Genomic DNA, 56,021 nt, shown 5'->3' with positions numbered 1-56,021 from the left:
ACCTAGGATTATTTTTGAGTTGTACACAGAGTTACAAGGTAACGTAAGGATAAGTAATTAGATCAACTTTGACGGCTAAAGCGTTTGGTTAGTAGTGCCGTGCATTTTGCAATGCTTAGAAATGAGAGTAATTGAACGCTCAGGAGAGCCCAGTGAGATTTACTCAGAGGCATTAGCAAAGACAATTTGCTTCAATCAAACGAACATTCTAGAAAGAAGTGTTTGTCTCTGTTTTGTTGGTTTTCTTTGAAGACAATTGATCAAGGATCATATGAGCGAAACGGTAAGCATTTTCTAATTCTGAGCAAACTAAGAGTATTTTGACCACAGTGTAGGCCAAAGATTCAGAAAAGCTAGAGAGCTTTATGTCTCAGTGGTAGACAATTATGGGCGGCCGTAAACAAAGACGGACGTTCGGACAAAATTAGCGCTCACTGAATCCGAGTTCCTGACTGATGCTCTCAGCGGGACAGAACCGATGAAAGTAGTCGGCGATTAAAAGGAGGAGGCAGCCTTCTTAAGTGAAGAGGCAATACCGATCGTCATCCGGTTTTGAAAGCTTCTGTTGACTACCGAGAATTAACGGTTCGGTATTATGCGAGAGATCGAGGCCTAGGTGCCGTTCTATGTCAGGACGACAGTGGTAACAAGCAAAGCTGTGCTTTACTTGAGCCAGAATTTGGGCTCTCGTGAGATAACGTACTGCGCTTCAGGAAATAAATGCGCTTGCCTTGTGTAGGCCATTGATCAGTTGCAGCGTTGTCTCGGAGGTGCTAAATTTAAAGTAGATACAGACCATTGTCCCCTTGGCTGCAAACCATGACCTCGAAGAACAGTCGCCTTGTGAGGCGGAGCTTGATTCTTAAGAAAAAAAATATCATTTTGACATTAGGTAAAAAAAAGGGCAAATTGAATGGAAACGCTGACGCGCTCAGCCGCTCTTTCTAAGCCATTCTGGGGTGCTTTTTATGTATCAAAATTGATATTTTAGTTTTTTTTTGTCGTGCATTTCATTATGAGAAGGTTTCAGATAGCACGTTTGATTTCTCAGCACAAGTGAATCTTGAGAGTTTTGAGTGTGAGCTTTTGTTAAAGCTAGTAAAGAAAATTGGTTTGCCATCCCTCTTTTGGCTTGGTTGTTCGAAGGGGGCCGAGTACTTGCTTGTGCATGTGGTCGAGTTTCAGAAACAGTGTTGATGATTCGGCAATTACCCGGACCATGCCACAAGCGAAGGCCAGTTTCTGGCATTCAACTACGGACCCTTTCGTCGTCCCTGCGAGCAGCAGTGTTGACCGCTGCCCTCCGTGACTCATCTGGCAAGGGGGAAGCTGTTATGACCGCCATCGGTAGGCGCCATGCTGTCGCTGAAAAGCGTAGCCGGGCCGCGTTCCCACGCCTGGAACCCAGGTTTTCTTGGAACCAGCGTCGAGAGCTGACGGGGGAGCGGCGCTCTTTTAATCCTCAAACAAGTAGCCGTCTCGCCGAATGCCTATGCCCGCCAGGTATTGTCCCTGCTAGCCGGCGGATGAGACGTCACGTCGCCACGAAGCGGTAAGCCGTTCCAGAGGGGACAACAAAGACAGCGTATTCCTTTGAAGAAACGGCGACCGCCGCCACAAAGTGCCCTGCTAATTGAGCGGACAGATTGGCGGACCGTTTGATGTCTGCTGTCCGAAGCTTGGGACCCCTCGACCAGCGACATACACGACGAGCAAGAGCCTCTCTGGCGCCACCTTTAAGTGCAGTGATCTTGACTCGAAATTGGATGTTCACGTGCGCCGTGCATGCTCGTACCCCTCACCTGTTGTGTGTGTGTGTGATTGGTGTTCCACTGAAGAAGGAGGAGCCCGACAGGGCTTATAACGGTGCCGCAGAGTGCAGGACGTCGCTCTGAACCAAGTAAAAGTTCAACCACCACGTTCGTAGTTTGTGAAGGCTCTGAACTGTGTAGCGGTTCAACCACCACGTTCGTGGTTTGCGAACTCTTAACCTCATGCTGTAAATATTTGTAAATAGTGCCATAAACCTGTTTGTTTTTCGTATCCCCATCTTGTAAGCGTTCGTTTCCTCAACCCGAAGCTACACCACGCTACCACAGCACCCCGGGATCACAACAACTGGTGATCAGCGGTGGGATCACGACAGGGCTAAACGAGAGCTGGCACACGCACACTTTCTTACGGCTTGCGCTTCGGGTCTACTTCCCACCTTTAACCACCTTGAGTTCATGGTATATACTAGTTCACTGTATTCATGGCACTGCAGCCCAATGCTCGCTAAACGTTTCTTAAACCAAGGGGGTTACGCCCAGCGAGTATAACGTAGCAAGTTTTTCCTGTCAGATTTTTTATTGTTCAACAACGCACAGAAAAAATCTCTCACCGGCACCACCTTGGGGGTCAAAATGTTATACTAGTTACATACTACAACGTCTACGAAAGACGAACGGGTGCCGCTATAAGGAGCTTCGCCCCTAAAAAAATTGGCTGATCCCACGTACAGTGGGAATCGATGATATACGAAGCACGAATGAGAAATGCTGATATGCCACTTTAAAATCTGCGCAACGTTATGATTTCAAGGTAAATGATGCCGTACATGACTTCCGTGTCATGATTATCATGTTTGAATGTGTCGTTTACCCTCGTCATCTATTCACGTGACGTGATACCAAATTTGGTATATGTGGGGCTAGCGAAACGGCTACGAGCACGCTATGAGCGCGGTATGTTGTCATGTTCTTATATTACACACGTGCCAGGATTATCATGTTTGCACCAGTCATATATTTCGTCATCTATTGACGTCACGTAGCACCAAATTTGGTATATGTGGAGCTAGCAAAACGGCCGCCAGCGCATCATGAAGGGCCCAATATACTCCAACGTAGCGATGACGCGCGCGCACGCTGGGCACAGCGACGCTACGTTAGCAAAACGTGAGCACTTTAAAGCCTGGCGCCAGGCGCGACCAGCGTTCGTCGGCGCGGCCCGACGGCAACCGGTGCGAAATGCGACATGCTGCATTTCGCGCCGATGCGTTACCCAGACAAATCTGCGTCTCACTCTATTCGTTATGGGGGGGGGGGGGGATGCCGGACGCGCTGAAACGCGCATGCGTCAAAGCAACGCAGCGCGGCACGCGCCTGCGAGTATATGGAATGATCGGCACCTGGCGTGGCAACGCCGGCGTGACGCAACGAAATGAACGCCGATCGCCGATGAGCACGCGCACCGCGTCACGTCGAAATGTATGGGCGCATTCACTGTGGGATGTAGTCATGTTCTCACATGACACGCATCTCATGATTATCATGTTCGCACCAGTCACATACCTTCGTCATTCTTTGGCGTCACGTAATACCAAATTTGGCATATGAGAAGCTAGCGAAAAGGCCGCGAGCGCATCATCAGTGTGGCATGTAGTCATGTGGTTACATGACACGCATGTCGTGATTATCATGTTTTGATGTGTCATTTACCTACGCCGTTCGTCCGTGTCATGTAATATTGAGTTTGGTACATGTGAAGCTAACGAAACGACCGCGAGCGCATCATGAGCGTAGCATGGAGCCATGTGTTTACATGACACGCATCTCATGTTTATCATGTACCAGTATCATACCTTCGCGATTCAATCACGTCACGTAATACCGAATTTGGTATAAATGAATCAGCGAAACGGCCGCTAGCGCATCATGGGCGTGGCATCTTGTCATGTTTTTACATGACACGCATCACATGATTATCATGTTTGCACCAGTTGCACATCTTCGTCATTCATTCACATACTGTCATACCAAATATGGTATATGTGACGCTATTTAAACGGCCGCGAGCGCATCATGAACGTGGGATGCAGTCATGTTGTTACATGACACGCATGTCATGATTTTCATGTTAAGGGTCTGTCTTTTGTGTTCGCCATGCAATCATGCCACACCGTACCAGTTTTGCAACATGCCATGTGAACGAAACCACCGCAAGAGCTACAGGACCATGAAATGTAAATCATGACATTCATGACATACATGTTATGACTAGTCAGATATATTCTTCGTACAGTCATGTTATGCCATACCAAGTTTGGTATCGATACCATTATCGAAACGGCCAGGAGAGCTAAAAGTCGTAGGCGGCTAAATAGATAGATACGCTCAAAGTCGCCGAAGTTCGCTAACTTTGCTTCGCATTAAAAAAAAAAACGCGTTGAGAACGCGCTGTTTTTAGGCTGTGCCAAGGCAGCACAAATGCTACAAACGAGTTTCAAACGCACTGCATTAAGGCGGTGGCCAATCACGTACAAGTCAAGGAGGTGAGGCACCGGTTGCTAGGGGCATGGTGTAAGACATCTTACACCATGGCTAGGTGCGAGGAGAAGCACGCGCGCGCCCGCAGCCATTGCTATGGTAGAGGGTGGTGGACGGATCCCGACGGACGCCTGACATAGCCCGACTAAGAAATACATTCGCATTGAAAAGAAATGGACGTTTTCTACTATACAGTATGAAAACCCCTTTTAGAAACACCTTTACGTGGCATTGCAATGAATACATCTGTGCCTGTAAATTTGTCTTTTGTAGCCTCTGTTTCCGGGTTCTCAAGCGTGAAGGGCTGCGTGGCTATCGGGGACTGTATTAATGAATGTAATCGGTTGACCAACTAATCAGCATAATTATCGTAACGTGCTTACACCATTATATACGTAAAAATTAAAAAAAATGCGCCATTTCATTAGTTCTTATTCAAGAAAGTTGTTAAAACGGACATATAGATTAGCTAAAGCACCATAACTTCCAATGTAATCTAATACTTCTAATATATAGGCTCCATATTCTAAAATTCATACTATTTTATAATTCTCAATTCTAGGCCAATTCCCCCAAAGTAGGTATACGCCACAACTAATAGGTGAACAAGAACAATAATATGGTATCATAATCGCGAGTTGGGCTAATTGGTGGATGTTCATCGTAGAATAAATGACAGCGTAATGGTGCAAATACAGACAGACGTATTTACGCAGGTGGCGTCATAATAGAGCCATTTCCATTAATAGCGAAAACGTTGTAAATGACGTCAATTTATTACTTTATACGTCGGGAAATCCTGTCCGATGTCTCACGTCAACTTCAAATATATTTCTACGCTGTAGTGCAGTGATTGCTACTGTTTCGGGGCACACCTGTCCGTGTTGTTATAGCTCGTTGTATATAGACAAGAATTTATTTTAAATCATACGAAAACACAAATCCACATGATGTGCTCAGAGGTTTAGTTTTCGCCGGCTCTCTTCCCTTATCTTGAACTTCTGTATCTTTCCAGAAACGGTTTTCGGGAATGAGTCGACGAAGAAAATGTACTTTGGCGTCTTGAAGCGGCTGATCTGTAACACAACATAAAGCGCATGATTTACGTAATTCGGCCAACGAAATAAAAAAAAAACATAATGAATGCGACATTCCGAGGAATTAACAATGGCCACTGCCACCAGTCTTTTTTAGCAGGCAGTGCCCTAGCTCAAGCAGAGACTGACAAGGAGCACCACAATGAATTGACACTGTACACAAACAGACGCGCATACGTATGTGCAGTTGTCAGCAAGCTCAACGAGAACACTTCGATGCGTGACATGGATATACATTGATTGATGCCAACTGCGAAGTGCTGGGTGCTATTTCCGAGCCACTACCTCATGTATGATTGCCTAGTACTCAGAACAGAACCCAACGCTGCGTGGCGCTTGCGTCAATCAAACTGCTTCATGCAATACACGATGTGGAGCATTCGTGTTAAGCTGGTTGACGACTTCCCTGGAAGGGCGGTGGTGCGAAAGATTTACAGGGGAAGAGGGGGGTGGGGGGTTACACCCATGACAATTGCGTTCCTTCTGGGGAGGAGGGGGGATGTGGATGTGGGGAACTTTGCCCTTGTCAAAGTGAATGGATGCGTGCTCGTGGGTACGAATCACTCTGAAGAGAGCTTGATTGATAAATGTGTTGGGTTTAACGTCGCAAAACCACCATATCATGATAAGAGACGCCGTAGTGGAGGGCTCTGCGAATTTCGACCACTGGGGGTTCTTTAACGTGTGCCCAAATATCTGAAGAAAGCAGTGATAATTAAAGCACGGACTGACTACAAAACACCACACGAGGACAGCTCATGTCTATAGTGTCTTGCTTCTTAGCCCGTGTCTGAATTGTAGTTGCTTTTCTTTTCCCCAGTCAGGACTTTTATTTTGATTATGCAAGCCCTTTGGGTGTGGGGAAACAGGAGCGAGGCGGTGCAGAGGCAGGCGCACACGCACACATGCACACACAGAGTGCTGTCAGCGACATACCCGACCATCGCAAAACATCTTGAGGTCTCTCTCACTAAGGTCACTCCCTTCTTTCAAGACAACCCAGGCGCATATTTCTTCTCCAAACTTCTTGTCGGGAACGCCCACGACCTTTCAGAAACGCAAAAACAAACCAAGTTTTAGTTGGTACACTCAATACTGTTCCTTTGTGGTTAATGTTCCATGCCATAAGGGTTCAGAAATAGCGTCACCTGGACTTCTTCAATGTCCGGATGCGTGTAAAGAAACTCCTCAATCTCGAGCGGGTAGACGTTTTCGCCACCACGGCAGATCATGTCACTGATGCGGCCACTGATGACCACATGGCCGTCTTCAGTCATGATCGCCTCATCTCTGCACGAAATGATGCATAATATTTCTTGTCTAACACAATTTTATGATATGTATAGGATAGTAAACAAAGGTTAATGAATCGGTAAAATGTCGAATGCATTGAATCAAGGTATCTACGCCAGACCTTACTAATGGTACAATGTTTTGTACTATACGTATGCCCCAAGAGACCCAAGGCGCAGCGGCGTAACCAAGAGGAGGATTGGGGGGGGGGGGTGTAAATTCCTTTGAAATATTTCCACTTAGCTTTCGTATACATACACGCACAAATACAAACGTACGCACGAACATACATAAAGCGTGGTTGAACCTCTCCTCTCCCCCTTCTCGCTACGGGCCTGCCGCGGTGGTGTAGCAAGCAACACTTTTCTTTCAAATGAACAAGGGTATTACATCCGAGTATCTGGGTTCATTATGACTTATTTGCGGCTAGTTTGTTCCGACACATAGTTTTGGACATTCTGGGAGGATGATGAGAGAGCAGCCCACCCTCCACCATACATGCCCAGTCTCGGACAGTGGTTCTGCGTCATGTTAAACGTTTAACGACCATGGGTACTAATGACAAGTCGGTTTGCATAGAGAACACTCATTCTTGTCGCGTACCTGTTTCTGTCTATATATAGCCCTTTCACACTTAAATGTTCAGCGATTTTATATTTGACGAGAAGGTCATTTTTTTGTACAGGCAGAAGATAGACCTACTGCCAAATAGTATACTTCCCATGGCTGCCACCCTGAAATGCTCATATCTCCACAAACAAGCTCTTTTCATCTCAACAGAGAAATGCACATTGGTTGCGTTTATTCACATGAACGTAGTACCACACTATGTTTTCATCAATAGAAAAAATGTTCCATACCAGAAGAACCATCGCTTCCTTGTTGTGATTATTGGCAGGGACCTTTCGTGGAGCGCCTACTGCACTTATATGAAGAGCAGGCTAACTTCCATCGTTCATATAATACCGTTCCTTTGCAGTAAATGTGTGGCCCATCGATAAATTCAATATGCAGCTATACAGAGCACTGTTCCTGGGATTTTTACGCTACAGCTTGCCGTTGCTGGCAAGTACATGTAAGATTAACAACAGCACCCTCGAAAGTCTGTAAGGACAGGCACAACCCAGTTGTTTAGGATTGTAACACTGCATCTCAACCTACGAGACAATTATGATCCCAAGAGTATATCTGATTCAAACATACGTCACCACTGACAACTTCAGAGCCCTTTGAGGCACCTATGCTGAGTTGCCGGTCACCATATTGCTATATTACCACTTCATAGACCATAAACGATGTTTCAATAATTACTTCCGTTTATGGAGAATACCTTCCATCTGGCTTCACTTCACCAGCTAGACTACTGTCACCTCCGTGGTGCCTACAACAACCACAGGTGTGCCAAACTATTCTGGGAGTCACGAACAAGAGCCGTCATTTAACAGTGGTCCTGCGACAAGCGACATTGTCACTCCTCAACGAAGAATACGGCCACGGGCCACACGTTTACACCGATGAATCAGTCTATGCAGACAGCTCCACAGGTGCTGTTTTGATCCCAGCGTACCAAGTCACTATAAAGTTCTAAGTGTTCCACAGGATATTATCAACAGCAGCGGAACTTGCTGCCTTATGTGCGCTTCTATAACTTATATCACAGAAACCCGGTTGTTTTCTGCGACTCTAAGGCACCCCTTCAGAGCTTGCAGTCAGCTTTACTGCAAAGGGTGCATGAACAATTATATTGTGATGAGAGACCTTGAGTAAATAAGAGAAGTCCTTCACCAAACTTTGTCGAAAGGACACGAAGTGGTGTTTTAGTGATTACCTGGAGATGGTGGCATCGACGATAACAACCTTGGTGACAATTCTGCCCGATCCGCCCACGAGGATGCCCAGACAACCCCAATACTTTCGTCTAGAACCGACACTGCAAGTGGCCTTCGTTTGTTCACTGGTACAATGTCGCGAACTTGGCTGAGTGACTCCATTGTCGGGAACCACCGCTAACATAAATTGGACTCATCGAGAAAGCTTCAAGTTCCATCAGACCTCTCGCACCGATATGCAACTTTACTGTGCCACCTGTGGTTAGGAATAGTTTTAACAAAGGCCTACTCTTTTCACGTAGAAATGACAGATACCTCCAGATGTGACTCGTGTGATAGTGACGAGACAATAAAACATCTGCGGTGTTCATGTGATCTTTTTGCGAGTGAACGCAATGTGCTACGCGGAACTTTAAACAAACTAGACAATATACATTTTTTTTGAAGAGAAAATTCTCAGTTTATGGCTCTACGCGTCGCAAGCCAGCAAAGGGACGCGAGCATTACTACAGGTTTCTTAAAGTCGACCGGACTAAGTGACCGCTTATAAGCGAGCAATGGACAAGGGCACATGTACCCACGCAGCGCTCTTCACCTCTCCTCGCTTCCTTCTCTTTAGTCCCCTCACCCTTTCCCACAGTGTAGGGTAGCAAACCGGACGTGCGTCTGGCTGACCTCCCTGCCTTTCATTTCTTCCCTTCCTCCTCCTCATCCTCGGCATTTTCATTCGCTGTTGCTGCGCACTACATAACAGCGCACTTGAAATAAAATCTGTCTATGAGAGTTGAGTATTTACACCCACCCGGTGTGATACCACTTGTCGCGCACAACCTCCTCGGTCATAACGGGATCGTTTTGGTACCCGAGGAAGACGAGGTAGCCGCGAGCACACAGCTCTCCCGGTGTACCAACTGGGACGATGTTGTTCTCGCTGTCCACAACTTTCACCTGTGTACGACAACAGCAGCAGCAACAACAGCGACGGCAACTTCAACACCAACAATGACAGTGATGACGACATCAGCAACAATGATGAGAACAACAACAACAACAACGACAACAACAACAACAACAACAACAACAAACACTGCACACGTGCGAACAGGAAAACTTTCGCTGTTACAATTGTAAGCGTATACTTAGGCTTGTTTAATTGTGAGCCGCAGATGTCCTTCTGATTGCTAGTGGCAATTAATTTTCTTGTCCGGTTTCGTACAATGTGCTTATATCATACATTTGGTTTTAAAGTACACTTTCTTTTCCTATTATTTTATATTTTTCTTGTTCTTGCCTTTGTGTTTCTTCAATATCAATACTATGATGGGATGGCAGGCTCTACCCTAGCCAAACTTCTCATGTCTTTCATACATAAAGAAAAAATAAAAATTAATAATAAAAAAGTGAAGGCATCCGTTTGACTGCATCTGATGTGTTAGCCCCCGTCACTAAGGCTTCTTTATTATGATGGTCATAGCCTTGCGTGGGGTTCCCTTTGAAGGGGAGGGGGGTGAAGGTTCTTCACAGCGCCCACCTTCCTATTATAGCCAGCTTTGCACCCCCCCCCCCCCCTTCTTTCTCCCTGTTATGTCGATGTGTGGGGCTGACTTCATGGCCCCTCTCTGCCCCCCTCGCACGCACGCCTATGATGACAACTACATGCTGATATCAAGTGCTTTGGATTATTTAGCGCTGTCTCTTTCAGTATTATTCGCAAACGTATAGTGTCTTAGTTTAACTTTACCTAACTGAACATTGTAGTTTTGGATGATTCGCCGGAAGGCCAAACGAAAGTAAAAGAAGTGGCCACCTTAATTCTACTGATGGATTTCCAAACACTAATAATCAGAGAGAGCTTGGCGACGGAAAAAGAAATCAATCGAGAAAAATGGTCAAGAAGCAACTAACAACGTCGAGTCTATACATTCTATCCCTTTGCAATAAGGCGTTGTTACAATAAGAAGAAGTGCAGGAGGTGAGAAGGAAGAGGTGGGGAATGAGGAGAATACGGTAATATTTGTTCCTATGATAATTAAAGTTTTGTTTTCGGTTCCGGCGCGTACTACATGCTATTGAATCCCATGGCAGGTTGTGCAATATTTCACTCGAAAGAAACGAATGAATTGAGCAAACTAATTTCGTATCAGCGTCGAAACTTACCTCAACGTGGTCTAGCGCCTTTCCGACAGAGTTGACCCATTTTTCATATGACGCATCGAAAGTGGCAGTGGTGATGACTGGACTGCATTCTGTCGCACCGTAAGCTATCTGTAAAATAAAGCTAAACATTACCTCGAGTATCGGTCGACCTTATCTTGTAATTACAGTTTGTCTATCTGGATTTCGTGAACTTGAAGCTTCGCTTCCTTGTCGGCTTTGGTTGGGCGCTGCCTAAAAGCATATACAACCCTCATTGGAGTGACCGAGAGTGCCGAATGCGAGCTCTGCGACACCGAACAAGACATCGACCATCTGCTATGCCATTGCCCTCGATTTGCCTCTGAGAGACAAAAACTTTACGACGCGTTGCAACAATTGCACGTTCTGAGACTCTGTTCAGATGCTGCAGGAGCACTGTCCTCGTCTTTCGTTGGCTCAGAAGGCAGTAAAATCCCTCTTGCATTTTCCGGGGACTACGAGCCTATGTGAACGCTTTTACCTTTTGTGTAGTGCCACCGCTGCATACGCATCATCCCATTGACTGACAATATTTGTCTTTTTCTCTTCTATTTCCCCCCCTCTCTCTCTCTCTCTCTCTTATCTTTATACTGCCATTTCTTAATCCCCAGCATAGGATAGCAGACCAGGTATGAGCCTGATTAAGCTTCGTGCCTTGTCTCTCGTTTTTCTTTTTTTCTTTCTTCCTTGCGAGAGCGCTAAAAATGTTACCTAATATATATTGAGGGTTGGTTATCTAACGCAATAAATAATTGTATATACGGCGACGTTTACGTGCAGTTCAATAGAAGTAACTGGTTTCTGTCCATGAACCTATTTTATTTACTTTATATACTTGTACACATATATAATTATTTTTTATTGTGGAAATCATAAGAAAGGTAACTCAGTGGTCCGCACGTTTTCACAAACTCATTTGAAAGAAAACACACACGTGCACGCGCACTCGTGTTCTGCCAGAAACACAATGAACGCGCATTGTATTTTTTGTACGCAGGTGCCCGGCACACATCATCAGAGGGAAAAAAATATATAGAAAACACTACTACTTATTGCTTAAAACCTAAATTAAGATTTGCGTGACATAACATTCCTATAGCAGTGAACGCTAACATCGTGATGTCTTAGCAATGCCACCACCAAGCCACATACATGGACAGTCTTTGTGTTGAGTCGTTCAATGGATTTCTTGATCACTTCTGGAAGGCACGGGGCACCACCCATGGCACCTGCGAATGGCGTCAATGTTTCAAGTTCGAATTCTGCATTGTTGTGCTACGTTGAGACACAGTAGCGAAGACATTGCGCTAATTTAGGTCACTCGTGGTTTTTCATACGAGCACTGCGTGAAAGTCATTTTATATATCGCCTCATTCAGGATATGTCCGTCTCGACATGGTACTGCACACTTAAGCTAGGCAGCTGAACACAGTGGCTTTTAAGTAACATGGAGGCGTAGCAGCACAAAGGCGTAATCGTTCTATAAACACCACTTTTAATTATCCGACGGTACTCGACGTGACGAAAATGAGGCAAATATTCATGTCGATTTATTTGTTTTTTTTTGAGCACATCATAGATTTTCAAGCTATTTCACCAAAGAACTGTAAAACTATATGATTGCACTTAAAACTATAATGTAGTAACGTGGCATTTTGACACACGTGTATATATCTCCTTTTTACCTTTGCGAAGAGACGAAATGTCGTAATCTGCACTTAGATGTTTCAATATTTCTATGTACATAGTCGGCGTTCCGTATAGCACCGTGCACCTGCAGCAAGATAATAGAAACAAATACATGATCGACAACTCAGTCATTGCGATTTCAGACTTAATGATAACAACATTGCATTTACGTCACACACCCCTCTGACACTGGCTGTCCCTTCTTAAGTTTTATCACGCCTCTGCCAGGTATACACGTCCCGTCCCACGTTCACTTTCTCCTTTCGCTGCCGGTCTATTCCCTCTACTTAAAGAAAAATTACATGCGACAACGCAGACATATCACGTTGCGCTGTAATTAAACAAAAAATTACCGTGTATGATGTCATACTCGTTTAAAGAATGTGGGAGGGGAGGGGGTGAAGGCCGCGCAGACCAACGCCTGGCCAGACACTTAAAAAGAAAGGAAAGCTTGTTTCTTTGTTTCTTAATCTGATGTGCTAACTTGTTAATCTTAAGGACAGAAGTTAGATATCATGGCCCATATGATCTAAACGCACGTTTATACTGGATGCCTATTAGTTTACGTCGTGCACTGTATAAATGTCACGTTAATATAACCGCAAGCTCAGTTGAGTGCACTGTGGAGCGCTTGGATGCTCAGTAAGAGGGTACGTTTCTCCCTACACATATGTTGAACATCAGGGATACAATGAGAATTAGACGTGTTTTAGTTAGCTCAATATAAACATACGGTGGCTTTCATCTCTTTTATTGACTACATCGCTTCGCGATGCGGGAATGTAAAAAAAAAGCAACCTGTGATCCGTGACGGCTTGAAGGCCGGCGAACGCATTGAACACGGGCGATGGTATCACGACGGTGGAACCGAACACAACTGCTCCCATAGTGCCGATGACACAGCCGAAGCAATGGATCATGGGTACGTTCAGGCAGATGATCTCGTGCTTGACAGAGAAAAGGAAGTGCCAAATAAAAGATAGTAATATTGCGACGAGTGACAAGACCATGAAAAGTTGCACTGAAAACATATTTTGATGGGCGAAGAAACGTATTACTATGTGTAATTTCAATGGAGAAAGAGTTAAGTATTTGTATTTTAATCATACACCTAGATGAGCTAGGAGGTGGATGAGAAAGAACAGGCAGGAAGATCAGCCAGATGCGTGTCTAGTTTGTTACCCTACAGTCATGGGGAGAGATCAAACTAAAAAAAAAAGGAGGATAGAAAAAGGTACTGTTAGAGTGCATCTGCATCTGTCCATTAGAACACTACAAGCTTATACACGCCGCTCAGCTCACCAACGGGGGTTAATACATAGTAATGATTGTTGTGGTTTAACGTCCCAAAACCGTGGTATAATCTAGAACGATGCTGTAGATGAGGGCTCCAAAACTTTCGGTTACCTGAGGTTATTTAACGTGCACTAAAGCTAAAGTACACGAACCTCAAGTAGTCTCACCTTCCCCCGCGTATTTGCTTCCCGGCCATGATGGCTGAGTTTAAGTACAGGTGAAATGCAAAAAAAAAAATCACTCGTGTATTCTTTGGGTTCACGCTTAGCAACCCAACTCCGAATTAAGCTGAAGTCCTACAATATGGCAGTGCTCCAATACTCGCCGTAGATGGCTAAATAGACCGCTAAGCCCACAGCGGTGAGCTTAAGTCTCATCCGTGATCTCACGTAGCATGGAAAATAGACAGCCGAAAAACGACAGCGGACGCTATATCGTGCGCGCAGTGAAAGCTACGTTCCATTAGCCGTCGGTCATAACACGAAACATGTATATGAAATGTCAATAATGCTTGTTTTTCCTAGCTTCTGTCTTATCGAAGTCAGGTGGCGTCATGTCACGCAGACGTCATCCAGACGCGTCGAATTTCTCGGAGTAGTGGGGCTCGAAACTTTCGTCTAAACAGCCATGCCATCAGCGCCGACCGTCTACCACGCGGCTCAGAATTGGAACACGTCCTATGGGGAGCCTCAAAAGAATACCGGGGTTTCGACATGCAATATCCTGGAATTAAATTTTGTTAAATTCACTTCAGACGGGATCTATGGAGTGCTATAGACCCGCCGCGGTGGTCTAGTGGCTAAGGTACTCGGCTGCTGACCCGCAGGTCACGGGATCGAATTCCGGCTGCGGCGGCTGCATTTCCGATGGAGGTGGAAATGTTGTAGGCCCGTGTGCTTAGACTTGGGTGCACGTTAGAGAACCCCAGGTGGTCAAAATATCCGGAGCCCTCCACTACGGCGTCTCTCATAATCATATCATGGTTTTGGGACGTTAAACCCCACATATCAATGAATCAATTATGGAGTGCTATATGTGTTTTCTTTAGAACTTGCCTGTTCATGGAGTCCTAATCCACGTCCCATCGAATTAGCGTTGTTGACTATGTTGAAGTGTGAAAGCAAAGCACCTTTGGGCTTTCCCGTGGTGCCCTGTGAAACAGTTGGAAAAAACTTGTGAAAAGGCATCTCGTATTTCGTAAATTAAGTAATATCTTCGGTGTTTTATTTAAATAATGATGAAAGTGAATTGTATTGCATGTGGATGGACAAGGTAAAATGGTATTAAAGTCTTTCAGACCACGTTTAGCACCTAGTGGTTTTTCCCACGTCGGAATAGAAATACCCAGTCTATCTGCTGTCTGCTGCGTCACTGGCCTATTGGACTACCTATGGGCATATCTGCTGCGTCGCAGGCCCGTTGGACTAGTAAAGGACTATAGAAAAAGCAGCCTCCCATTTGAACGACGTGAACATTTCGTTGCCGCGTAACCTAGAAAATTGTTTTTGAAGCGCTAGTGATTTGAGGTGGTGTAGAAAGCAAAGGCTTAGGACTTTACTCTAAACATACTGTTTAGCAAATAAACAAATAAACAAGGCATTCAAAATGTCACTCTTACGTCTGCTACAAATCCACAATAGACATTGCGAAGTAAAAGCTTTCACTCACGGAGGTAAATTGCACGTTAACAGGAGCATCAAAGCCGATTTTGGATGCTATCTTCTCAGCGGCGGCGTAATCTTTTTTGGTTGTTTGGGCCAGAAGATCGTCGTACCTTAGTGTACCTCTGCATAAAATAAGATGCGTTATATATTACACAACATGTCGGTTGCTTTCTCAGCCTGCCAAAAAAAAAAATAAATTATGCCCCCTCATCACATTTGACCTGAAAATACAACGTAGATGTTGTTACGATTACTTCACGTTTGTAAACGAGGGTAACATAGCAGTTCCTGATATTTCATTACACAATCAATGAGCGGAAAACCAGCGCCGAAAAGATAACATATATGTTCGCATAAACTGCAAAGTACATGCTATCACCGTGAGAACGGCGTTAAGTGGCCTGAGCACATGTACCACGAGATCGGATCACATAAGTTGAGTGTACTTAATATAAGGAACATAAGGCAAACAAACAAAAAAGCTATTTATTCAAACTCGGTTCTAAGGAAATGAAATACGGAGTAGCAGCTAATGTAGAAGTCGTAGGAAATGTGGAGTATTTATTTGCATGCCCTTAAAGCTACGCTGGCGTTGCGAACGGCCAGCCTACCAGGCGCCCATGACAGCAAAGGAAACCTTCCCACGTGATGCAGCAGCACATTCTCTCCTCCTCTTTTTCCTTTTTCGATCCCTCCTCTTCACCTTCATTTCCCTTTCCCCTTCCTTGCTGTACTGTAGTATAGGCGACTTGCTATTACTTACCCCACCTTCCTCCTTTCGCTCATCCTCACATCTCTCCTCCTCAGCATCACTTCTTTGTCCCTTCTGCTATACTATACACGGCTACGTTATGTCTATCCTCCGGTCCGCCACCTCTGATCTCTCCTTCTCACCCTGAAATACCTTTCGCACAGCTGCCTATACGATACTAAACATAGCTATGTTATGCCTAACCCTCTCCACTTCACACCCTCAATTCTCCATTGATAGCATAGCCACGTATTGTACACATGACTATGCTATGCGTGGTTTTACCAGCGTGATATCGAGAGACGACAAGAAATGACCGCATTGATTGATTGATTTCTATGAATGGTTTAACGTCCAGAAACAACCATACGATCACGAGAGACGCCGTCGTAGATGGCTCCTGAGATTTCGACCACCTGGGGTTCTTTACCATGCACCCAAATCTGAGCACACGGGCCTACAGCATCTTCGCCTCCATCGAAAATGCAGCCGACGCAGCCGGGATTCCTTCCAACGACCTACGGGTCAGCAGCCGAGTATCTCTGCCACTAGACCACTGCGGCGGGGGAGATGACAGCAGATGGCATCAGACGACGGCCCGACTCCCTCAAGTGCTCCCGCGCTTAAGACTTTATGGTTTATCATTATGAAAGTGAAGGTGATCAGTAGAACGTTGTACTTACGGCTTTGCTTCATCTCCTAGTAAAATAAGGTGTTTTAAGCGTGGAAGCCTGAAAAAAAAAACCATTGCTTCGATTTAAAAATGTTAACTTCCAAGAAATACAGTAAGATGTCGTCTCACATGAAAATTTGTCGGAGACTTTTGGACAAAGACGTACTTCTCACTAAAGCATGTTCAACGAATGTCAGAGTGACAAAAACTGGGGCGGTAATATAAAATTCTAACCACCGCGCTGACTCGCAACTAAAATTTATTCCAAAATGAAGTGGAATATAGAAAACATATAGAAGAACATATATAGAACATATAGAAAAGCTAAGAAACAAAAAGAACAATCGCACATGCCCAATGTGACGAAACACAAAAAAAGGGTAAGTGGCTGGTGAGAGGTGCAAGCTATCTGTGAGGATGCCACTTAGCCTTTTGTTGGGTCACATTGAGCATGTGCGATGGTTCTTTTTGTTTCTTAGCTTTTCTAGATGCTATTTATTCCGCTTCTTTTTGAAATAATTTTTAATTGTGAGTAAGCATTTTCTTGCTATTCTCGTCCCCGTCTTTTTCGCGCTAATATTCGTTCAAGATGGAAGCACACCAACTCACCAAATTGTATACGTTCTGATTCTCACTAGCAGTTGAGTCTTCATAATTCAAAGAGACAAAACTGCTAAGAGTGGGATCGCGAGCCCAATTGCTTGCTGCGGTATTTCGAAGGGGCAAAATGCAAAAAACGAATGCATGCTGTGCATTGAGCGTGCGTTAAGTATCCCAAGTGGATCATAATGAATAGCGAGCACACCCCGTGCAGCGTGCCTGATTATCGTATCATTGTTCTAGTACACAATAACTCCGAAGTCATCATCCAGAAAGGTGTCGAAATATCGCTTCGCTTTTTTGTAATGTAAGCTGGAAGTCCTAGCTCGTTATTATTATTCAATTACATCATTATACCTACACTCTGTGCCCGAGCTTCACATGTACATAATAAAGGGGGTCTACGTTATGTACAACTGTTCAAAACACGGTTTTATACATTACTACTTTCTGGAAGAGTTGATTCATAATTGAATGTAATGTAATAATACAAAGTGTCGCAAAAGCGCACACCGAATACAAACGCAGACTAACAGCTGCGTTCAATAACGAAAAGACAGCTTTTATGAATGACGAAGTGAAGCATTGGAACTATATATAGTTCCAATGTTTCCCTTCGTCATTTATGAAGGAGTATGTCCAAAATGTGTGTCACACATTAGCACTTGTGGGCGTGGCATCTGTTCCGTGAACATTTGTTCGTGCCGTTACTTTGCATTTAAAAAAGAAACCATGAATGAACGTATCCCGCATTCTTGTTTACCTCGCACACTTGAGTTCACCTGGCTTGCATCGCTCGAGTTCAGGTGCAATCTGCAGCATCATGTCGTAGTACTCCTGGCGGGCGAACTTCTCCGAAACGATTAGCGCTTCGCAGTCCACCTGTCGCATCGTTTTAGTTAGAACATACTTGCCTGCCTATAGTTACAGGTGTTCGTAGAAAAATTCAGTGTTGTAGACTGGCTAAAATCAATCAATGTTCAATTAAATGCTCACCGATACACTACGTGTAAACGTGCAGCAAACAAGGACGCAAGGTTAAAAGGTGTGTAACAAAAGGAAAACTCATGAGAAACTCACAAGCTTTAGGCAGTACTCCAATTCTTGGACCTGGTACAAGGTGTTGACGTTTACCTGCGTGAAGAACCTGCGTGCTTACCGATTAACGTAAGCGTTTGGGCGAGTCGGTAATTCATCGTTCAGAACGTTTCAAAAGCTTGGGAAAAACACGAATATACGAAAGGAGAGTTGACTCATTGCCTGCTCTCTTTCATGCGCTCGTGTTCTTGTTTTTTTTTTTTTTTGCACTGTTGAAAACTTTTCTGTACGAAGAAAATGGTTGGTAAAAGCGCTATCACGGCGAATGCTGTTTTTTTTTGCATCATATTACTTGTCAGTAAGTGGACTGTATTGGCACTATACTGCGTCAGGCTATCAGATCTATATATGTCAGTGCTGAGGTAGGGTTTGAAGTGCGGCATTCCCTGGTATCATTGTTTGTTGAATATTTACCTCTATCGCCCGTTTTATCTTACACACACACACACATATATAGCATACGGCAGGCGTGTAAAAAATACAGCCGAGATGGTGCTGTAGCATCACTTGACAGAACAAGCGTGATGCTGCTGCAGAGACAATGTGGCGTTCTATTCCTACCTATGAGGTTGCCACAAAAATAACTAATTACCTACCTAGCTAAGTAATTATCTAACTAACGAACTAACTAACTTAGTAACTAACTCACTAAATAATCAACCGACTAACTAAATAAATAACAAGATTGACGACGACGCTCACCCCATGCAGGACACAAGTTGGGGGTCAACGGTCCACGACATTGAACTTCACTAACGAAGCCTAACTTGGAGATCAGCAACGCAGCGCGCAAGGATTTAACAAGCGAATAGAACCGTGAGCAAAGAATAGTCGCGAAACACGGTCCCCTCCATAAAAAAACGCAGACATTTTCTTCGCAGTGACGGTGCATTGCAGGACTCACAAGAACGAGGCCAGCCTTGGCCGTCGCAAATTGCACGACGGGCCACTCGTACATGTTAGACGCCAGAATTCCAATCATGGCTCCTGGTGGGAGTCCGAGGGAGACCAGTGCGGCCGCTAGGTGATCGACCTGCACAAAAAGAAATGAAAAAAAAAACTTGTGACGAACGCTTCCCCCCTCGCCTCGCGTTGAAAGACAAGAGAGTGACTTCCTCCTCACATTTGCCCCATTGCACTTTCAATGTATTCTCCCCGCCACATTTTTTTTTTCTTAAAAGCACATGAGCAATGTCAGCACAAAGTTCTCGAGCCTATCAGGATTTTGTGCTTCTCGGCCACACGCTGTCATCGCAGCTTGCGCAATCGTTAAAACACAAAATGAAGTGAACTCACTGCCGCGAAAATTTTTCAGAATCCATCAAGTATGAACGGAGTTACAAATATTTGTCGCACGCTGCAATTGCATTCTCTCTTCTCTCGTCCGGACGAAAGTGCTGTAAGCCTAAGCTAAGCAGGAATGGATGTCATGGGGAAAGAAAATACGTCACACGCACCTTGTGACGTTGAGTATTTCTCTCTCTTTTGTTGTTTTCTTTTCTTCGTATTCGTGGCATTTCAGTGTGATCGCGCTTGTGGGCGAGGGCAAGTCGCGGCCTCCCGTGGTGGTCTCAGCGACAACCGAGTGTGCGAGCCAATAGCTGATACAATGGCTGGGATGAGTGATTTTGTAGCTTGTAGCGTCATTTGTCGAGAGAGGGAAAAGCAAGTTCTAGCTAACTTTCGGAATTTCTCGGGAATTCCAGGCCACGTGCTGCGCTATAACATTTGGCTTGCGTGTTCTAGGGGGCTTCTGCTACTGCCGATCGGCAGCGTTTTCTGACCACGCTCAAAAAGGTTTGCCGGGCCCCTTTAAAGGGAACGCAACGCTGCCATCTTGGAGGTTCAGTCGTCTTCAATTGAGTGGTGCGTCCGCGTTTCTGAATGTGCCGTCACTTTCAGGGAAGGGCATCTGGTATCTCATAATAGTTTCGTGAATTACCAAATAAAAACTTCACGTAAACTTTACGTCTATCTCATAAAAGTTTTTAAAATTAACGAATAAAGCTTTACGAATTGACTTTACAAACACAAGGACGTGTTGTACACTAGCGGACGTGAGATTGTCCATACCAGCGGCGCCCAGTCCACCGAAAAAAACAAGCACACAGATGTATTATTCCGCGTACAGTATTCTCAAATCTACTCGCTATACGTAAAATTGATATCACATATAAGAGATGGGGTTGTTTTATGATAGCGAGCCCTCGCGCTCTCGCAGCTGCGCCATTCGACCGCACAAACGCATGACGGTATGCAGCTGCTGCTGGGGAACAGCTAGACCGGATATTCGAGTTCTAGTTGGCTCTCGCATCGAATGAATCTCACAGGCACTTATCTGACAAAGGCGCACAATACGCGACTGCATAGTGGTTCGTTACAAATGAAACCTCTTTTCGTACCGGTAAAATCATTCGTGTTACAGCGAATGCGAGGGCGGGAGACCGTATACTCTCACAAAAAAAAAAGCAATTGATCAGTTACAAGCAGACTGTTACAGCAAAAAACTGTGAAGTGGGCTTTGTAAATATAGCAAGGTCAGGGTGGAGTGAATTGTACTGCCACCTTTATGCAGCGCCTTTAATGAACATTTAAAACTGCCAGCACTATAGACGTAGGCATATATATGCCTACTAGTTTAGGATTTAGGCTTGATTAGGGTAACCAAGGTTACGTTAAGTTGCTAGAACCACGCTTCAGAGCATGGTTCAAAACTTCAGTCTCTCTGAAGGCGCATGCTGCACCCATGCTGCACCCTGCCGATATTTATTCTTCAAGTACGCACATCAGAATCGCACCTCCCCCGGCGATAAATATGGGGTTCCTATATATACGGGGTGGCCGGTAAACGGTTGTGCTGCATGAGCAGTACAACCGTTTACCACAGTACAGACTGTAGATGGGCTTACGAGATGTCTAGTTTGTCAAAATAGCGCGCGTACCAAGCGCCTAAAGTGTGATAAAAGTCAGCATATTTTGTTCGAGAGACGCAAGCAGTGTCGCTCGGCGTTCGCGTTACAAAATAAGTTCAGACTCAGCTTCAAGCACGTTTTGGAATTTTTCGCGGTAAGGTTTTTCTGAAAGCCTGCCTATGGTACACTGGGCACAGCTCTTCCGTTATGATGAGTTGTTCATGTTGAAAAGCTCACATGAGCCCCAAACCTCAAACAATATTTCTCTCCCTCTCTCTCTGTCTGTTGCACACGAGCGCGCGATGGACGAAGTGTAGCTAATACATGTCTGTTCTCATTTAAGAGCACATGGTTTTGCGCCGATAGGTGAGCCGCGAAATAAGGGCGAATGTAGTGGATACCCGTGTTTGTCTCACATGCTTAGTGCGAAATGTTGTTATGAAGTAAAAAACAAACAAACAAGAAAAACAAACAAACAAAAAAGAATGAGGGCAGGTCGAGTTGCCTCGTACTCGAACATTCCGGAATAGATTGGCGCAAGCAACTACGCGTTAGTTTTGACATTCTTGATTACTGTGAATGCTCACTTTTGAGCCGTAACTTCATTTTTTTTGCTTTAGTTCCAGCATTTTGTGCTAAAACTCGTGCTGAGGTTATAATACGCCTTGCGATACCATCCTCTCTTTTTATGCGATAATTCTTTTTTTTGTGTAAGGTTACCTGTCTTCTCTGTATTGGAATGACCGTATTTAGCTACGAAGGTTAGCAATGGTAATGGTCAACGCACTGAAATCTGGCTACAGGTGGGCTTTTTCACGAGTAAGTTTATTCCTTTCTTAATGAAGTGACTACGCCCGGGTGCAGCGTCTTTAAAATATATTTGGGGTGTAGAATATTTACTTATAATGACTTCACATACAAGAATATCCTCATGTAATAAATATTGCTCAACATTTCAGGAGCGCAAACTTCAGGCCAGGGGGGGTGAACGGTACATCCATATCTTTATGTTCAAGGACCTCTTTGACTTTATGAAACCAACGTCAAAGTTGTTCACTCTGACGACTGTAATTGTAAACGTTTATTACTTCTCACTTCAACATGCCATACCAGTGTACTTGTTCAGAAATTTATCTATTTTGATCGTTGCTCAACCTTTCGATGATCTCACTATTAATAATATTGAGACAGCTGTGGTTAACTTGTTCTTGTCATGTTTGCTGCCTTTTTTTTCTAGTTCGCAGGAGGGTTGACGGCAAACACATGTTTTGCTAAATGGGTTTTGGTCAAGCTGCGCTTGGTATTTGATGATGGTCAAAGAATTTTACGTGAGCTACAAGTTCATTTATTTGACGCCAGACCACGTGGCTGTATTACAGTCAGATCATATCTTGGCTATTTTATCTTATCTCAAAGCTGCGCAACAGTGAGTGCAATAAACAATTTTTGAAGGTATATATGATTCCTGGTTGACATTTTTAATATTTAATGCGGGCCGAATCAACTCAATGAAATCATGAGCTCTTTCGAGCGGAAAGCACAGTACCATTATGAGATGGGACCTAATGGAAAATTCCGGGGCACTTTGGTGATCTGTTTTTTTTTTACACAACTGGATGAATTGTTTTAATGATGCGAAGCCAAATATGAAAACAAATACTGCCTTTTCTCATCGCCTATTTGAAAGCATCTCTCAATAAAAGGTAAGCGCCTATCAAGACACAGCTGAGAATGGTTTATTATAACCTGAATTGAATGACAAGAAATGCTATATAATATAACATAGTATAATATAATGTAATATACTTTAATATACATTATTATTTTCTTCATGGTCCGAGCATGCCTGGTGACAATATTTGCAGAAGACGTTTGCATGCAAATTTTGAAATTATATGTTGTGACGTCGGTGACAGTATTCTGAAGTATTAAGTCAAATATCGCACTGCCTTTAAATGCCGACATAACGTCAATGGTGGTTGAGCTGCCAAACAATGGCCGCCTGCAGAATCTAGTCCAAAGAAAATAAGGATGATTACCATATTTAAACATTGTTGAATCGATTTATAACAGCGGGTTGTGTTTTATAATCTGAAAGTCATTACAATATTAATATTTCTGAAGACCAAAAATGTGCCTATCTTACACTAATCCAAAACTACGACGTCATACCTCCAGGCCAAAAATGTTGTTTGGTCATGCGTAAACAAAATTCCAGCTACAATGCGACTTCATTTCTTGTGCAGTCACATATACCCTGGTGCGCACTTTTTGGCGCCAGAGAACCACAAAATCAAGCTTTTTTTTTCTGTGACGCAAGCAAGGGATACTTAATTGCAGACTAGCTGGTTCATACTTAAAACCTCGACTTGTTGCAAAAGCAAGAAGAGCAAAGACGGGAGAAGGATGCAGTTACTGCGCGATTTCCTGTCCCTCTTCTTTTTTTCCTTCTTCTTGCCCAGCAAGTCGAGTTTTTAAGCAACAGACCTGAGCGCTAGGCCTGTTGGCATTAGTACATAGCCATGATGTGAATTATTTCAAGGCTAATCTTCAAGGCACTCAGCTAACCACCCGATCAGTATTTCTGGGGTTAAATAAAAGAATTGTACGTTGGCGTACTGAACACTGATGTAAGGGTTGTCCAACAGCCTAACCAAAAGCTCAAGTGATAGACTCTGGGCACGAGCGGCATCCACGAATAAGGCGTTGTAGAAACCCACTAGAGAGCACTTGAGAAGAAGTCCCACAACAGCGCTATTCACTACAACATAAATAAATAAATAAATAAATAAATAAATAAATAAATAAATAAATAAATAAATAAATGCACTTGAAAGCTTACGTAAACACGTCCACTTACGTCACGCTTGAACTGCGCGTATGTCTTGGAGATCCCTTGGTGACAGGACACTACGGCCAAATTGTCCCCCATGGTGTCCGCTGCCCTGTCGAGCACCTGGCCCATGGTCAGCGGCAGCAATGGAACTTCACTCGCCGCATGGTAGTAGCTGAGTCGAGACGCCTCGCGCCTGATGGTGGGCAGTGTTATTTAACCTTACACGTGGCTACGTCGCCAACACTAAGATAGCCGCGAACCTTGACATCCTATTGCACGCAAACATTACCACTGAGATCTGCAGCGACAATCGAGGGCCGTGCAGCAAGGCGAGAGTATTCATACACTTTTTTTTAATCCTTCCACGGGGCTCAGGCCCTCTTCTGCTTTTGCAGACGAATATGTATCGTATAACTGTTGCCTTTTAGACACGATCTATCCAGGTACTTGTACCGGCAATTGTCCATCTTCTGGAGAAATATTCACTTAAGATCAAAGACTCTGATGGTGTGCCCAGTTGCAGTTTGCAATCTATTAGAGCTCGGCCAGGTGGAACGAGGCTCGCCACAGCACTCTTCTGGCCGATCATCTTTGGGCTGTTTAGCAGGCCCATGACGTGGCCAGGAGCCTTCGTAAGGGGCTGCCCACTGCGTGCTGAGATACATTCTGCAAGGCTCCATTAATACCATACAATACCATACCATACCAATCATACCATAACATACCATGCCAATATTTATCTATTTGATTTGCATACACATATACACAAGGACACAGAGAAAAGCGGGAGATAGCAAGCTGGCAACTGCCACCTGAAGGGACACAGCGCTTCCATAGTCTAACAAATTTACAAGGATTGAGACAAACATAAGCAAACACGGAAAAAAAATTATCCTTAAGTGGGTGGCCAGGTCTGTTTGCTCAATTAATGTGAGTAGAGCTCAATAGCCCTGGTCGCTTCGAGAAACACGACCTCTCGGAAAAAGGTAATCGTCTATGGTCGCGCAATTAGATCTCAGGAATTTATATTCCTGAATCAGCAAAGCTCGCTGCGTAGCAATTGCGGGGCACTGCACTACAAGATGTTCAAGTGTTTCACAGGAGCCATTCCATACCATATCATACAATGCCCGCGGCTGATTCCAGAAGAAACATACGCTAGTTACATAGACACCATCGTGATGGTGCAACTAAACACAACACACAGGAATAGACAGACGAGGACAGAATTTGAACTAAACACCACACACAGAAAGAGACAGACAAGGACTGGATCGCGCCTGTCCTTGTCTGTCTCTTCCTGTGTTGCGTTTAGTCGCGCCCTCACGATGGTTTCTATGTCAAAGCACGGACTCGTCCAAAAGTCACCTCTTTTGAAGTTCATACGCTAATGGTAGTAGGAAACGACATTCGAAAATATATTTCATTTGTATAAGGTAGTTAACCTTGTTTCGAACTAAAGCAAGGGAACAGGAGAACCAAGAAACGTCATGCCTGCACCGAACACGCAGTACAGCGTCAGCTGAGGAAGTAGCCTTAAAGCCCGTTGTTAACTCTATTTGGGCGTCTAGGAAAGTACAGTTGGAAACTACTCACTGGGCCTCAATTGCTACGAGCGAAGTGCGTACCGACTACGTGATCGGACGCCTTCTTTCGATTCTTGTCCTCGTCTGCTTTCCGCTAATTCAAGTTATACTCACGGTATTCGCCACTTAAATCCTCATCAAGCAGTGCAGCGCTAGTGAAAGAGGTGAAGACCACACAAGACGACGTGTTCTCCACATGTGTAATTGTGCGTGCTCTTTTTCTTTTCGTTCGTGCCATAACAGACATCCGATAATAAAGAACCATCTAGTTCCTGACAACCTGCTTAAGCGTGTGAGGCGTAAAGCGCGTTTTCGAGAAAACGTCTCTTTCACTTATTGAGGCACAACTTTTTTGCGTCACGCACAGTACGATTTTAATTGCCTGCGCTGCACCGACAGCAAAACCAAGGCATAAAAAAAGCTTGACTGAAATGTGATGCCGTAATATATCAAAGGTTTCTCTCAATCAACCACCGACTTATACTTGTGACACCAAGGTTTTTATCAACATTGCTGACGACTTTGCATCTAACAAGAAACATATTCCCGGCCATAGTTTTCGGAAAGCATGCGGAGATAAAGTAAACCTCACCACTGAACATGACGAATAGTTAAATGATACCGCGGGCTGCGTTGCGACACGGTGAGGGATATGGCCCCTGCAGCCCGTCGGAAACACCGCTGAAGCATCACGTTGTGTAGGTGGTGCACGTTGGCGTCCAAATCTATACAAAACGCGGCGGCAAAGGCGCTAACGGGCGATTGCAACGCAAGGCGCGGTGCCTGGAAAACGAGAATAAGTGCAGGTTCACGGGAGGGCAATTTTGTTGCGAAGGCCGTTGGAGCAGCCAAGTGTGCGACGTTTGTAGTAACAGCTGTCCCCGTCACTGATGCGATTCTCAATTTTCGTCTGTTCTCTTTGCCGCACATGACACCTCGCTGGTAAACGTTGCTGTGTTTTTTTCCCATTTCTTCCGTTTCGCTTGCTTTTTTCAGGCAATTTTGTACGTGCTGTAAAAGTGCGTCATTGGCCGGGGCGTTGCTAAGCTTCGATAGAGCATGGGTCGTTTGAAAAAAAAAAGCGAAAAAAGGGGCCCCGTATCTGCATGTTACACTGCAAATGTCGTCGAAAGACGACAGTCTAGCGTCTGGAGAGAGTGAACAAAACGTGTATTATGTTCTGCGCAAGTGAGTCAGTGAATTGTATTCTGGAGGCACTGCGTTAGAGTGCCTCAAGCGTGCAGCGGAGGCGAACGAGCACATCAAGTTACGTCACACGTGAGACACGAGCGCTATCTGTCAGTTGTCCTGTAAAAGGGGGACACGCCGTGCGCACCCGTCTCTGAGGGGATAAGGTGTAGATCGCAAGGCGACGGGTAGGTGCCACCACCGTGTAGTCTTAGCAAAGCGTTGGAAACACTTGCCGTTTCGTGCAAGCGTTGCATGGCCAGCGCAGCGTTATAAAGGCTATGGTCTTTAAAATTACTTATGTATGCTTTTTCTAGTAAAAAATACACATACATAATATTGACGTGTTATGGTGCGTCAGATATGCGCAATACTTGTTTTTTAATTGAATTTGGCACAAGTATGAACGCTGAACCTTGAGCATTATTGGTGGGCGCTGAGGATGGGTTCGGGCGCTTGAAGTATTGTTTGGTCACTTTGATGCCGTTTAGGGTACCGTTAAGGGTGGACAAACGGACAAATGCACAGATAGACAGACCAAAACTTTCGCGTTGAAGGTCGCTAAGAAAGACTATCGTGTTTTAAAAATATTCATTTACAAACCGTGAAGACAATCTGAAAGTGAAGTCGTAAGCGCGCGAATGAACGTGATTGACTGGCGAGATAACGTGCGTTGTCATCATAATTTATTAACATCTACACCATCTATAGCTTAATCATCATATTTTATCTTCATTTTGTTCACTCCCTCGCTGGTCACGAGAGTTGCGTGATCTCCCCCATTTCTATTCTGTATTGCAACTACTATACTACTACTACTACTGCTGCTGCTGCTGTTATACTGCAAGCGCTACAACGACGACGAGGACTCGGGGAACACTAAGACACCTTCGCTGTAAAAGAAAAAAGTTTTCATAAAAACGGTCTGTGCAACCAATACGGATATCATATACGAAACATGAAATTGGATCCACTCCGTCTTTATGGCGAAAAACCCATGTACTTCAGCAGATGTTGGCCTTGAAAAGCTTGCGTGCGGTACAGGAACTACCGGATAGATATTCTTGGGATGATAGAGGGTGAAGAATGTGGTTAAGGGACGCAGTAAAATTATCTCAGATGGGGGTATCACAACCACGACGCTTGTGGTGGAAGGGAAAAAAAAAGTAGAGATAGCATTAAAGGAGAGTAGGTGGCTTGGGAGCGTAAACATGACACTGAATCACTTGAAAAAAAAAAAGAAATTTCTCACCGTCAGTGCCAGGTTTAATAGCGTGGTTTGGAGGTGGTCGGTCTCGACGTAGGCGGATGATCTAGATGCATAACCTCGATGCATAACCTCGAATAACTGCGCGGAGAGCCACTGGCAAAATGTGAGGGCGAAGCTTGGTTTATTTTTCTCGCGTCAACATGTGACGTCATACTGGCGATATGGATTGACGAAATTTGTCACGTTATCGTGACATATGACCACGTGATCGCACGATTCGTCGCTTGATAAAAGGTGGGCCCATCTCTGAGTCAGTGTGAGGCCACTTGCGGGGCAAAAAGCTTAAAGAAAAGGGGGGGGGGGGTTGAGGGGGGGAATCAATACAACGGGTTGGTAAGAACACTATAGCAAACACTCTGAAAGGGGAAGGAAATTAAAAAAAAAGGTTCAGTAATTAGGCACGGAAACTCAAAATGGTTTTCGCTTTCATGTCTCACAAGAAAAACAATGGTCCCAGCCACGGCAATCTTTTCTGGTTTTGAGTGTGTTTGAAAATCTTAAAATTCCTTGTCAACAAAATATTGAGTTTCAAATGCAAAATATAACAATGTGTGTGCATGTGTGGAGATATTTGCTTGTACCTTCTATTTTATCAATGTGTCATTGTGTGCATGTTCGCTTATATATAAAACCATTTTGTTCATCTGACGCCTGTAATAAAGTTTCGCTCATCGCCTGTCAGCTGAGCCAAGTCGCTAAATGTGTGATTGAGGAAGTGTCCCCGGCACCAAAACAACGAAATGATTAGAGGCCACACAATATAGTAGGGCACACAGAAGGAATATTAACTTCACAACTTTCGCTGTAAACTACTTGACAGACTGCGTATGACGCCTTAAAATACTGAGCAACGTAAAATTTTACTTAAACTCTATTGTATCATTTTTGTATGCCAAAGTAAAGTTCTTTTCACAGATAAACTATTTGCATATAAAACATCTCTATGCTATTAAATTATATCTCAAATAACATATTCTACTTAAATTATATTTCAAAATACATTTCACTATTTTCCTTCTACAAATGTAGACAGAAGATCAATATTTTTTTTTCTTCAGCGGAGCTGAGCTTCGGAAATACTGTGTTGTATCATATCAACTACCTTATCATGCACACAAATCTTAGTGCTTATCACACTCATCCATATGTGGTCACTTTGACCGGGAAGCAGACCCAAGATCTTGTGCATTGTAGGTGCAACGCCATAGTCGCTAATAACCCTCAATGGTTCTTGGTTTGTTTCATTGAGCTGGACAAAGAATGTTCATATTGCGTGCACACAGACACATAGAAAACCAAAGGAGATTGGCTGTAATGCGAGCATTTACATTTTTATCTTTATTGCAGTCATGCATTATAAAACCAAGATCACTCTGAAAATCACCATGTCAAAATATAAACATGCCGAATCCTAATAAAAGATCTGTACAATAGGAAAAAGAAAATTTACAAGGATGAGCCGAAGTGAATCATAACTTGAGCATCTGGCAGCTTTTTTCTCGTATGGCGAACTTTTGGACTTTCCCAGACAGCGTCTTCGGAAATGTATCGACGAAAAAGATGTACTTTGGAATCTTGAAGTGACTCAGCTGAAAAGAAATCAAAACAACCCCAGGTGAGACTTGCCTTCTGTTATGTTTTTTTTTGTTTAAATGCGGTTCACACGCAAACAAGCTGAAAAAAATTTCGACCAGCTCCGCTTCGTGGACATCAATGAAACAGGTGGCGGGTCCTCCGCCAGGCTGACGCATTTTTATGTTTTGAACGTCTTCCAAACGTGCTGTATCACTGCTCTTTAATAAACACGCTTTGAAAAGTTTTGAGGTATTAGCATAGATTTATTGAATCTTGACCGTACCACTCTTATCAGCGCCTCTCTTATACGCAGGTTTTCAAAGATGCCTCCGTTTAAGATGCCCCAAAATGTTGTATCACTACTCTATTTTAAACATACTGTGTGAATGTGTGAGGTGGTAGTATAGATACCGTCTTTTATAACCGCAACTGTCACGTGACAGTGGTGTCACTATGGTAACGCAAACGCCCTTTTTCCAGACTTCCTGTTGCCCGGTCCAACCTTTTTGTAAATGTTGTGGGTAATGAATTTGCCCAAATTTTGTGGCACATGCTCGTTTATGATGATAATAGTTTTCCGACAGGCCGCACAAATTTCTGCGGCACACACCCGTTTTTTGGGCTAACTGTTGCCATCATTTTTAGTGGACTAGTAGCGGTGAGGTGCACATTTCAGCACATTCTGTGGCAGTGCGACGACTTGCGCGGGGGCTCAGGGTCTCCGTCTACGGAGGAAGACTGGCTCCTGCCCATCACCAGCTTCGCAAAGGACTAGCAGCTGTCCAGAGAGCCCGTGAAGTCGCCGAGAGGCTGCACCTCCCGGTACCATCGTGGGTAGGGCCCGTAGATGGTACCCCCGGTCGAGGGCGCTCTTGTCTTCTCAGGACCAAATAAAGTTCTCTGACCGACCGACCGACCGACCGAGTGGTGGGCTTCACCCAATGTCCGAACTAAAAGCGAAGATTTATTATTTATCAAGGCGAAAACATTCGGTGTCTACTGGAAGGTCCCGCCTCAGAAGCGTTATCACGAGTGATGACAAAAAGAGTCTTGTGATGACGTCATCATGACGTCACACCATGTTACGCCACATCTGCACCTTACCTGGCTGGCTCTGCACTGCCTCCGTGACCGGTCCACCTATGGCCAAGCGACGACGTCATGTGATGATGTCATCACGACATCACATCACATGACTCCGCATGATAGGCTATTAAATGACGTCATCGCTCGGTCACAGGGGGACCGGTCACGGAGGCAGTGCAAAGCCAGGTAAGGTGCAGAAAGCTCTCAACGCCACCGATCCTGGACGCCACGCGAAAACCACATTGTGTGCAGAAAACTTCCCGAAGCGAAGGTTGGGTGGGAGGCGTGAAGGGAGAGGGGTGAGGAATAATAAATGGACTGAGAAGAAAAAAGAGTGGCAGTCTTAGACGAAGGCAAAGGGAACCTCGTGAGTCTTTTATTGGTGTATATCTCAAATTTCGTTCTCAGCGACGCCGCGACACCAAAATGATACGTACGCATCATATTACCGTGGCCTTCTTATTCAAGTACGCTGTTCCCACCACCTCCTCCCTTCATTTGAAAATGAGTGTGCATAGTGTTCTCCCCCCCCCCCTTTTTTTTGAAACCTTCTGCTTCACGTATTGCTGTATTGTGTCCGAAATAGACCCACCTTTGATCAACCATGTCAATTGACGTCACATCACGTACTGACGTAATAGTGGGACCATGACTTTTTGATGACATCAAAAATTTCAGCCATGGGACTGAGACAGGTGCGTGACCCAAGCACGTTCCGGAAGACAAAATAAAGTTATCTTTCTTCCTTCCTTCCGTCGAAGTTTTCGGGATCTGACGAAATGACGACATCATCATGCGACGTCATCATTCTCTCGGAGAAGGTCACGTTGTTTTGTATACAGGGCCGCAAAAAATCTCGCAAGGTCTCGAAAAAGTCTCGCGAAAGCCACAAAGCCTAATTCTTTCTCCTAAATAAAGAAACAGCGAATACGAATTGGTAGCGCCTTAATTACATGAATCGAAACCACAGCCCAAACCTCCTGTATGTAAAAAAGAAGAGAGGACTGAACAAAACTGACTCATGCTTACCTTTCCTTTACAAAAATTTTTGATGTCTTCTTCGGTCGCGCTGCACCCTGGCTTCAATATGATCCAAGCACAAGCTTCCTCGCCCATTCTTTGATCAGGAACTCCAACGACCTGTGAGTAGTGTTGACGAGACCATTGCTTCCTCGAAGCATTTTCGCTTCACGCAAGATTTTATTGAAGTGTTTACGCTCCTCTAACGAAATATGCCAGATCAGCAAGAAAAACATAATCATGTCTCAAAATTGGCCTTTTTTAAGATCCACGAGCAAAACGTACTTTTGCTGTTACCCGGGTAGTGAGTATTCATTTCGTGTTGCTGGTTTGTCTATGTTCCATAGCCACGACGAAGATTGTATTTTAAAACCAACAATGCATTAAGTATACTTACTCAAGCGTACATTGCTTATGATGCTGACAGCGCGATCATATCAATATTCAATGAACTGAAACATACTTTGAGGGGTTACGGCTGGGTCACCACACAATTAAGGGTTTTCAAGTAAATCTACAAGTAGAGGGTGTATTATGTCTGCACAGGTATCAAAAGGGAGCCGTAAATGAATATTTCAGTGCAAAACAGGTCCCAGAAATCACCAGCTTTAAATACCACCCACCGTCAGCGACCACCATTCTGCAATGGCGCTTGTGACGTCACGTGCGGCGAAAAGCGACGCCGCCGCCTTCTACCCCAATTTCAGTCGCTACAAATCATTCGATATCAGTGCCAAGCAGAAGAACGCTAATACATTTCGATTTCACGTGCAGCTGACCACGGAACAATGTCGTTCACCAGAATACAGACGTTCGCAGAGCCAGCGGATTGTTACCTCACGGCTCGTGAGCGAGCGAATGTTGCCCGATTCCCAAGTCAGTAGCGTGCTTGTAAAATTTTTGAATTATAAATTAGGTGATCGACCAATTACGCTAATATTTTGTCTGCTTTTTTGCGAGTGATCAAGGATTAACCTTCGCAACACAGATTATGATCAAAATTCGGGTGTCAGAGCCTCTTTAACACCGAAAATCGGCTGCAAGGAACCTGGCGAAGAAAAAAAAAACTTTATACGCATAATGAGAGGCATTTGACAACTCCATAGCGGAGGTCCATTGTAACAGATTAAAAATCAGCTTTCATAGCTGCTCTGATAACTTAGCAAGCACTGAAACCGGGCTTGCTGGTAGTGACCCACAGCTTCCAAAAGCGCAAGAAAAAAAAATGATAGCATGAAGATCACAGTACAAGTGCTTTGTCGTGACTTTCTTTCGTGGTAGTGCGCGTTGTTCTTTTCAGAAGCTAGGTTTTGAGAAGCTCCGTTTAGTACAAGATTTGCAATTTTAATTATCACTAAGACAACAGCTCAAAATTCGCTCGTGTATGCATTCAGAATACTGACGACACACCACACATTAAAAGAATACTTAGCTTACTTTCTGCTATACGTTACTTAGAATACCCATCAAGCAATCCGCTTCAAATACACATCTACGTCAGTAGGTCACATTTTATTAAAAAAAAAATGCTCATGAAGCGTACCTGAACTTCTTCAATGGCTGGATGCGTATAGAGGAAGTCTTCAATCTCCTGGGGGTATATGTTCTCGCCTCCACGGATTATCATGTCCTTTATGCGACCCATTATGGATATTCTGCCATCTTCAGCCATCACAGCCTCGTCCCTGGATAAGGATGGATAATTATACTTCGTAAATATTGCCAACAGCTTTGCATGACGTCAGAACGATAAGTAATGGCTACACTATACTGTAGCCAAGTTATTGTGACGTTTAGCATGAAAACACAATTTGCAGTTATGACAACAAGCGTTTGCTTCTGTATACAACTAGGATGTCTGAAATATTCTCGGGGTTGGAAAAATAAGCCTGACGAGCACTCAGTTACGGAAAGGATCACTACCGCCCTACTAGTTTATGTCCAGCGAATCTGCCAATATGACGGGCTCTTATGCTAGCGCGGTCACAGTGATCAATAGCCGCACTGACAACGTCTGTACTATAGGAGTATATTCACAAGCAGATAAAACGGGTATTTTCGTTGAATATTGCTTAACGCACGCATGGTATATTAAACGCATCGTCGCACAATTCCATAAGCGCTGTAACTCCAATGGCCGGGATTAGAACACACGTCCTAGAGCTCAGAAGTGCGCAACACTGACCAACGGGTATGTTGACTTTTGCAATTGCTTACTAACATCCCCAGTTGAAGTTTGACAGGCGGAACACAACAATCTTGCGGCTTTGCTAAAGAGTACCAAAAGATATCGCTAAATATATTTTTTTAAGATCTTATTCAAACGCTCAGGCTAACCTACGCCAAATCATTCTTTTGTGTGAAGAAGCAGCGATGTCCGATGTGCAGGTTATTGCAGACTATGGCAATGCAGTACATTAAAATGTGTTATTCCATTACGCTTTGCAATTGAGACCTGACAAAACACTTTTTATGTAACTGAAGGTATTGCGTTGTGTGTATTGTAAGTATCAGATTATGGCAAACAATGTGCATTCCACTTGGTAAACAAAGAGCTCGATGCTTTTGAAATCGCTGTGTACAGAATAAAGGTTCCAGGACAAGCTCCAAGTATACGCTCCAAATACGCTCGAGGATAGACGATCCGCTTCTGTACTGTGTTTGATTTCCACTCATCGATTGAATAATGATGCACCAAATGGCCCAATGGTACTTGCTTCAGCTAGGTTGTTGCTCACCCAGTGTGGTACCAGCCGTTGCAGATAGCTTTGCGGGTATTCTCCTCGTCGTCGAAGTAGCCCATGAAGACCAAGTAGCCTCGGGTGCACAGCTCACCTCTCTGGCCCGTAGGCACTATCTTGTTTTCCTTGTCGACTATTTTCACCTTCAGGTAGGACGAAGCAAAGAGACACATCATTCGCATCGACTGCAAATGATGATTCGCAATCTAATACATTCTAGACTATCAGTGCAAGACAAATATAGCGCCCATATCCTGATATACTGACAGAAGGAACACGAGACACAGACGCTACTCCTCGTGTTAACTGTGCTGGTACATGCCCGTGTTCCTTGCGCTTGTATTTGTCTTGCAAAGGTAGGCACGAATATTTTTGCCCGACTTGAGCTGGGCTCACTTTAATATATATTGTTTAGTTGAAGAAAGAGCAAAACGAGTTATTTGCAACTTCAAAGTTTCCCCAGCAAGCAATTTAGAACAGATCAGAATTCAACTGTTGACCTCAGCGAAGAAGTCAGTTTCTCCAGCACAATCGAGTACCCTATAGCTCACGTAAAAAAAGTTGTTGATTTGAAAATTTGTGTTGCCAGTAATGTAGATCAGCCCGCAAAGGTTGCCTGTAGCTAGAAGCTTATTTCTAAAACATAGCGTTGTCATCGACTTTATTATGCTCGCGAGCTGCAACGCATAGTGAATCCTTTAGGTTTTGGTTTGAATTACTCGCGTTCAAAATTAGCTTGGCATGCGCATTGAAATAGCCCTTTGGAGGAGCGGCTATTAGAGGTCAAATAAGCGCGGTACAGCTTCGACAGGATTCGCTTGAGCGTGTTTTGTAAAGACATTCATCCGAAATGCAAGTAAGCAACAATTGTGCAGCTTGACTAAAATAAGCTTGAGTCCTGAGAGCGACACAATATCGCAAGGAAGATAGCGGTGCGAGATATATCACCAGCGTGCTCAAGATGCTCGTGTTTGTTATCGCGACGTATGAGTAGCCGCTAGACAAACTAGATCATCTTACTATACGATAACACACGTGACAATGCACTTCCACTGAAGAGAAACTTGTTGGTCACAAGATGGGCTAACCTCAGTGTGTTGCACAGGTTTGCCTACGGAACGAATCCATTTGTCCAGTGGATCATCTGGTGTCGTTGCCGTTATCACAGGACTCGTCTCGGTCGCGCCGTACAGAATCTGAAGAAAGAAATCAAACGACAAAATGGGATCGCATCAAGCTATTTCAACACCCGAACGTTCAGTATATGCGCTACCAAAGGAGTAGTGATTACGCCTTTTGAAATGTCGATGAAATGAAAATGCATACACTTTTTGTGAAACAAGCGTTTCATGCCATCCCGTCTAGTGTAAAGTATCAGGTAATGCACAGTTTCTATGGAAACAATATTTCCAAGCAGCTTTATCAAAATGAGAACAGGTTGTGAAGAGATTTATTTTTTGGGCTATAACAAGGTTATCAGAACTGCTTACGATAAAAAATGGTTGTGCAGAGCAACAGTACAGAAACGAAATGCCACATCTGCAACTCGATGAAGGCATGCGCAGATTCCGCTCATAAGACTAGGATGATTTTAAAGGACATCGAAGCCTGAAAAAAATTATGGACCATCTCTCCCGATGGGAACCATGATGTGATGCGAAGCTGCAGCAGTGCGCATACCGTTGACACAGCTGAAACAGGTGTCGACGCGGGTGCTGAAAAAAAAAACGGTTTGAAGCGAAACTCTGTGTAGCATGTACTCAAGTAAACGTTTCTTTGAAACGCAAAGACACAGGAGGCGGGTTGGGTTTCGTGTAAGTTTCATCGCAGATAAACAAACCGAAAGAGTGTTTCCGCTCGACATGCAGACGAGACTTGCTGGTGGTGGAGAGGGTGCAGAGAGAGAGAGAGAAGTATGTTGTGAGCGGGCAGAAAAGTAACACCACCTAGGGGTGTTGGGAGGAGCCGGCAGCTGCTGCGGGTGAGGGAGAGAGTGACGTCAACGCGCAGCTGTGACTTGACCTTGTTGGCATTGTTCCAACTGCGATGGGGGGGAAGGGTGCGGTGTGGTGCGTTGGCATGGAGACACGGACGGACAGCGTTACACAGGCTGGTCAAAAAGCTCATTCGCATCTAAAAAAAAGCGAAGTTTCGTGTGATTTTTGATTGTTGATGTACTCAAAAACACCGGTATAAGTTTAGCGCAGTCCGCAGCATACGCCCTAAAGTGCTGGTACGGCACTACAAATGAAGCAAACATCAAAACTGATGAATATTGATTGCTTGGTAAGCATAAGAATGGTTAGTTTATACTTACGAAGAATCGCTGAGCGTTGAGTTCTGTCATCACCCTCTTGACAACCTCTGGTGGGCATGGTGATCCGGCCATGACAGCTACGACAATGTGAAAATATAGGCTTTGTTACAACTCATCTTGGCCGGCGCAGACTGTTCGAACTCATGCTGAAAACGTCGTTTTCTTTTAAATGTGAAAATAGCGTTAGAAGTCCTGTCATTTTGTGCACTTACGAAGCTTGAATGCACAATATGAAATGTTGGCCGATTGGATATATACAGAAATATTTGTATACAATGCCTTGGCTTTACATGAAAAATATTACTGAATCAATGTTCTCAGCTTGATACTAGCTGTAATACTCAAGGGAAAATAACAATGGAGGCGGAAGTTTTGTACGCCCGTGTGCTAAGATTTGGGTGCATGTTAAAAAATTCCAGGTGATCGAAATTTCCGGAGCCCTTCACTACGGCGTCTCTTATAATCATATGGTGGTTTTGGGACATTAAACCCGCCATATTAAATCAAACAAATTGATTCGGGCTTATTTTCAACATGCCAGCATGGCAAGAAAGTGTCCATTTGCATTGCTGAAGTTGTTGCATACCCTTCTTATTTTCCTTGCTAATGTTCTGATAGCTTAATTGTTTTACTAGGCAATAACGAAATGATTTAAGTAATGTGCAGTGTTGTTTTCAACTTTGGTTCATTTAGATGCCACGAGGAAATCCGTTAGTTGCCGAAAAATTCGCCCTGATCCGGGGATCGAACCCTGGACCAACGCCTTTCCGGCGCGGTCACTCTACCAATTGAGCTAACCAGGAGGCTAGCAATTGGCAGTGCGAAGGTGAAATCATCGATAACGCGAAGCACATGGACACAAGGAATGCAAATCAATTCTGCAAAGGCCCACCGAGATGTCTTTTTCCTTGCTTAAGCCTTCTGTGGCTATGCATAACACAAACATACACTACCGAGCGTTTAGATTGAGATTTCTTTAGATAAGTTTTATCTGATAAGAACAGGGCAGCGCTACGTTGATGAGTAATTAATCTATATATTATCACTTTTTAGCGCGATCGACATAGTGCGTCAGCTCAAGATTTCATTCGTCAAGTCTTGGTTCATTGTAAGCCTAGCTTCACCGTCTGCTATTGGGCTGCATACTTAATTTATGTCAACTACGTGCACACAGTCAAACAATGTCAAAAAGCGTAGACTGCGTGTGAACGAGAAAGGCAGGCAGTATGACTGGCCAATTTGTATCCGCGACTCGACTTATTCAGAAGGAACCACTAACTTTCTGGAAATCTGTATCGGGCTGAATCGCAGCACAAGTACCCGAACGCACAGAACCACGTAAACTGTATATTTCAGCTAATGAAATATTGCAACACCATGCCTACCTCTTTTAATGGACGAGACGTCATACTGGCCACTTTTCAAGTGATGTAAAATGTCTATGAACATGGTAGGCGTTCCGTAGATGTGAGAGCACCTGTGTCAGAAGCAGATCACACAGAGAAGCAAAACGGAGAGGCGAGTGAGTCGGTACTGATCCGTAACAACGGAAATGTAGCCGCGAAAAGACACGGACAAGAAATGGTACACCACAATCACTTATAACTCGCAACTTAAAGCTTTAAATTCTTGAACCGAAATCACGTAACACTTACACTTGGTGCTCAACAAAATCCCACGCATGCGCATCGTGGGCGAAAAAAAAGGCAATAATACAAACCAAGAACACACCTCTTGCACCCCCTTCTGCACCGGTCTACCCCTTTTCCATACAGAGAAGCCGCGCATTGAGCTCGGTGTCATGCTGTGTAGCTTGCTCGCTGTGAACAAGTTGAATTTTGGGCACCAAAGGCGGCCGCACGTCACGCGATTCACCGAGCTACGCGACACTTCTCGCGTATATTTTTTTTGCGGCCGCTTGTATGCGGACACAGATTATTGTAAGACTGAATTGTACTTCTCGTTTTGTATGCAGTTCAGCGATACTTCCGCCTTGAATCCTGGAGCTGGAAAGGCGACGGTGGCCCCGCAGTGCGCCGCTGCAATAGTTCCGCCGACGCATCCGAAACAATGAATGAGTGGCACGTTCAAGCAGATAACCTGATGTTGAAGTGAAATAAATGAGAGTGTTTAATCAAGTGGCATCAGTGGGTTCCGAGCAAAAGCACATGTTTAAGAATAGAGCTGAATGATTGCTGGTACGAGGTCAGGCCACGTAGTTGTGAATACATCATGAATACATATATACATATGTGTTTCTCTAATTAAAATTTCCCGTTTCGTATTTCAACATAAAGAAACTGCGATACCCTTGAGCCTCGCCTTCGAAAGTTGAACGCTTTAGCAATATGCCATCCCTTGCGTACTTAAACCAATTAGGGCATACTTTTTATAGCGTGATGTTACTCAATAAGTTCAAATTGTGGACTACAACAATGTAACAGATAAACATGGAAGTGGCTTGTGTCAGTGTAGGCTTTCGCATATGACTTCATTCTGTGTAATGGGTAGCGTACTTTAAATCACGAGCAATAATGCGCGCAAAATCTCTTTCGAACTCGCTATGAGCGCACTACGTGGTCTTCTGGACATATGCGCTGTAAAGTATTCACATTATGTAATGGTTAGCTAGTTTTAATCCACGAAGTGGTAACAATAATCACGTGCTCTCACGCCCAAAGACAATGTATACGCTTTTAACACGCAATATTACTGTAATATTACATGCTTCATTGGGAAGCCTGTATACAAAATGCGTGTGCTTGTGAAGCATGGACGTTATTTTTACTGCAATTCAGAGCAAAGAAAATAATTTTTTTTTAAGTGCAGTTCCAAGGAGACGCGTGGCTCTGTAGTAGAACATCTGTTTGCTACGCAAACGGCCAAGCTTCGATCCTCTCTCGAACCCGGAAACGTTTATTTTATTTTTATGTTTCTCGATTCTTCGGTAACGCACAAGTTGATTTTTCGCTCACATCCACTGACGCCGATGCTGGGATTTCTGCAAAACGAGTTCATTACCGCCGTCGCATTATTGCATATACATAGCTGTGCCCAAATTTCGCAGTACAAAGTATCGTTGTCGTCAGCAATTTTTGACATCTTTGGGACTCACCCCAATTGCTTGATGAAATTCTTCTGCAACCTCTTTTCTCCCCTTTATCCCTTCCCCAGTGCAGGGTAGCAAACCGGATGTGCGTCTGGTTAACCTCCCTGCCTTTCCTTGCATCTTTATCTCTCTCTCTCTCTCTCGGGTGCGCACGTTTTACTGGACGATGTGAATCGAAAGATGCAGTGTTGTAAATTTAGAGTAGAATGTCAGTAATGCAACAAACATTTAAAAGAGTATTATCACAAATTTGCCAAGCTGAGTTTGCTATGCCGTACAAATTTCCTGCACGTAGAGACTGCTCTGAACAAGCTGAGAAGCTCAGAAAATGCTGATGAAAATTTTTATTTTTTAAAGTCAATTTTTCGCATGGCGCACCTACCAACATCGACACCAGTGTGACGTCAGGGTGCAGTACCGATCCTGGTGACATCACGCAGCAGTATCGTTAGTTGTCATGACGTCAGGTACCTAAACTTAAAAAAAGATTGGTCACGTGTGCATGTGTCACCAACGGAGCCACGTAGCGGAGTGGCCGGGAAAACGGCGCGAGGTCTTGTTGGAGCACGTGACGAGACGCTCCTACTGTGTTGTGACGTCATATTGCAGCAATAACCGAAACTATCTTGTAAAAACATGCCCTAATTAATCTTTTAGGACACACTCACACCTATAAGAACATCTATGGGCTTTTTTTGAGGGCTTCGTCTTCCACTTGACGCAAGAATAAACTTCTGAAAATTTTGTCAGTACCCCCTCGACGCTAGCATAACTCGCAGCACCCCTCATGCATTGAGCCAACGCGAGAAGAATGAGAAAGCCATCCTTTTCTTCTCACTCGATGTATTGAACCATCCAAGCCCCACTCCTGACGTTCTGTACCTAATGTGGTTTTGCAATGCCCTCCGAGATCAGAGGCACTGCAAACTTTCTCCCACTCCCCTCGTTTTGCGATGCAACCGTGATCTGCACACGTTGGACTGAGCAGCTATGGTATGAAATTACGTCACCATGTGACGTCACAATGGCGACAGAGTGACGACACAAATTCTCGTAACTTCTGACGTCGCGATAACGTCACGCGATTGCGTGCATGACGTAACCATGTCATTGTAACCTGTCAGTATGTAAAAATGACGTCACGTGACGCGATGACGCCACCCGATGACGTCATCACGTGATTATTGCGGGCATCACCAGTATTCCCACTACCGACGCGAGACGCAGACGGTCATTTTTAGTGTTTGATAAGACATATTTAAGGCTTTAACCCTAAAAACGCCGATTCTGTCCAACCGCTGAAACGCCAACGACACGAGTGCTCACCTGCTTGTCGAGCTCCAATATCTTGCCCACCAAGTAGCCGTTGTTGACAATATTGAAGTGAGACAACTGCGCTGCCTTAGGCTTACCCGTCGTGCCCTGCGTGGCGAACAGCCTTGAGTTTAGTTGCTCTCGGTCAACGCCACTTCTGCACTGTTGCGAGAAGAAGAGGAGTGAGAAATTCTTCTTACAGATGTGAACTGAAGATTAATGGGATCGTCGAACTGTAGTCTAGATGCGACTGCGTGCATGTCCTTCAGTTGCTGGTTTGTAACTGACTCCGTGAGATCGGCGTACGCCACCGCACCCCTGCAGATAAAATATGAACTCTCGCGGACATTTGCCGAGCAAGAAGAGACGACGGTTATCTTTAATGTGGGTACAGGCGAACGTTTCGTGCCGTATGCCTATCGTACCTAATCTAAATAGCGCCGGTGCAGGGAAAAAATTTAAAATATCTTACGGTTTTGTTTCGTCGCTAATAGAGATGACGTGTTTAAGCTTGGGCAACCTGTAATAAAGAAAAGCAGTGAGCTTTGATATCAGACATTGGGTTCAAATTTCATTTAAACGCAGTGATGATCCCATGGTGATAAGTGGACAAATATAGAGGCTCATGCTCTGACTTGATGCCAGATAATTAGGGCTAAAGCATAAGTGATGAGATTCTCTTACGATAGGCAGCCTTAGCTTAACGTACGAGGCATAAGCATCATATGTGTAGGTACAAAACTTTGTTCGTGACCGATATTTAAGCCCAATGCTATGATACTGTGAAATGTTTCAGCCTGATCCCTTATCATAGCTCATGAATCACTCAAAAGTGTCCTGCAGAAACTTGTGTTAGACTCGCAAAGAAGTAAATACAAGATGGAATGTACAAAAAAGAAATTTCGGTTATCTAAACTTTAGAGATTCAAGTGCCATAAACCAAGGTATGATTATTAGGTCCGCCGTTGTGAGGAGGCTCCCGAACAATTATGACCACACTTTATTCTTCCACGAGGATTCGTATCTTTGTACAGGAATGTTTATTTTCACTTTCGCCCCCACTAGTAAGCGGCCGCTGAATCCTAAAATCCTCGAGCTAAGCAACGAAATGATATGGCCAATAAATTGCCTCGGCAGATGAGGCGCTATTGCCTAGAGTATAGAAACGCTCACAAACTTACTTTGCGCTTTTCAGATTTCCAGGCATCGAAGATTCCAGCTCTGGGGTTATTTGTAGCAGCATCTTGTAGTAATCTTGCCTTGCGAATTGTGCGGAAAAAATGACGGCCTCGCAACCTGTCTGAAATGGTTCACACATCAGTTGCACTGCGAGTCTATAAAGCGCATATCGCCAATACTTGCACAATCGTTAAATCACGAATATACCTAGGAAAGCCGCGAGTAACTGGTCAGGCTCATTTAACAATGTTTTGCTGGAAAGAGGCAGTAACTGACGCGTCATGGGCTCACTTGTTCGTAACGTTTGTCCCTTTTTATGAGTGCCGATCCACTGGGAGCACATTTGAATATTGCGTGCCAGCGAATCTGAACTGCTAGCTTGCATGTAAAAAAAAATTAGAACACACACCAGCTTAGGGCATTCAAAACGTAGCAAACTGGTGCTTCGCGGTTTGCTAAGCCACGGGTCTTCAATGCAAGCAACTACTATACTCGTAAGAACAACAGCTCTATCCATCATAGAGGTTCGTTTTATTGACACTTGTTTAATAACTATCAGTAGTTTGGTATAAACTGACAATTTGGTTCGAGAGCAGTCCTATGTTTGAAGCACTTTTATTGACTTATGTTGTGACCCTTACTAACAAAAATGCTTCCGATAGCTCCACTTACCTTATGCAGGGCGTATTCAAGTTCAGGAACTTGGTAGGCCGTGTTGATGTTCACCTTTGTAGGCGCACATGGAAATAAATAAGAAGCAGAGTTAATTGCACCACCTATTAGAAAATGGGCATGTTTCAGTCATATTGGGCAATGATTAATGTCTATAGTACCGTGGCGAGGTAACATGATGCCCGTTCGTTCAAGAATGCGCGCGCTGATAGCCGTCGGTGCCCTTGTGTAGCGACGGCTACTCCTCTTCGAAGGTGTATTTACCCAGAGTATAATCACGAGACATAATTAAGAAACGAGCTGATGGGTGAACATTTAAATGACAAGTTTCAGTGTTGTGATATAAAACTCTATGCAATAAAACCTTCGCGCGATAAATAGGTACGCGATTCTGGAAAATTGCTTCGTTTAATGCTTAATACACTTTCAAGTTTTTATTTTGCTTCAAATTACATCACGAATTAATAGCGCAAAGTTTTTATATATGTTTTGCAAGCCATAAAATTGCGTAGCTATGGCCTAACCATCCCAAGACATTAGCAGTGTGATTGTATAGCATAGTTTTTTTTAGCTCTGGTCTGTTTCACTAGGCTGTAGTTTATTCAAAGTATCCGGTTTTGATGTTTGCGGAAAACATTCAAGAGGAATGATACTTTAGAGGCCCGTGGCGATTTGAAATGTTTATTACAAAAAAAATTATTAGGAATTGACTAAAAGAACACGAAGTGCTAAATACGGAGGGATGGCTAGTCTAACGCAGCGTCAACGTCAGCCAGCAGCGGCTGGTGTTGGCCACGCGATGCTATCACGTTACGCTATACGTTAAGCAGGCACGAAAACTGAGCCACACGCACCGCATAACTGACGCATGCGTGATTGCGCATGCCCGGTGTCTCTCGCGAATAAAATTTCACTGGTTGTCGTGGTTTTCGTTACATTGTATTTGTTTTTTTTTGTTTCAGCATTGTACATATAAATACTGGACGGTAATTAAATCTTTTTTCTCCTTAATCTTTCGCTGTAAACCGGATAAAAATTGGATGGTGCGTGACAAAAATAACACCCAATGAAATAGGTCAGTTCTAAAATAAACACTGTGTATTTAGTGACATATATACTTAAGGTGTAACCTTAAGAGACAAGAAGAGAGCAGAGTGGATTGGGGAACAAACGGTGGTTAAGGATATCATAGTTGAAATCAAAAAGAGGAAACGGACATGGGCCGGGCATGTGGCGCGTATAGACAGGATAACCGCAGGTCAATAAGGTTTACTAACTGGATTCCCAGCGAAGGCAAGTGACTTAGAGGGAGACAGAAGGTTAGGTGGGCAGATGAGATTAAGAAGTTTGCGGGTATAAATTGGCAGCAGCAAGCCCAGAGCCGAGTTGACTGGTGGAACATGGGAGAGGCAGTGGACGTAGTCAGGCTGATGAAGATGATGGTACTTACGAGTACCAAACCGGCCTTAGCAGTGGCGAATTGCACGACTGCCCACTCGTACATGTTGGGCGCAATTATGGCAATCTTTGAGCCGACGCGAAGCTTGAGGGATACGAGGGCGGCGGCGAGTTGGTCAATCTGCGAAGAGTGAAGAAACATACGTTAGTCCGCCACATCGAATACTTTTGGACTATCTGATGCTAACGGATAGTAACGTGGTACAGTCGCGCCCAACATAAGATGAAACATGCTGCCCTTGACCAAAGCGGTGCCAAAGCTGCGTAGTGGCGTCGACATAGAAAATAATCAGTGACGTAAGCACTGTTTCGGCTACCGCTATTTAAAGAACCTATGCAACATTTCGCACTTTTATAATGGGGACCCTTCAAACATGACCACTGCGTCGGAACTTGTATTTAGCGCCACCACACGTGTGCTGAGCGAGCTGCGACTTGATGATGAGATTTGATGCGAAGAAACCTACACACAGGGTAAACGCCTGTACCGTATTTTCTGCTTTGTGTGCAGTTTCCTTTGTGGTGCGTCTTACGACGATTATTATTATTATTATTGTAACTTAATTTGCATTCACCTATACACAAGGACGCAGAGGAAAAAGGGAGATAGCAAGCTTGCAGCTGCCACCTGAAGGGGCACAACGCCTGCCTACAGATGTACTCTTTCGGGAGGAGTGAACAGATAGACCGGAACAATGTGTTTAAGGCAAATAAGTCAACCCGCACTCATGACATCCAATGCATGAAAAGTGAGGCAGACGGCTGCCACAGAGGAGAACATCGCTAGGAAAGACAAATAGATTGAGCGGGCATGCATCCGCTGCAGCTCATTCTGAGTCGAATGCCTCAGCTTACGTCTTTCTTGTACTCTGAGTAGGTCTTTCTGAGGGACTGGTGACATGACACGATGGCGACGCTGTCTCCGTGCTGATCGGCCGCCCTGTCCACTAAATCGCCGATCGTGAGAGGAAGCAAGGGCTGCTTGCCCGGGGTGTGGTGGTAGCTGAGGCCGGCGAGTGATCTCCTGCAAGCGGCAGAAGCGAATGTCAACTCTTTTTTTTATGGGGTACAGTAGCGTACAGTGTTTTGTCAAGCTTCATTTGAGGATCCATCCCGCATTTCCATAGGCAGTGCTTGGGCGATGGGCGACACGAAAGCGCTGTTGGTGTTGTTCTAGGGGGCTGCACGCCTAAACAAAACTCAACGAATTACTGTTTCAGGTATAGTGTGAGCATGACTGCATTTGTTATCTGCATGTATATGTGGTCATTGTATATGCCATAGTCCACATCTGATCCGGAAGTAGCAAGCCAGGTGATAAACCTGACTTACATGCCCACGTCACGGACAAAAAAAAAAATCACCCGCCCATCCGTCCTTCCATTCGTCCACCATTCAATTATTATTATAAATATATAAATTAATTCGAACAATTAACGTACTTTAGTTTATTTATCAGATTTAAGTTTCTTTGTGTGACCTGTGCAGTTTTTTTTATTTACAACCATTTTGCAATGCGGCCTTTGTTGGCATGCGTCCCTCTTTACCGTATTGCCACGTTCCTTCCTCAAGTTTTGTTATCGCCCCATCACGCTGCACGTTTCCTCAGTGCAAACCACTGCCCCGCCGTAATGGTGTAGTGGCTAAGGTACTAGGCTGCTGACCCGCTGGCCGCGGGATTGAATCCCGGCGGCGGCGGCTGCATTTCCGACGGAGGCGGAAATGTTGTAGGCCCGTGTGCTCAGATTTGGGTGCACGTTAAAGAACACCAAGTGATCGAGATTTCCAGAGCCCTCCACTACGGCGTCTCTCATAATCATATGGTAGTTTGGGCACGTCCAACTCCACATATCGTCATGTCATCGACGTGAATTGCGCAATAACATAACAGTGGTGTTAATTTTCTGTATAGTAATGCACCTGTGATGATGAATGCCGCAACAAATTTCTGAATAAAACATTATCAGCAGAGTACTTTACAAGTTCAATATTTAATTTAGGGTGCATTTACCAGAAAGAATCACTTTCGGGCTTAGTTTAGCTGGTTTGCTTTCTTCAGCTTCCTTGTAAATCACCGTGTACTTGCAAGAACAGGAACGTGGCCAAAAATGTTCTTCGGTGATGGTGGTGGTGGTGGTGGTGGTGGTGGGGGGGGGGGGGGTCAGTCATACTTTGTTTTCGTGCGTGTGTTTGTATATATATATATATATATATATATATATATATATATATATATATATATATATATATATATATATATATATATATATATATATATATATATATACACGCAAGCAAAATTTAACAAATCGTGGAGGGAGATTTGAACCCCCTACAGGCAGGAACCGTAGCTAGAGAAGGCATTTTCCGGGGAACCCATAACTAGACTGGAGCGTGCATACCCGAGCTTATCGACGTAACTCCCTAGGAATCAACTCTCGCTATCGGGTGTTGGAAGTAGCAATCTTAACACGTCACACTGATCATTAATTGCAGAGCAAACAGTTGCCTATTGCTACGCAATCTGGGCAATAAAACCGGAGAAGCGGCACTTTACATATAACGGACAGCAAATGGTGGAGTGTAGTCGGAGGACGCCTTCTCTGACACGCGATTGCAGTTAAGTGGGAAAATAACACCGAGAAGAATCCATCCGCATGGCCCAACAATTTAAGAGGACAGGATCCGATTAATACAGTAAGACGATTGTCTTCTTTGTCCACATCCCTTCGTGCAGTCGAAGCATGAATGCAATGAAACTTGCATATTTTTTTTTATCTTTATTCGCCAGTATCATTGTCGCACAAAACAAATACGCAATATCTACATCGAAAGCTTCCAGGGTGCACTGCTGATACACATGAACGGGTATTAACATTTTACGCATTGTACCAGTGGTATATTGTTGTGGATAAAATGGGTACTAACACAATAGTAAGCCTAATAAAGATATTTTCGTAATTTCAGATTAAGGGGCGGTGACTGATCATATACCCTGACACATTTTCAGGGCGTCGTGACGTGGACGAAGGGAAGAGACGCGAAGCTAAGCTGAAACTATTTATTCTGCCGAACTTGTGGCCAAGAAATGAATGGTCAGAATACAGCCATACGCGGGCACTGATAGCGGCTAACAGAGTGTCAGTCGTCGATCAACCGACAATTGGTGAAGCGCGGTGGTATTTATGCACGTGTCGTCGAATATTATAGCATTACTGCTAGCGGCCACCTAGGTTCCAGAATAATCTGTAATGTTCGCGAAGTGCGCATGAACTCAACGAAACGATCTAGTATCACCCCGAAGCTTCTCGAACTCTGCAGGCGTGGTTTGTGCTGATTGATATGTGGGGTTGGACGGCCCAAAACCACCATATGATTATGAGAGACGCCGTAGTGGAGGGCTCCGGAAATCTCGACCACTTTGGGTTCTTTAACGTGCACCCAAATCTGAGCACACGGGCCTACAACATTTTCGCCTCCGTCAGAAATGCAGCCGCCGCCACCGGGATTTGAACCCGCGGCCAGCGGGTCAGCAGCCTAGTACCTTAGCCACTACACCACCACGGCGGGGCAGTCGTTTGTGCTGAGGAAACGTGCAGCGTGATGGGGCGATAACAAAACTTGAGGAAGAAACGTTGCAATACGGTAAAGAGGGACGCATGCCAACAAAGGCTGCATTGCAAAATGGTTGTAAATAAAAAAACTGCACAGGCCACATAAAGAAACTTAAATCTGATAAATGAACTAAAGTGCTATAATTGTTCGAATTAATTTATATAGTTATAATAATAATTGAATGGTGGACGAATGGAAGGACGGATGGGCGGGTGATTTTTTTTTTTTGTCAGTACCCTGGGCATGTAAGTCAGGTTTATCACCTGGCTTGCTACTTCCGGATCAGATGTGGACTATGGCATATATAATGACGACATATACACGCAAATAACAAATGCAGTCATGCTCACACTATACCTGAAACAGTAATTCCTTGAGTTTTGTTGAGGCGTGCATCTCCCTAGAACACCAACAGCGCTTTCATGTCGCCCATCGCCCAAGCACTGCCTATGGAAATGCGTTGCGTTCGACGTCGGAAATTGAGAATCTAAACGTCACCGCAACATCGCGTTTCCTTTCGCATTTCGACCACATCAGGACAATTTAGTTTTTTTTTTACTTTATATGTTCACTCTCTGGCATCCTTAGAACACATCTTAATCTTTACCGGCTGAAAATTATAGATTCCACGAGATGCCTTCAATAGAGCGTTATTACAAATTCATTCGGGAACTGCTAGGGCAGCGTCACCGCTATAGTATTTTCTTTTCCTCTGTTTTCTTGTTCCCCAAGCTCATTCTGTGGTCGTGATGAAAGCGTAATTTGCTTGCACCAGAAAAACCACACTGTTTTCCATGCCTTTGTCTGAGATCACTCGATGGCGAAGGTCGCCATTTTTTTTTCTTTGCAGTAAGTTGCAACCAAAGACAGTGTCTGCGATACGAGCTCTCAAACGTAGTCGCATTGAAACACGGACCTGTGCCATTAAATTTTCTGCGGCTGGTGCGGTAGACCTGTTTTATGTTCGAAGAAGCGGTAGGTGCCGTCGACATGCTAAGGCACTTGTTGCAACGTGTAGGCTCCGCCCAGACCGAACCTCGTTATCACGCTCTATGATCACGTGACAACTCGCACGTGCTGGAGGCTCCCCAACGCGCTGTGTTCAGAAGCAGCTTTACAGCTGCTGTGCCGATTGTCACCTGCTCATAGAGAGTGGTGGCGAGCTTTGGGCTGGGCGGAGCCTACGCATAGCGACGTCGTTACATGCGCCTCAGTATGTCGACGGTGCCTACCACTGTTTACAAGCATGGAATAGGTCCATTAGCTGTACGATACAGCAAAAGCTCTATATTCTTATGTCAAGTGTTGCTTAGCAAACCGGACCCTTGCCTGGTTGACCTTGTCCTTTCTATCTAGCTCTCGATCATCGGCACTACGGCATCTTGCCTTCTCTCGTTTCGTATCCGTGCCACAGCCTGAAGCAAGTCAAGGTTGTCTGAGCTTAGGCAATGCCGCCTCGTGAGATAAGCATTTCTTGCGTTTTTTTTTTTCTATGACACAACAGCTACCGTGGTACTAGCTTTCTTCCGTGACATTTTCCTACGGTCTCTTTCATTGCCGACCCTGAAAGCAGTGTCTCACAAGACCTAAATACGTACTCTTTTCACCGGGAACAAATACTTCTCCACTCCAGTGAATAGTCTTAACACAAGGTCACTTAAAGGCAATTAAATCGAAACACTGACGAGGATTAAAAGCAAATAAATACACGAGGTTTCGGCTCCCGTACGGGAGTCTTGTTCGCAAGTAAAAAAAAAAAAAAAACACTGGATGAGTAGTCCGGCTATGTATTTATGGTCAGTGTGTCGTTTTACTTGTCTTCATGCCTGTTCCTGACCAGACGGGTTTTCGTCCAACTAACGATTTCAACAAAGTCACTTGTTGAGTTCCGCCTGGCCGCGGTACCGCGGCGATGACGAAGTCAGAAAACAATCTCGTCCTTTTTTTTTTCATTTGGGCAGCCTCAAAAAACACTGGGGGCCAAATAAAGCCTTTTCTGCAACCCCTACTAAGCCTCTTAGCCTGCGTATATGATGTGCGTGACGGCGAATCGGGAATCGTGGCGTGGTCTTTCCTTGAGCTGCAGGTGCTAGTGGTCCGTTTGTTGGAGAGCGATTATATGATTTAGTGAGAAGAAAAAGAAGAAGGTGGAGTGTTGATGATGAGGCCTCTACCATGGCCCATACCCACTCAGGGTAATTGACTAAGAATTGATTATATAGCTGCATGTAGGCTGCCAGAATGCGTGGTGTCGACGCGCGTGTGACGAAGAGGGTGAATGTCGCTTGCTGCTCGAGCTCGGAGCCGCACTGGCCAGCGCTGCAAGCACTCTTGCAAATATATTTTGGAAATAGCCTGCAGTGTAAGTGACTGGTTATTCACGTAACAGTATGAATATTTTTGTTATTTCAAGATAACAAAAACGCACTTCAAAACTAAAAGAGTAATAATTGTGTTTTTTAATCATTCATAACAGACATCATAATCTCTATCCTGAATAGACATTACAGTATAAGCAACAAAAACAAATACACTACTGTGAAATATGTCGCTGTTGTAGATCACTCCTTTTTCTGTGTCGTTTATCCATGCCTTGCTAAGTGGTCTGATGCTGAATAATATAAAAAAATAATAAAGTAATATTATCAAGAATAATAATAAACTAATTTACTAGGTTTAATGTCCAATAACCACGATGTGTTTATTAGAGATACTGCAGTGGAGGGTCTGGAAGTGCCGAGCATCTGGTGTTCTTTAAAGGGACCCTAAAGGCAAATATCAGGCTGACGTTTATTGTTGAAATAGTGGTCCAGAAACCTCCTGGTGCAAGTTTTGTGTCTAGGAAGAGCTTATGTTAAAATAAAATTACGTTTTAATGCTCCGCATCACTTTAGCGCACTTCAAGTCAACTTGAGCGTGAAAGCGGGCTTTTAGACGTCACTGCCTCCGTATCCAACGTTGCTCGCCTTTACGCGCCCGCCGACACCAGAAACAGCATAGCTGAATTAGTCATTGCACAACAATGGTCATTGCACAATTTTCCGCAATCTTGGAAGCCATGGCTCTGCTTGCTTGGTTCAACTGAGCCCCGTTATTTAGCACAACCTGTCCAGTTCAACCAGCCATACTATATTTTTAAGTGCTCTAAACAATAATGGTGTATTTGGGTAGTGTTTCTGCTACACATCAATAGTCGTCATCTGACTTGGTCACGTTTACTTTCTTGAAAACCCGGCGCTGGCCACTTTCCTGTCCAGAATGCTATGCCACTTTGATAACGCGAGTGCCCTCCGCGACTGCGATCCACCGGAACCATGGTGATAACGCGAGAAAAGTACTCGAAGTAGATGAAGATAATTGTTGTGTAGCAGAAACACTCTCCAAATACTCGACAATTTTTTTAGAGTGTACTCGCGCCATTCCCTATAGTAACTCAAGGAGGTTCCTTTTTTTTTGTATAAATAAAGCATAAACTGACAAGCCACATAATATTACGTTTTTTCTAGCAGAGAAAGTTATTTTTTTTTATTTCAGACAGTTGATAACTAGTGATTACTTTTAGACGGATATTCTCACCTCATCGGGATAATTTTGCGTAAATCCCACTCACGGCGCACGTCGTGTGATTCATGTGCTCGATTTTTTGGTAAATAAGGCACGGCTGTTAATAATATTTCCGTTTTATATGTTGCCATGTTTTCAGATTTCACTCCGACATAAACTGCCCCGCCACGGTGGTCTAGTGGCTGAGGTACTCGGTTGCTGACCCGCAGGTCCCAGGATCGAATCCCGGCTGCGGCTGCATTTTTGATGGAGGCAAAAATGCTATGGGACCGTGTTGTCGGGTTTTAGGTGCACGCGTTAAAGAACCCCTTAGTAGTCGAAACTTTTGGAGCCCTCCACTACGGCGTCTCTCATAATCATATGGTTGTTTTGGGACGTTAAACCCCACATATCTGACTGTGACATAAATCGTCCTTTGCCTTCAGTGTCCCTTTCACGTGCAATGACATCGCACAGAACGAGGACCTCAAACCTCCGATTTGCTGCCTCCGGGATCGAACTCTAGCAGTCTTCGGGCCAACAACTGAGCTCCGTAACCTCTATATCACTACGGCAGACTTGATGATGATGATGAATGATATGTTGGGTTTAACGTCCCAAAACCACCATACGATTATGAGAGACGCCGTAGTGGAGGGCTCTGGAAATTTCGACCACCTGGGGTTCTTTAACGTGCACCCAAATCTGAGCACACGGGCCTACAACGTTTCCGCCTCCATCGGAAATGCAGCCGCCGCAGCCGGGATTTGAACCCGCGACCAGCGGGTCAGCAGCCGAGTACCTTAGCCACTAGACCACCGCGGCGGGGCACTACGGCAGACTTCTGAGACTGAAGTTAAGTTTGCTGCCAAGTTAAAGACATCGAATGAAATTAATGAAAACGCGAAAATTCTCCTCATTATGAGCTTACATGACCGCGGTAATCAGTTGCAGGCGCTGTAAGCGTAAGATGTACAATTTGCGGTGTTAAGTCATTTATTTTGCAGGAAAAGCCTAACCGCAACACAATCACGTTTCACTGCCTAACCATATATCCTACTTATGTGGCTTGCATTTCATAAATTAGTGTGCAGCAGCTGACTGAAATGCAGCACGTGCTTCCATTGTGATTCCTTATTTGCAAGTCTTAAAGCATAAGGGAAGCAATAATGTCACGCTACAAAGACTAGAAAGGTAGCTAGAAAAGTTTTAAAGGAAGGCAGGCGAGCGTGTAGTTCGTACGCTCTAGCCTGCTGCCCACATACACTTTTTGCAATGCAGTATTGATTTTGGGAAAGGCTCACTGCAAGTATAATGGAAGCGACGCCGATCTAATAGCGGCCTAAACGAAACACCACGGCTCGCCCCGCCGTGGTGGTCTAGTGGCTAAGGTACTCGGCTGCTGACCCGCAGGTCGCGGGATCGAATCCCGGCTGTGGCGGCTGCTGTACTTTCGATGGAGGCGGAAATGTTGTAGGCCCGTGTGCTCAGATTCGGGTACACATTAAAGAGCCCCAGGGGGTCGAAATTTCCGGAGCCCTCCACTACGGCGTCTCTCATAATTATATGGTGGTTTGGGGACGTTAAACCCCACTTATCAATCAATCAATCAATCAATCAATCAAAACTTCACGGCTCGTGCCTGTAGGGTTTCACGAGTGCGCACCCGCAAAGCACATTTTTTGGACCAACAAACAGCAAGCAATTTTATTTTATTTAAAGCACACTGCCAATTCACTAAAAAATAAATAACTAAAATGCGCCAAGTGAGTGTCATGGCCCACCGCGCGTCGATGTGCAGGATATGAGGCCAGTAACGCCGCAAAAATTATGTTTTGCACAAAAAAATGGCAGCATATCCACGGAGTGAATGATGGAGAGTGGGGCGAAGAATTCGTCCGTCCATTCGTTCTTGCTTCCGTCCGTCCATGCGTCCGTCAGTGTGACCGTCCATGCGTGCGTCTGCTCGTGCGTCCGTCCCTGCAGCCGCCCCTGCATCCATTCATGCATCTGTCTATGTGTCCGTTCGTCCATCTATTCAACACTCCAAGTACCACCATCTCGCATCTTTTCAACATATATTCCCCATATAGAAGCACCGCCATCCAGCTGGCATTCCAAGGACTAAACGAGAGGTGGCACACGCACACTTTCATACGGCTTGCGCTTCGGGTCCACTTCCCACCTTTAGCCACCTCGAGTTCATGGTATATACTAGTTCACTGTATTCATGGCACTGCGGCCGAACGCTCGCTAAATCTTTCGAAAACCAAGGAGGTTACGCCCAGCGAGTATGACGTATGATATGTGGGGTTTAACGTCCCAAAACCACTATATGATTATGAGAGACGCCGTAGTGGAGGGCTCCGGAAATTTAGACCACCTGGGGTTCTTTAACGTGTACCCAAATCTGAGCACACGGGCCTACAACATTTCCGCCTCCATCGGAAATGCAGCCGCCGACGCCGGGATTCGAACCCGCGCCCTGCGGGTCAGCAGCCGAGTACCTTAGCCACTAGACCACCGCGGTGGTTAGCGAGTATAACGTAGCAAACTTTTTCAGTCAGATAGTGCTCAATGTACATGCCAATGGCTGCTAATGGGAAATGAGAGGCGGAGAATTCGGCTTTTACTTTTTTACGGCTTGCGCTTCCTATCTACTTCCCATTTTTAACCACCTCGAGTTCATTCATGGTATATACAAGTTCATTGTATTCATAACACTGCGGCTCAACACTCGCTAAACCTTTCTAAAGCTAAGGAGGTTACACCCAGCGAGTATAACGTAGCAACCCTTTCTTGTCAGATAGTGCTCAATGTACATGCCAATGGCTGCTAATAATGATCGCAACCTGCGCGTTAACTAAAAGCCGAATGCTCCAGTCTCTCATTCCCCATTAGCAGCCATTGACCTGTACATTGAGCACTATTTTTTTATTGTTCAACAACGCACAGAAGAAGTCTCTCACCGGCACCACCTTGGAGGTCAAAATGTTATACTTGTTACATACTACGGGGGACGAACGGGTGCCGCTATAAAAAGCTTCGCCCCTAAAACGAACACCTGCAGACTAATTCTTCTGTATTACAAAATGTGCGTTCTGGGCTACGTGCAGGAACAGCTGCGCGAATGTGCTGTTAGAATCGCACTTGTATAGAGCAGCGGAACGCATGGCTGTCGACATTGTTCTTAGACGCGGCCTCACGTTAGCTACAAGTTTACGTGCATACTTAAGAAATAACCACAAGAATCCAGCACGCTGTGTGTCCATGTTTGGTTAACACGGTGTCGCTTTTCTGCACATTTCTTCAGAAAACCGCAGCTGAAGCGGCTGGCAGGGCGCGCTAAACGAGTGTTATTTTATCTGTGCTTCATTGCTTCTGACGTGCAGGACATTTTTCAAAAAATGATGTCGATAATGTTCTGTAGCATCTACATTTGCGGCTTTCCGAGGCGATACAAACCCAGAAATCAACCGTCTCAAGTAAAATGACCGCAAAGTTCAAGCAAGTGCCGCGCATCGCCCCCGCCGTCAATAACCCGTTACCCGATATTCCAGAGAGGCTGCTTCGGCTTTCTCCACTCACCTTTGACAACCGCCGAATACGTTTTTGTAATCCGTGGTTCGCCGATGAATGAGGCGACACATGAACTGCCTCACTTCGAAGGCTGCCCTGAGCATCTTCGCTTGCTTACACGCTTGAGCCATTTCCGGGAGGCGTCCTTTCAACGAAAACCACGCTGCTTCCTCCAAGGCTGTTTTCAGAGCCACCACAACGCACACCCTCGATCGCCCTGCGTCGGCTACCGGCCCGGTCTGTCGATGCTGGGCTAATGCGATCAGCTGAGCAAAGTACGAAAAGAGACAGCCGACGAGGCGCCCTTGTTCCTCTGACTGCGCAGAGAGAGAGTTACGGTTTCCCTCTCTTTCTGTAGAGGAGGAGGTGTTGCGTGCGTACGATAAGCACCCCCCTCTCCTACCCTTCCCCTTTCTTGAATATGGGTTTGTGTCAAGGTCGCATTTTTATCAAGCCTAGCTTTACCCGCAGCTTCGCGTAAGTGGCTTCGCGACTGCCTATGGCTGGCTGTCACAGACTTTCGTGATAAATGACCGAGCATGCCGA

General features: G+C 44.6%; 2 protein-coding genes across 3 annotated transcripts; both read right to left on the bottom strand.

Annotated features, from left to right (window-relative positions):
• Positions 1 to 5,052: 5,052 nt before the first annotated feature.
• Positions 5,053 to 26,716, bottom strand: LOC119174654 (putative acyl-CoA synthetase YngI). Its single transcript, XM_037425647.2, has 16 exons — positions 26,402 to 26,716; positions 24,248 to 24,416; positions 19,380 to 19,508; positions 18,458 to 18,511; positions 18,141 to 18,259; positions 16,788 to 16,835; positions 15,358 to 15,475; positions 14,745 to 14,840; positions 13,192 to 13,340; positions 12,390 to 12,478; positions 11,857 to 11,933; positions 10,687 to 10,794; positions 9,332 to 9,477; positions 6,556 to 6,697; positions 6,344 to 6,454; positions 5,053 to 5,386 (listed from the first exon to the last, which is right to left on the bottom strand). Exons 1-16 carry the CDS (start codon positions 26,497 to 26,499, stop codon positions 5,267 to 5,269), a joined length of 1,773 nt encoding a protein of 590 aa, XP_037281544.2. The 5' UTR covers positions 26,500 to 26,716; the 3' UTR covers positions 5,053 to 5,266.
• A 1,653-nt stretch (positions 26,717 to 28,369) lies between these two features.
• Positions 28,370 to 55,751, bottom strand: LOC119174655 (medium-chain acyl-CoA ligase ACSF2, mitochondrial). 2 transcript variants are annotated; one of them, XM_075895318.1, is made up of 17 exons: positions 55,485 to 55,751; positions 45,594 to 45,762; positions 44,731 to 44,859; positions 43,281 to 43,334; positions 42,611 to 42,729; positions 41,902 to 41,949; positions 41,630 to 41,747; positions 41,442 to 41,537; positions 38,964 to 39,106; positions 38,392 to 38,483; positions 37,007 to 37,083; positions 35,778 to 35,885; positions 34,687 to 34,832; positions 33,492 to 33,633; positions 31,958 to 32,068; positions 29,718 to 29,856; positions 28,370 to 28,548 (listed from the first exon to the last, which is right to left on the bottom strand). In XM_075895318.1, the coding sequence occupies exons 1-16, from the start codon at positions 55,604 to 55,606 to the stop codon at positions 29,737 to 29,739; spliced, it is 1,794 nt and encodes a 597-aa protein (XP_075751433.1). In that variant the 5' UTR covers positions 55,607 to 55,751; the 3' UTR covers positions 28,370 to 28,548; positions 29,718 to 29,736. The 2 variants fall into 2 exon arrangements, with proteins under 2 accessions (XP_075751433.1, XP_037281545.2); XM_037425648.2 differs by lacking the exon at positions 28,370 to 28,548 and having other exon boundaries at positions 29,583 to 29,856.
• Between the last annotated feature and the right edge of the window lie 270 nt (positions 55,752 to 56,021).

The sequence above is a fragment of the Rhipicephalus microplus genome, chromosome 5 (assembly GCF_043290135.1).
Source record: "Rhipicephalus microplus isolate Deutch F79 chromosome 5, USDA_Rmic, whole genome shotgun sequence".
NCBI lineage: Eukaryota > Metazoa > Arthropoda > Arachnida > Ixodida > Ixodidae > Rhipicephalus > Rhipicephalus microplus.
This window is presented reverse-complemented; position numbering and strand designations above follow the sequence as displayed.

Excerpts from the sequence above, each read along its gene's own strand:
- LOC119174654 (XM_037425647.2), bottom strand. The coding sequence starts at position 26,499 with ATGCTTCAGCGGTGTTTCCGACGGGCTGCAGGGGCCATATCCCTCACC. Across the intron at positions 18,260-18,457 it reads TGGAGTACTGCCTAAAGCTT|GTGGACTGCGAAGCGCTAAT; the intron begins GTGAGTTTCTCA and ends ACGATGCGACAG. Across the intron at positions 6,455-6,555 it reads CGGACATTGAAGAAGTCCAG|GTCGTGGGCGTTCCCGACAA; the intron begins GTGACGCTATTT and ends CGTTTCTGAAAG.
- LOC119174655 (XM_075895318.1), bottom strand. The coding sequence starts at position 55,606 with ATGGCTCAAGCGTGTAAGCAAGCGAAGATGCTCAGGGCAGCCTTCGAA. Across the intron at positions 43,335-44,730 it reads CTAAGGCCGGTTTGGTACTC|GTGAACATCAACACGGCCTA; the intron begins GTAAGTACCATC and ends GCGCCTACAAAG. Across the intron at positions 32,069-33,491 it reads CAGCCATTGAAGAAGTTCAG|GTCGTTGGAGTTCCTGATCA; the intron begins GTACGCTTCATG and ends CACTACTCACAG.